Below are 72,089 nucleotides of genomic sequence, written 5' to 3' on the forward strand. Positions count from 1 at the left end.
TGACCAATTTCGGACAATCGGTCTCAAAATAATTGATGAAATAGTTTCGGGACCCATCGACAGTAGAAAAGTAGAAACTTGAGGCGAAAATAATGAAAAAAAAACGGCTGTTACGGCCCGACCTGATTTCAGGTCGGTAAAATATGGTAACTCGCATAGGATGGAACTGTAGCTCCCTGGTTTCGCGTTAACACCACGACGAACAAAATAACCGACAGCGAAACCAAGCGAGCTACAGAACTGCAGCTACATTAGAGCTAATTCAGTTAGAATAATCAGTACAAACATCGGTCATTAGTTGTGGCACATTTTCCATTTTGCTTTAACTTCATTTCTCATTCTGTTTTGTGTATGTGTGTGCTCGTGGCAACGGTATTACACTCTGATTATCAGTGTGTCTGTGGTTTTATGGTGTGCTAGTGTGGGGGAGTGTAAACATGACATTTCATTCAGATTCGGTACGCAGTACAGAAGGAAATGGATTTTTACATGGTCCCTAGAGGGCGCTCCCTGCATACCGCAGTGGCTTGTGAACAGTTTCGTCAGTCGACCCGTTGCCACATTTAGCAGCTTTGTGTTCTACATTCCTTTCATTTTCGAGGTAGCTATTAAGCAGAATGATTTCGACGTTTAAATAACAGCGTTATTTGTTTATTGCAGTAACCATACTCGTAGATTTACGCCTCCATTACATGCATAGGGCTGAAACTCGCCACCCTCCCTCAGGTGCATTCGAGCATGTGGAGGGTGCAGATTTCCAGAGGTTTTTAGTCCCCTCATTATTCAGGTTTTTATTTTGTTTTTTTTTCTGCACGGCTTATGTGCCGCTTACAGGGGTCGCAGTTTTTACTATTCTATGCACGATAGTTGCTAGTTTTCATTTTCCTCATCTATGTATACGTAGTTACTCCACAGATTTGTTAATAAATCTTGAGATCCGTGTGCTCGTGGCAATGGCATTACACTCTGATTACCAGTGTGTGCGTGGTTTTATGGTGTGCCAGTGTGGTGGAGTGTAAACTTGTTTTATAACCATTTAAAAAACAATGCAACTCCACCCGCGGATTTAGGGGGCGCGCCAGCCCACAAAAAAAAAATTGACAATCAATTGACAAACCCAGCCCATCGGGGGTGCGCAGACGTGGCCTTCTGCCACATCAATAGGAGCGACCACCCCTACCGAATTTCTAGATTCACCACTATTCATCTATGATATGCAAATTAGTATAACTTTGTTTGAATTCTGACATCATAATGATCAAATAAGTACTACTCAGCAGGAACTCATCCGATCTTTCCACTTTTTTCATTAGATTTTTGTTAAATTTGTACATTTGCATGTTCATTGTTCTCTCAGTGTTTGGAGAGGTGATTTTGGATGAAAATCAAGAAAAAGACCCACTTAGGATTTTCAGATCTGGAAAAAAATATGTGCATATTCAATAAAGACTTCATCAACCTGCAAAGTTTCATCGATATCTGTTACACCAAGTCACTGTACACACTGTACGAAAGTTGTCTCATTGTACTATCTTTTGTACTACATTATATTGACATCGATATCTGCTACATTATTACTGAGAAAATGTTATAGGCTAGCAGGACGTCCTATTCTTATACATGTACTTGGATTTTATGACAGTGTAAAGACGTGGTGGCTAGCGCATAAATGAAAGGAAGAGAAGCTAAATATTCATCTCATATGATGCTAACTTTTAAATCTTCGTGAGCTTTTACAAACTCTGGAAAACGGACATTGTCAACACTAGCCACCATGTCTTTACACTGTCATAAAATCCAATTTACATGTATAAGAATAGGATTTTCGCTTCGAAATTTGGAATTGAGATTTCTCTGCAAGTTTCGTAAAATGGTGGCTGAAACTTTCTAGAAATGAAATTGAACCTGAACTTCACTGATTGCGGCATATTACACAGCATAACTTGGTGATTTTGTTTAGAAAACGTGTAAAATACTTACCGTTGCTAAGACTGCTTTTGGAGGCAGCCATGTTGTGTACGCCCTCAACATCAAAATTTGTTCAAAGCTTGTTTTCTCGATGTCAAAACTAGCGGATTTCATTCCTGCAGCTAAGCTTTTCCTGACCAAGCTATGCTGCACGGTGTCAAAGCTGTGATTTTCATTAAAAAGCTACACTTTCATTGGTACCCCTGAATTGTATGTTGTCTTTTTTTTTTCAGAACTTTGAACAAAATATGTTTAGGTATGTCTGCAAAATACGATATAAAAATAAAACCAACATGGCCATCAATCGGACATTTTGAAACAAATCATACAACAAAACAATGTTCATACAAAGTTAGGAATTTTACAGGACAGATGTGGGGATTCACAAGTCAAAATACAACAGTCTTCAGAAAAAATTTGACAGTATAGGTAAATTGCGGAACAAACAAAACAATTTTAAATATCAATTTACCAAATTACATAACTATAGTTTTGTTTTTTTGAAAAACATTTCACAAATGTATGATTTTTCTGTTGCTATGACACTAGTGAATTAGCAGAATTACAACTGTAGTTGCTTCACAACAAATTTTCATGTGTTAATAACATCATATCGGCTTAGAGAGCGCACTGATAACCACTAAACTGACATACTCGTTGGGACTTAGAGGGCGCACTGATAACCACTAAATAACTGACATACTCGTTGGGACTTAGAGGGCGCACTGATAACCACTAAATAACTGACATACTCGGTTGGGACTTAGAGGGCGCACTGTTAACCACTAAATAACTGACATGACTTAGAGGGCGCACTGAGTATAACCGACATACTAAGGTCATGTTCATTGTATCTGAATTACGATAACGACAATTCTTGTTATGTTTTATTTTCAGTTAGTGTACACAACACAATTACAAGGCAGACAACAATAAATAGCATATAAATAAAACTTCACAAAGAGTTGAGAGTTATACAATAAGCATATTACCTAATAGGATGAATTACACTATAACCATGACAACAGGAATCGCTAAGGATGCACTGGTTGGATGTCAGTCCAGTAGAGTATGGGTCTATAATGGACAGTGTTGGTATAGTGAAATATACTGTATTTGTTCTATTAGAAGCGCATCCCCAAAATACAGATGAGAACATAAACCAAAAGTGATTGTGCACTGGATTATTGTAATTTGATTTGTTTTGATCATATACACCTGTGTCATTTATGTAAGTACATGCACTACTAATAGAGAAAATACAAAGAACCCAATGAGAGAACTCTAGCATTCTTTGCCGACAGACATGTTACCATGGCAACAAGATATAAAGATATTTATAATATTTTGATACTTTAGTATATATTAATAATTAAATACTAATCTGTACAGCACAGTTTGTTTACTGGAAAATTAAACTGAGCCATAATATCTCACTTTGTTTTCAATTTACATATTATTTTGTAAAATATTAACTGCATCTTTAGTTTTTCATATGAATTTTGGATGAAAAAATAGGTACAACAAATAGATTGAGAGAAATGAGACGGAAAACGCAGAATGAAAAGGGGAGGGAGAACTGGTGTACATGTATAAAGAAGAGAGAAAAATAGAAACTATATAGCATAAAACTCATCTAAACCAAATTGTAATTAAGACAGAAACCCAAGACTTTCACAAGGCAAATTATTTGTGTTTCACAGAAACAGTTGCCAGGAAACGCATATTTGTAGAAGATAGAGCCACTGAGATCATTAGCCTTTTTACCACCAGACTATCGCCTAAATTTTTCCGTACATTTTTTCTTGTATTTATCAATATTTCTAGAAATGACCCCTTAATTTGGAACCAACAGCCAAAATTTGAGTTAATTTTTAGTTTTATCTCAAAAAAATTGGCTATTTTTGCACTAATCTCTGAAGGAAAGTGCAGATTATAAACAAAACTATTTTGTGATTAAAAGAGGGACTGGTGGTGAAAAGGCAATAACACAAGTCTACATAATTTCACTAAAAACAACATTAAAACTCCACAGTAGAAGTACAAGATGCAATTCTCACTGACCTTTGACCTCAAACACCATGCATTTTGAAAACACTTTCAGATTTATATTTTTAAATTACAATCAATAAATTATTTAGAGATAAAAAAAGTCACACAGGAATATTTTTTAATTTCCTGTATTTTTTCACAGATACAATTTTTAATGTAATTTTGTAATTATGTCATGGACATAAAATTAACACATTTCCTTATAAGAAAGCTGCAATAAATGATTACCATATAGTATATGGTATTAATATTTTCAGTATTCAAATAATAACCATATATGGTAACCTATGAATGTCAATATATTTTAAAGGGTGATACTCAAATGGTTACTATATATGGTACTTCCTTATAAGGAGACAGTATGCAGATGATTACCATATATGGTACTTTCTAGATGTCATTCCTTAAAAGAAGACAGTATTCAAATTATTACCATACATGGTATAATATGATGTCACTTTATAAGTTGACAACATGCAAATGATTACCATATATAGTGTAATATGTCACTTTATATGTTGACAGTATGCAAATGATTACCATATATGGTGTCACTTTCTAAGATGACAGTATGCAAATGATTACCATATATGGTGACACTTTCTAAGATGACAGTATGCAAATGATTACCATATATGGTGTAATATGTCACTTTCTAAATTGACAGTATGCAAATGATTACCATATATGGTGTCACTTTATAAGATGACAGTATGCAAATGATTACCATATATGGTGTCACTTTCTAAGATGACAGTATGCAAATGATTACCATATATGGTGTAATATGTCACTTTCTAAATTGACAGTATGCAAATGATTACCATATATGGTGTCACTTTATAAGATGATAGTATGCAAATTATTACCATATATGGTATAATATGATATCACTTTCTAAGATGACAGTATTCAAATGATTACCATATATGGTGTGATATGTCACTTTATAAGTTGACAGTATGCAAATGATTACCATATATGGTGTCACTTTCTAAGATGACAGTATGCAAATGATTACCATATATGGTGTCACTTTCTAAGATGACAGTATGCAAATGATTACCATATATGGTGTCACTTTCTAAGATGACAGTATGCAAATGATTACCATATATGGTGTCACGTTCTAAGATGACAGTATGCAAATTATTACCATATATGGTATAATATGATATCACTTTCTAAGATGACAGTATTCAAATGATTACCATATATGGTGTGATATGTCACTTTCTAGGATGACAGTATGCAAATGATTACCATATATAGTGTAATATGGTGTCACTTTCTCAGATGACAGTATGCAAATGATTGCCATATATGGTGTAATATGGTGTCACTTTCTAAGATGACAGTATGCAAATTATTACCATATATGGTATAATATGGTGTCACTTTCTAAGATGACAGTATGCAAATGATTACCATATATGGTATAATATGATATCACTTTCTAAGATGACAGTATGCAAATTATTACCATATATGGTATAATATGATGTTACTTTCTAAGATGACAGTATTCAAATTATTACCATATATGGTATAATATGATATCACTTTCTAAGATGACAGTATTCAAATTATTACCATATATGGTATAATATGATATCACTTTCTAAGATGACAGTATGCAAATGATTACCATACATGGTGTAATATGGTGTCACTTTCTAGTATGACAGTATGCAAATTATTACCATATATGGTATAATATGATGTCACTTTCTAAGATGACAGTATTCAAATTATTACCATATATGGTATAATATGATATCACTTTCTAAGATGACAGTATTCAAATTATTACCATATATGATATAATATGGTGTCACTTTCTAAGATGACAGTATGCAAATGATTACCATATATGGTGTAATATGGTGTCACTTTCTAGTATGACAGTATGCAAATGATTACCATTTATGGTATAATATGGTGTCACTTTCTAAGATGAAAGTATCCAAATGATTACCATATATGGTATAATATGATATCACTTTCTAAGATGACAGTATTCAAATTATTACCATATATGGTATAATATGGTGTCACTTTCTAAGATGACAGTATGCAAATGATTACCATATATGGTGTAATATGGTGTCACTTTCTAGTATGACAGTATGCAAATGATTGCCATATATGGTATAATATGGTGTCACTTTCTAAGATGACAGTATCCAAATGATTACCATATATGGTATAATATGATATCACTTTCTAAGATGACAGTATTCAAATTATTACTATATATGGTATAATATGATATCACTTTCTAAGGTGACAGTATGAAAAATATTACGATATATGGTATAATATGGTGTCACTTTCTAAGGTGATAGTACCCCTCCATACACCCATACCACCGACTTATTTATAGTAATGTTGACAGACATTTGTGACAAAAATTCTTTATTTTTTTGGAGAAAACTTTGGATTACTTGGCATTTCGGTAAAAGACTTGAGTTCATACTCAGTATAACCAGAGTCCATATCTGATCGATGTCTTGCAAATATCAGTCTTATATCTGTATGTAAATATATATGACCAGACTTTGTACTCATAAACCTACAGAAACAAATAAACATTTAAATTACTTGATTGTTTGTATGAATTTTAGTTGCTATGGTAAAAGTTTTGAATAGTGTCTCTAATAAAGTCATGCATATTCTTCATACACAATGCCAGACAAACAGTCTAAGACCCAATAAATCCAAATAGTTACATCCCATAATTTTAAACACACATTTCCCCAGTGATAGTTTCATTTTCTTATAAGGAGTGATGACAGTATTCATAATCTGTCTACCAATCAGCATTGAATATGGAAGTGCAGGGTGAAACATAATTTGGCCTTCACACACACACATAGATAATTATCATACTGTCTCTATAGATTCAATTAGAATGAAATAAAATCGAAAATCTGGAGCCAAGAAAACAAACAAGCAGCCTGTCGGCTGAGATAGCTCTGCTGTTAACCATGCACATCACTATTAAAGGACTGAAGATATCATTAGAAAATGAACAATATATATATATATAAAGCAACGGGACAAATCTGAAAGAAGTCCACATGTAGTACCTATATATGTAATATAAAAGCAATCAAACTTGCGGTTTTCAACAAGAAGACAAAAATATCACTTTTCACCAAAAATGACAAAAATAATCATCAAAATTAAATAATTGAAGATTTCACAACGAAATTAACAAATCTGAAAGAGGTCCTCATGTAGTACATATATATATATGTATTATAAAAGCAATCAAACTTGCGGTTTTCAACAAGAAGTCGAAAATATCACTTTTTACCAAAAATGACAAAAATATTCACCAAAATTAGAGAATTAAAGATATCATCACAAAATGAACAAATCTGAGAGAGGTCCACATGTAGTACCTATATATGTAATATAAAAGCAATTGGACTTGCGTTTTTTAACAAGAAGTCGAAAATATCACTTTTTACCAAAAATGACAAAAATATTCACTAAAATTAGAGAATTAAAGATATCATTACAAAATGTAATTTTCAAGAAGAAGTCGAAAAAGTAAAACATTGACACGAACGACGACGGACAATCACTCATATGATAAGCCCCGCTCGACAAAGTCGACAGCGGAGCTAAAAAAAACTAATATCTTGCGTTTTTCACATTTCAATTGACAACATAGACTTTGTTGATGGAAGATAAAGAATATTTCAATTTGATTCCAACTTACCTGAGATGAATGAGATCCTGTAAAATACTTTATTTTCTCTATTTTGGCTGAAGGAATGATTCAGTGAAAATAAATTCCAGCAAATATACTTTTTTGCTATTTTTTTACATTGAACTTTATCATTGAAAAATCAGTGAAAATAAATTTCATACAAAACATCAAAAAAGTCTTTTCAGCGAAAATTGATTCCAGCTAAAATAAAGTATATTACAGTATCATAATTCTGTCATCATCATCATCATCACTGAATGTTCCATTTTGATTGGAGCAGTGACAACTTACCTGAGATGAATGAGGTATCGTAATTCTCGAACACTGTCATCATCATCCAAGGCTGCATTGCTAGGCATATAGTAGGTTCGCTGACGAATAAATGTCTGACAGTTCGTTGGCATATCTTCAAGATTGTAAATTACAACAAACATTTTAACCACAGTTTTATTTGGGTTGAACAATGTCTGCAATAAATACAAAATAGAATTGATGATGGGTTTCAACTGAATAATCAGAGAAATCATGAATTAAAATAGCCAATCAGATACATTTTTAGTATTTACTGCACTCAGTAAATCATCAAGGCACTTTCTGATTGGCTTATTGGTAATCCAATCATGTACATTCTTACATGACATTCACAATCTTCCACCATTTCTGAATCACTTGTAAATCATTAGGCACTTTCTGATTGGCTTACTGGTAACCCAATCATGTACATTCTTACATGACGGTTACAATCTTCCACCATTTGTGAATCACTTGTAAATCATTAGGCACTCTCTGATTGGATTACTGGTAAACCAATCATGTACATTCTTTTATGACAGTTACAATCTTCCACCATTTGTGAATCACTTGTAAATCATTAGGCACTTTCTGATTGGCTTACTGGTAACCCAATCATGTACATTTTTACATGGCATTCACAATCTTCTATGCGTCATTTATGAATTACTCAGTAAATCATTAAGGCACTCTCTGATCGGCTTACTGGTACCCAATCATGTACATTCCTTACATGACATTCACAATTTTCTATGCATCATTTGTGAATTACTCAGTAAATCATTAAGGCACTCTCTGATCGGCTTACTGGTACCCAATCATGTACATTCTTGCATGACATTCACAATCTTCTATGTGTCATTTATGAATTACTCAGTAAATCATTAAGGCACTTTCTGATTGGATTACTGGTAACCCAATCATGTACATTCTTGCATGACATTCACAATCTTCTATGTGTCATTTGTGAATTACTCAGTAAATCATTAAGGCACTCTCTGATTGGATTACTGGTAACCCAATCATGTACATTCTTGCATGACATTCACAATCTTCTATGTATTTTGTGAATCACTCAGTAAATCATTAGGCACTCTCTGATTGGATTACTGGTAAACCAATCATGTACATTCTTTTATGACGGTTACAATCTTCCACCATTTGTGAATCACTTGTAAATCATTAGGCACTTTCTGATTGGCTTACTGGTAACCCAATCATGTACATTTTTACATGACATTCACAATCTTCTATGCATCATTTGTGAATCACTCAGTAAATCATTAGGCACTCTCTGATTGGCTTACTGTAAACCAATCATGTACATTCTTTTATGACATTCACAATCTTCTATGCATCATTTGTGAATCACTCAGTAAATCATTAAGGCACTCTCTGATTGGCTTACTGGTAAACCAATCATGTACACACTTACATGACATTCACAATCTTCCACCATTTGTGAATCACTCAGTAAATCATTAGGCACTCTCTGATTGGCTTACTGGTACCCAATCATGTACATTCCTTACATGACATTCACAATTTTTTATGCATCATCTGTGAATCACTCAGTAAATCATTAGGCATTTTCTGATTGGCTTACTGGTAAACCAATCATGTACATTTTTTTTATGACATTCACAATCTTCTACCATTTGTGAATCCAATGTACTTACTATCTGTACTGTTCCCTTCTTTGGTACGTGATATCCTTTCCTACCAAGAGACTTCAGACAAATATGACCCTGTCAAATAAAAACAATAAACAAATATAACCCAAATATAATAAATAAAATATAAACCACTGTACCATTCAACACTTTCCTAATATGGAAATTTACTTACCAAATATGGTGATGGTGCATTGTCATCTGAGATATCAAAGAAGTATGCATTGACTGGAAGTATTATGTGTTTAGGACAGAATGTACCACTAGCACCGATATCAGCACTGAAACCATCCACTGTACCAACAGGCTCTAATCTACCATTCAACACTTTCCTAATATGGAAATTTACTTACCAAATATGGTGATGGTGCATTGTCATCTGAGATATCAAAGAAGTATGCATTGACTGGAAGTATTATGTGTTTAGGACAGAATGTACCACTAGCACCAATATCAGCACTGAAACCATCCACTGTACCAACAGGCTCTAATCTACCATTCAACACTTTCCTAATATGGAAATTTACTTACCAAATATGGTGATGGTGCATTGTCATCTGAGATATCAAAGAAGTATGCATTGACTGGAAGTATTATGTGTTTAGGACAGAATGTACCACTAGCACCGATATCAGCACTGAAACCATCCACTGTACCAACAGGCTCTAATCTACCATTCAACACACTCTCCTGAAATTAAAAGATATAATTCAATAATCCAAAATAAACACAAAAACTGAAATCCACATGACACAAAAACAGGTTCACACACTGGACTTGAAAATCCATGATGACCAATAAGAATACATGTAACATAAGTTCCCTGTGTAAACAGGCCAATGGAATGGATTGTTACATATGGTTTCCCTATGAAGCATAATGGGCACACTGAGTACACTAATCCCACATAACAGACTGACCTCAAAGTTTCCCAGTAATGAGGTAGTAGATGCTGGTGCACTTTTACTCAGTAGTTTTGTAGATGCACTCAGTGGTCTGTTAAAAACACATCTGAAATAAATCACAACATTCATTGAAACATTGACATGGACACAAATTATATATACATAATTGACAGTATTCACTGACCTCATCCCTGATACAAATCACTGACCTCATCCCTGATACAAATCCACTGACCTAATCTATGATACAAAACCACTGACCTCTTGAAGAGGTCAGTGGTTTTGTGTCATGGAAGAGTCTTCCATGACACAAAACCACTGACCTCTTCCATGACACAAAACCACTGACCTCTTCCATGATACAAAACCACTGACCTCTTCCATGATACAAAACCACTGACCTCTTCCATGATACAAATCACTGACCTCTTCCATGATACAAAACCACTGACCTCTTCCATGATACAAAACCACTGACCTCTTCCATGATACAAAACCACTGACCTCTTCCATGATACAAATCACTGACCTCTTCCATGATACAAATCACTGACCTCTTCCATGATACAAATCACTGACTTCTTCCATGATACAAATCACTGATCTCTTCCATGATACAAATCACTGACCTCTTCCATGATACAAATCACTGACCTCTTCCATGATACAAATCACTGACCTCTTCCATGATACAAATCACTGACCTCTTCCATGATACAAATCACTGACCTCTTCCATGATACAAATCACTGACCTCATCCTTATTACAAATCACTGACCTTATTCTACTTACCCCTGATCATAGTCCATATTGTTAAGATTTGTCATTGATTGATCAAAGTCATAACTGTTTCTGTTTATTCTACGAGGCGGTGCCTGAAAACAAATAAAATAATAATTAATTTAATGGGCAGAAAATTTCTAATCATCCCTTATCAATTATTGTGACAACAATATCACTGTTGTCAACAAGTGGGTTCTCTGCTGATTGTGTAGGAGTTTAACCCTTATTTGGTCAATGTAAAATTACATGAAGCTGGCAGGATAAGGGTTAAACCCACCATCTCCCTGATGGTCATCCAAGTGTACAAAAAATAAACCCACAATCACCCTGATGATAATGAACACCTGAGTGTACAAAGAATAAACCCACAATCTCCCTGATGGCAATGGGCACCTGAGTGTACAAGGAATAAACCCACAATCACCCTGATGATAATGAACACCTGAGTGTACAAGGAATAAACCCACAATCTCCCTGATGGCAATGGGCACCTGAGTGTACAAGGAATAAACCCACAATCTCCCTGATGGCAATGGACACCTGAGTGTACAAGGAATAAACCCACAATCTCCCTGATGGCAATGGGCACCTGAGTGTACAAGGAATAAACCCACAATCACCCTGATGATAATGAACACCTGAGTGTACAAGGAATAAACCCACCATCTCCCTGATGGTCATCCAAGTGTACAAGAAATAAACCCACAATCACCCTGATGGCAATGGACACCTGGGTGTACAAGGAATAAACCCACAAACCCACAATCTCCCTGATGGCAATGGACCCCTGAGTGTACAAGGAATAAACCCACAATCTCCCTGATGGCAATGGACACCTGAGTGTACAAGGAATAAACCCACAATCTCCCTGATGGCAATGGACACCTGAGTGTACAAGGAATAAACCCACAATCTCCCTGATGGCAATGGACACCTGAGTGTACAAGGAATAAATCCACAATCTCCCTGATGGCAATGGACACCTGAGTGTACAAGGAATAAACCCACAATCTCCCTGATGGCAATGGACACCTGAGTGTACAAGGAATAAACCCACAATCTCCCTGATGGCAATGGACATCTGAGTGTACAAGGAATAAACCCACAATCTCCCTGATGGCAATGGACACCTGAGTGTACAAGGAATAAACCCACAATCTCCCTGATGGCAATGGACACCTGATTGTACAGGGGATAAACCCACAATCTCTCTGATGGTGATGGACACCTGATTGCACAGGGGATAAACCCACAATCTCCCTGATGGTGATGGATACCCGAGTGTACAGGGAATAAACCCACAATCCCCTTGATGGCAATGGACACCTGATTGTACAGGGGATAAACCCACAATCTCCCTGATGGCAATGGACACCTGATTGTACAGGGGATAAACCCACAATCTCCCTGATGGCGATGGACACCTGAGTGTACAAGGAATAAACCCACAATCTCCCTGATGGTGATGGACACCTGAGTGTACAAGGAATAAACCCACAATCTCCCTTATGATATTAGACGACTGAGCGTACAGAGGATACACTTGCAATCTCCCTGTTAGCAATGGACATTCCAGTGGACATCGGATAATTTCATAATCTCCCTGATGGTGATGGACACCCCAGTGCACATACGATAATCCCACAATCTCCCTGATGCTGAGTGTACAGGGCATAAACCCACAATCTGACTGATGGTGATAGTGGGTTGTGGGCTGATTGTCATCAGGTTATTCTATCTTTATTGAAGAATGTCTTGCTGATTACCATAATGAATACAAACAGTGCTATGTGCATTAAAAATGTATATAGTTGGAAACAGTAGTACTATGATATATTTGAGACTTACCGGGCTGGAATTGATAGGAAGTCCAGTTTTAGGATGAAAGACAGTGTTACATGGGTTACCATCTACAAATGATTTACGTAATAGACTGGCTAATGCTGGTGAGGTCTTACTACGAATCATACCACGGTCTTCATACTGTCAAATAAATGAAGGGTATTAAAATAGAGTACACTTTATGCACAGTCAAATAAGCAGCAGTTAGTAAATTGTATTGTTTTTACAAATGAATAATTCTTTTGTTTTTATAGATGGCTAAATTCCTTTGATTTCATAGATGGCTGGGTTCCTTTGAATTCATAGATGGCTAAATCCCTTGATTTCATAGACGGCTAAATTCCTTTGATTTCATAGATGGCTAAATTCCTTTGATTTCATAGATGGCTAAATTCCTTTGAATTCATAGATGGCTAAATTCCTTTGATTTCATAGATGGCTAAATTCCTTTGAATTCATAGATGGCTAAATTCCTTTGAATTCATAGATGGCTAAATTCCTTTGATTTCATAGATGGCTAAATTCCTTTGATTTCATAGATGGCTAAATTCCTTTGAATTCATAGATGGCTAAATTCCTTTGATTTCATAGATGGCTAAATTCCTTTGATTTCATAGATGGCTAAATTCCTTTGATTTCATAGATGGCTAAATTCCTTTGAATTCATAGATGGCTAAATTCCTTTGATTTCATAGATGGCTAAATTCCTTTGATTTCATAGATGGCTAAATTCCTTTGAATTCATAGATGGCTAAATTCCTTTGAATTCATAGATGGCTAAATTCCTTTGATTTCATAGATGGCTAAATTCCTTTGAATTCATAGATGGCAAAATTCCTTTGAATTCATAGATGGCTAAATTCCTTTGAATTCATAGATGGCTAAATTCCTTTGATTTCATAGATGGCTAAATTCCTTTGAATTCATAGATGGCTAAATTCCTTTGAATTCATAGATGGCTAAATCCCTTGATTTCATAGATGGCTAAATTCCTTTGATTTCATAGATGGCTAAATTCCTTTGATTTCATAGATGGCTAAATTCTTTTGATTTCATAGATGGCTAAATTCCTTTGAATTCATAGATGGCTAAATTCCTTTGAATTCATAGATGGCTAAATTCCTTTGAATTCATAGATGGCTAAATTCTTTTGATTTTATAGATGGCTAAATTCCTTTGATTTCATAGATGGCTAAATTCCTTTGAATTCATAGATGGCTAAATTCCTTTGAATTCATAGATGGCTAAATTCTTTTGATTTTATAGATGGCTAAATTCCTTTGATTTTATAGATGGCTAAATTCCTTTGATTTCATAGATGGCTAAATTCCTTTGAATTCATAGATGGCTAAATTCCTTTGAATTCATAGATGGCTAAATCCCTTGATTTCATAGATGGCTAAATTCCTTTGATTTCATAGATGGCTAAATTCCTTTGATTTCATAGATGGCTAAATTCTTTTGATTTCATAGATGGCTAAATTCCTTTGAATTCATAGATGGCTAAATTCCTTTGAATTCATAGATGGCTAAATTCCTTTGATTTCATAGATGGCTAAATTCCTTTGATTTCATAGATGGCTAAATTCCTTTGATTTCATAGATGGCTAAATTCTTTTGATTTTATAGATGGCTAAATTCCTTTGATTTCATAGATGGCTAAATTCCTTTGATTTCATAGATGGCTAAATTCCTTTGATTTCATAGATGGCTAAATTCTTTTGATTTTATAGATGGCTAAATTCCTTTGAATTCATAGATGGCTAAATTCCTTTGATTTCATAGATGGCTAAATTCTTTTGATTTTATAGATGGCTAAATTCCTTTGATTTCATAGATGGCTAAATTCCTTTGATTTCATAGATGGCTAAATTCCTTTGATTTCATAGATGGCTAAATTCTTTTGATTTTATAGATGGCTAAATTCCTTTGAATTCATAGATGGCTAAATTCCTTTGAATTCATAGATGGCTAAATTCCTTTGAATTCATAGATGGCTAAATTCCTTTGATTTCATAGATGGCTAAATTCCTTTGATTTCATAGATGGCTAAATTCCTTTGAATTCATAGATGGCTAAATTCCTTTGATTTCATAGATGGCTAAATTCCTTTGATTTCATAGATGGCTAAATTCCTTTGATTTCATAGATGGCTAAATTCCTTTGAATTCATAGATGGCTAAATTCCTTTGATTTCATAGATGGCTAAATTCCTTTGATTTCATAGATGGCTAAATTCCTTTGAATTCATAGATGGCTAAATTCCTTTGAATTCATAGATGGCTAAATTCCTTTGATTTCATAGATGGCTAAATTCCTTTGAATTCATAGATGGCAAAATTCCTTTGAATTCATAGATGGCTAAATTCCTTTGAATTCATAGATGGCTAAATTCCTTTGATTTCATAGATGGCTAAATTCCTTTGAATTCATAGATGGCTAAATTCCTTTGAATTCATAGATGGCTAAATCCCTTGATTTCATAGATGGCTAAATTCCTTTGATTTCATAGATGGCTAAATTCCTTTGATTTCATAGATGGCTAAATTCTTTTGATTTCATAGATGGCTAAATTCCTTTGAATTCATAGATGGCTAAATTCCTTTGAATTCATAGATGGCTAAATTCCTTTGAATTCATAGATGGCTAAATTCTTTTGATTTTATAGATGGCTAAATTCCTTTGATTTCATAGATGGCTAAATTCCTTTGAATTCATAGATGGCTAAATTCCTTTGAATTCATAGATGGCTAAATTCTTTTGATTTTATAGATGGCTAAATTCCTTTGATTTTATAGATGGCTAAATTCCTTTGATTTCATAGATGGCTAAATTCCTTTGAATTCATAGATGGCTAAATCCCTTGATTTCATAGATGGCTAAATTCCTTTGATTTCATAGATGGCTAAATTCTTTTGATTTCATAGATGGCTAAATTCCTTTGAATTCATAGATGGCTAAATTCCTTTGAATTCATAGATGGCTAAATTCCTTTGATTTCATAGATGGCTAAATTCCTTTGATTTCATAGATGGCTAAATTCCTTTGATTTCATAGATGGCTAAATTCTTTTGATTTTATAGATGGCTAAATTCCTTTGATTTCATAGATGGCTAAATTCCTTTGATTTCATAGATGGCTAAATTCCTTTGATTTCATAGATGGCTAAATTCTTTTGATTTTATAGATGGCTAAATTCCTTTGAATTCATAGATGGCTAAATTCCTTTGAATTCATAGATGGCTAAATTCCTTTGAATTCATAGATGGCTAAATTCCTTTGAATTCATAGATGGCTAAATTCCTTTGATTTCATAGATGGCTAAATTCCTTTGAATTCATAGATGGCTAAATTCCTTTGAATTCATAGATGGCTAAATTCCTTTGATTTCATAGATAACTAAATTCCTTTGATTTCATAGATGGCTAAATTCCTTTGAATTCATAGATGGCTAAATTCCCTTGTTTTCATAGATGGCTAAATTCCTTTGATTTCATAGATGGCTAAATTCCTTTGAATTCATAGATGGCTAAATTCCCTTGTTTTCATAGATAACTAAATTCCTTTGATTTCATAGATAACTAAATTCCTTTGATTTCATAGATGGCTAAATCCCTTTGATTTCATAGATGGCTAAATTCCTTTGATTTCATAGATGGCTAAATTCCTTTGAATTCATAGATGGCTAAATTCCCTTGTTTTCATAGATAACTAAATTCCTTTGAATTCATAGATGGCTAAATTCCCTTGTTTTCATAGATAACTAAATTCCTTTGAATTCATAGATAAATAAATTCCTTTGATTTCATAGATAACTAAATTCCTTTGATTTCATAGATGGCTAAATCCCTTTGATTTCATAGATGGCTAAATTCCTTTGATTTCATAGATGGCTAAATTCCTTTGATTTCATAGATGGCTGGGTTCCTTTGTTAAATGTGGACTTTTCACTAACTCATTTAATAATGGACCACAGTTTCTGTCATATTTTACATTTCTATGCCATTCAGGGTACCTAAGTTGCATACCCCCAATAAATCCTTGATTTTGATTGTTGTGAAAGCTTTCTTACCTTATGAGGAGTGTTGAGTTCTTCCTCCGTATATTGACATGGACTATACTCTGAATTATAGCATGGTGTATTCTCTATTTGGTCTTTGCAGCATTTGTCACAATCCGATTGGCTATCGTCATTGGAATCCTCTAAACTCTTGTAATCACATCCACACTTTTGTGGTGGTTGCCATAGTGGCTGAGAGTCAAAATCTTGATTCAGCACCTTATATTGAGCACCATTTGATAAGTCATGTAATATTTGACCTGACCTTTGTAGGGAGTCTCCATTCTGCATTTGGCAGGTTTCCTCCTCAACTTCCTGCTTCACATGATAATCAGACTCAGCATGGCTATCCTGAATATCCGGTTTGACTACAGACTGTGAAAAGTTATCCTGAATATCTGGTTTAACTACAGACTGAGCAAGGTTGTTCTGAATATCTGGTTTGACTGCAGACTCAGCATGGCTATTCTGAATATCTGGTTTGACTGCAGATTGAGCAGGGTTGTCCTGGATATTTGATTTGACCTTAAACTGATTGTCGCATTTTTTACTAGACTCGTTGGCATGTTCTTCTTGTGGTTGTTTTTTGTCAGTAATTCGTCTTAAAACAGTATTTAAAAGAGAACTTGTTTGTTTCTGTACATTTTCGAGAGTCCCTTGTAAAGTCCTCCCCTTGCGTCTGAATAACCAGAAATCCCCATCTTCATTTTTGTATGCAAGTTTTTCTTTGTGTTCATGTTTTTGGAAAACCTCACGCTTGTCTTTAAGACACAGTTCGTCTAGACAACGTTCGATGTCATCTGGGTTATTTGCATAAATGGACGAGATTTCCCCTCCATATTCAGTTTGCATTGCATTGTGATTACTGTATGAACCATACAAATCATATTTCCTAGTTTGTTGTTTCTTTTTACCATTTTCAGTTTGCATTGCATTGTGGGTACTATATGAATCATACAAATCATATTTCCTAGTTTGTTGTTTCTTTTCACCATTTTCAGTTTGCATTGCATTGTGGGTACTATATGAATCATACAAATCATATTTACTAGTTTGTTGTTTCTTTTCACCATATTCAGGTTGCATTGCATTATAGGTACTGTATGAATCGTACAAATCATATTTGTTAGTTTGTTGTTTCTTTACTCTAGGAAGAATGTCCATTTGTTGACTCTTTTTTCGTACTGGAATGTTGGTTTGGTATTTCTCTTCACATGTAGTGTTATTTGTTTTCCCTTCTTGGATACCTATAGCAACAGGTCTACATTGTTTGCGTTTGGCTCCTTGCTTTTCTGCTTCATGTAACAGCAACGGTTCTACAGTAAATCCTTCACATATCAGATCGCTAGTGACATCATCATCGTCATCTTTATCCGTATGTGGTACAATGCAAGTAAGACTTGGTATAGTCTTTTGCCGTGGTAATGACTTGACAGACACTTTCATAGAAGAAGTTCTATCGAGATACACTTTTGGAAATTCATGGTGGTCAATAGCGCCCTCAAAGTTATGTGCTAGAGATTCTCCTGGTGCACAAATCCTATTGAAAATATTGAATGTATTATTTAGTAATTCCACTGAATTCTAAATTGTGCTATGAATTCTATCTGCACTATGAGAGCACTGAATTCTATCTGCACTATGGGAGCACTGAATTCTATCTGCACTATGGGAGTACTGAATTCTATCTGTACTATGGGAGTATTGAATTCTATCTGCACTATGGGAGCACTGAATTCTATCTGCACTATGGGAGCACTGAATTCTATCTGCACTATGGGAGCACTGAATTCTATCTGCACTATGGGAGCACTGAATTCTATCTGTACTATGGGAGCACTGAATTCTATCTGCACTATGGGAGTGCTGAATTCTATCTGCACTATGGGAGCACTGAATTCTATCTGTATTATGGGAATACTAAATTCCATCTGCAATATGGGAGTATTAAATTCCATCTTCACTATGGGGCACTGAATTCTATCTGAACTATGGGACACTTAATTCTATATACAGAACTATGGGAACACTATTGGAACACTATGGGAGCAACCAATTCTAAGCTGAACTATGGGAACACAAAATTCTATTCTATGACTGATAGTTGCTTACCTATACACAACAGCTGCAGGATTGAGACCACGAGTAGAGCTATACCATGCACTGAGTTGTGAGAAATGTAGATATGATCTCACTGCTTGGATCAGCATACATCCTGTTACATAGGCTTCATTACACCTTAAGAAATCACAAAACAACAGACATTAACTAAAACAGTCAACAAATAAACAAGCAGCCTTTCAGCACAGATAGCTCTGCTGTTAAGCAATGCACATTTCAGTTGAAGATATCATTAGAAAATGAACATATCTGAGAGAGGTTAATCTGAGGTATCTATAAGTATGGTATCAAAGCAATAAGACTTGCGGTTTTTACCAAAAAGTCAAACATATCACCAAAAAATTAACAAATCCGAGAGAGATCTACCTAAGGTATCTATATGTATAATATTAAAGCAATTGGTCAAGAAGTCGAAAACATCACTTTTACCAACAAGGGACAATTTTCGCCAACATTTAGAGAATTAAAGATATCATCATGAAATGAATAAATGTAAGTGAGGTTTACCGAAGGTACATATACACCAAGTATCAAACCAATCAGGCTTGTAGTTTTCTAGAAGAAGTCGAAAAAGTAAAAAGTTGGCGCAGACAACGACCACAGCAACGGACAATCACTCATATGATAAGTTCTGCTTGACAAATTCAACAGTGAAGCTAAAAATTACTAAAAAGCATAAAAGAGACTCTTGCATAGCCTCAGCTTATGTCCTAATATGGTAGTCACTGTAATTACCGTTTTGCTGTGACTTGTATTGTCCATTGTTCTAACAGAAGACATTGTTGTGAACCATCATTGGTTGTTTCAGATTTATGGTAACCATAGTGACAGTCAGGATAAAGCAAGACTTCAAGAGACATCGGTATTCTATTTTGCCATAGCAACAAGATCTCAGACTCAGTCTGTTTAAATTTAACACACTGCGAATATAAATACGTGGAAGACGATCAATTTCATGTTACAGTACGTATCACAGTTTTCACTGTGTCTGTCCATGTGATGCATTGAATACGTACCTGTTTATTGTCATATTAACATGTCATATTGACATCTGTGTCTGTCCATGTGATGCATTGAATACGTACCTGTTTATTGTCATAATGACATCTATGTGTCTGTCCATGTGATGCATTGAATACATACCTGTTTATTGTCATATTGACATGTCATATTGACATCTATGTGTCTGTCCATGTGATGCATTGAATACGTACCTGTTTATTGTCATATTAACATGTCATATTGACATCTGTGTCTGTCCATGTGATGCATTGAATACGTACCTGTTTATTGTCATATTGACATCTATGTGTCTGTCCATGTGATGCATTGAATACATACCTGTTTATTGTCACATTAACATGTCATATTGACATCTATGTGTCTGTCCATGTGATGCATTGAATACATACCTGTTTATTGTCATATTGACATCTATGTGTCTGTCTATGTGATGCATTGAATACATACCTGTTTATTGTCATATTAACATGTCATATTGACATCTGTGTCTGTCCATGTGATGCATTGAATACGTACCTGTTTATTGTCATAATGACATCTATGTGTCTGTCCATGTGATGCATTGAATACATACCTGTTTATTGTCATATTGACATGTCATATTGACATCTATGTGTCTGTCCATGTGATGCATTGAATACGTACCTGTTTATTGTCATATTAACATGTCATATTGACATCTATGTGTCTGTCCATGTGATGCATTGAATACGTACCTGTTTATTGTCATATTGACATCTATGTGTCTGTCCATGTGATGCATTGAATACATACCTGTTTATTGTCACATTAACATGTCATATTGACATCTATGTGTCTGTCCATGTGATGCATTGAATACGTACCTGTTTATTGTCATATTGACATCTATGTGTCTGTCCATGTAATGCATTGAACGGCGGACAGTGTACTCCTTCTTTACGTCCTTTCAAAGAATTCTCTGGTTGTCTTCCGTCCGATATAAGTATTCCCAAATCCAAAAACAATTTTTCCGCGTTCTCCTCCACTTCTTCCATTCCAGAATGAGCATCTATAAAGACAGTTTACCATGGTTACTGGTTTATTTATTTGAAGTACCTCGAAACAACTACATAAAGACCTCCCCAATACAATGAAGTACCAATCTCTGACACCAAATTTAACTATCATACAAAGTTATATTTGAACTTATCAAGGTGCGATTTTAACATTTGTGCATATATTAGCATACATGTATATATGAGTGACAATATTTCATGTCAAAATCTGTCTAAAATTAAACATTTTAGAATTAGTTAATATTATTATAATATATCTGTCAACGCCATAAGTTACAGTGTACCGTAATTTTGCGATATTTTCATTCAACCATATAATGAAATGCGAATTCTAAATATGGAATTGATTACACAGGTAAGCGTCCTCTAATAATAAAAACAAACATGGCTGCCACCAGGGTTTGACGGGACTCTACTCAAAGAAGTTCGTTGATTCTGTTCTAAACTTTTTTGATTTTCGACATTTTCATGAAGGAACTCAGACAGTACACCATTGCATCAACCTCTGCTGCGCATTGGTCGATACTTTTGCTGTACTGTCTTCTTGTATACTTTGAGGTATCCTAGTAATAATCTCATAGTATGTGGACTTTTTTCATTCACTGTCAATTTTGTTTTTGAGAAAAAAATATCTAACATTATGCAAAAGAATTTCAATTTAGCAGCGTTTTACAGAGACCATGATGAAAACACATTTAGTTAATAAATCCAGCTTAACAATAATGTCAAATGTGTAATTATTTTAGATATGAACAAGTACATTGTAAGACGCTACTGTAAACTACTTTATTTCCGCTTGGATTTAATTTTCACTGAAGGAATGATTCAGTGAAAATAAAATAAAGAGAATATACCTTTTCTCCTATATTTTAAATTCAACCCATCAAAAATCAGTGAAAATAAACTTCATACAAAACACCCCAAAACTCTTTTCAGCGAAAAGTATTTTACAGCATATCATTTTGTCACCAGATGATATTGAGATACCCCCTTGCCATATGCCATTTTCTCTCTAGTTTCTACATCGTTTTTCTCAGAACTTAGTATGATGACCCCTATTTTTATTTCATTTCCAGGTAAAATAAACTTAGACATATATAAGAATAAAAACGTGACATTATTTTTACTAAATTGGGTAATATTAATCAGGACCAGAATTAAGAGGTTTATGCATCTACCAGAACCACAATTAATTGACTTTCTGCTAATTACGTCGAATTAATGTGATTACTGTAAAATCTGTATTAGAAGTGCATGCCTTATAGAAGCCGCACCCATTTTTTTTGAACAATTGAGACTCAAAAATTCACCATTTTTCATATGTGTAGATGCTCTAATAGAATGTTACATTGTACCATTTTAATAGAAGCCACGGCTTCTAATACAGATTTTACAGTAATGATGAAGTAAAGTGATTTTGATATCAATTCAAATCACAAAGTAAATTGTTTGCAAGCAACAAGGTTTTAGCAATTGATAATTCTGTTCTTTGTGAAGTGAGAGGGTCACTACATTTCTAGGTTATCAAAACACACAGGAAAGCATTTAGCTGTACTTAGCTGCTTACTATTAAATCTCATTTTTTTCTGTTGCTCACAAAATCCAGAAAAAATAAATGTACGGTCACCGAACTACTGGTACTTTTCACAACATTTTTTGAGAAACTGATGTAAATGACAATCACTGTAAAATACTTTATTTTAGCTGGAATTAAATTTCGCTGAAAAGAGTTTGTAGGTGTGTTTTGTATGGAATTTATTTTCACTGATTTTTGATGAGTTGAATGTAAAAAAAGGGTATATTCGGTAGATTTTATTTTTACAGGATCATTCCTTTAGCAAAAATTAATTCCAAGCGAAAATAAAGTATTTTACAGCATTCAGCCATTTACTATTTGTTCCCATGGTACCAAGTTTATCTAAAAAATGTTGTACAGGTACATGTATATTAAAACAAACAGCCTATCGACAGGTATAGCATCAATGTATAGCTAGACTGTTGATAATAGAATTTTTTACCAAAAATGACAAAAATACTCACTAAAACTCGAAAATTAAACCCATTGTCACAAAATGAAAAAATCTGTCAGAGGTCCACCCAAGGTGTCTACATATAAAATATTGAAGCAATCCTGCTAAATATTTTATAGAAGATGTCAAAACAAAATATTGGAGATTTGAAGTTATCATCAAAATTATGTAAAAATACATTCCAAGTGGAGATAAAGTATTTTCATTTTTGCTTGGAATAAATTTTCAGTATTTTTGCTGATAAGGAATGATTTAGTAAAAATAAAATCCAGCAAATATACCTTGTCCTATATTTTATATTCAACTCACCAAAAATCAGTAAAAATAAACTCCTACAAAACACCCAAAAATTTTTTTTCAGTAAAAAATTAATTCCAGCTGAAAGAAAGTATTTTACAGTAATACAAATTTGAATGCGACTATAATCCTATACGTAATATCCAATTATCATAATTAGTGTCAGATATTTACAAAACAACCCATCATCTAATTAGAATACTGTAAACTTTCACTGGGTTAAAATTTCACTGATTGACCATTTTAGGCAATTTCGGTAGGTTTTAAATTCACGGTTTTATCATTTAGATAATGTGTTCTATTCTAAATTTCACATATTCACTGGGTTTTAATTTAGTGCATTTTTCAGTCGCAAAATAAGCAAAATTAAAACCCAGTTAATAATTAACCCTTTTATAGTATCTTTGCTAGAAATAAGTAGATCAAGGTCAGGTGACCTAAATCAAGGTCAAGAACATAGAATATAATGGAAGAAACCATTTTAAATACAGGTGTGAGATGTGAAACAGTGGGTGAATATTTTATTTATATATTTTATCACAGTCTCTCACATTGTTGAGGGACTGTGATTTTATATACATAAGCATGCTCACTCAAAATAGGCTATTATTAAAAAAATATTCACTTTTAATAGTTTAAATAAATGCTAACTACAAAATTAAAGTATTTAAAAAACATTAAATATGGTCATCATCATCTCGTATAAAATGAACATTGTGGATAAAATAATAGACTGTGGGTATTCCTTTCATGTAACCTTAGTTATAATCCACTACCCAATTAACACTTTAGAGGAACCAGGGGCGCAGAGCCCTCATGCCATGGCCATGCGCCCCTTACCCTGGGGAGCAGATCCCCTGGCAACCATAAAATTCTGATTGGCCAGGCATCACATGTGGCTACAGTTGACCAGGGATCACATGTGGCCACAGTCTTCAACTGTGACCTGTCTGATAGTAATTTTGGCCCCAAGGAAGCCATAGAATGCTCCATTTTAACTTAGAATTATCAAAAACTTCCTGGTAGGGAGAACCCTATCTCTCCAACTTGGTGGCGCCGCTGAATTGCAGTGCTCCCTCTTGTAGTTTTTTTTTCTAGAAAAAACTTCTGGAGGAATCAACAATAAAGCTAAGTCAACACCACTGTTAAATGAGGGTCGGCAAGTGATATTTTCGTAAGCTGTAATCAATTGTTTTTTATTTTTGTAATAATGTAATTTAAATAAATAAAAACGTAAATATGTAAACAAGGGCAAGGTGTGAAAAGTAATCAGCTATTTTATTTGTCCGTAATTTTTACCACCGGTATATTATTTTTTGTAAACGTATAAAACATTTTCTACATTAAATGTCATAATTCGTACGCAATTCCCAATTTTTAAACATAAATTATCAAATATATTATAATCATATTAAATGTAAAATGTGGATAACTTTATCTGTAAAGTGTAAAAACCTATTTTTTACTTTCATTTTATTTCCTGTAAAAACATAAAATGTCATTTTTATTTCCAGCTATCCCCCCTTGCCCCCCCTCCCCACATCCTCTCCTATTCCAAAGGGTGTAGCTATACAAAATTAGCCAACTTTGTGGTTAGAATATTGTTCAGAGAAATTATATTTGATTAAAACTGATTAGCCAAGTTCATTTTTTGATACAAGTGAAACTAAAAATTGCAAAGCCAACAGTTTCAATTCCACTATGAAAAAAGGAAATGGAAAAATGGTAAATTTTCTCTAAACAAGGAAACAAAACTTTTTCATCAGCCAGTTAGTTAGAACCGATATATCTTAGTTCATCTGTTATACTGTGATAAATGTGAATATTGGCACAGTATAAAAAGGTAACAACTAAAACTGCTTTAGATGTATAAATCTATTAGTATGAATGAATGAACTTTATTGTTCCCGTGTAAAAGAGTAGGTTACATAGGGTGTTTGCAACAATAAAGAATTTTTGTTAACAAGACAATATTTTGAAAATAACTTGAATGAATGTACTTAAAATTCATAAATAAATAAATATGTCTAAAAATAAATACACAAATAAATTATTAAAGAAATCTAATCTCTAATTTTGGTCGCAGCTAAAATAAAGTTCGATATCTCTTGTTGAACTAATTTATCTTGCATATGTATCATCTACTGTAAAATGACTAATTTTCACTGGGTTTAAATTTCGCTGATTTACTATTTCAGGCATATTCAGTGGGTTTTAAATTCATGGCTTTATCGTTTAGATAATGTATTATATGCTGAATTTTACATATTCACTGGATTTTAATTTAGCGCTTTTTCCAGTCAGCAAAATAAGCAAAATAAAACCCAGTGAATAATTAACCCTTTTACAGTATGCAGGGGATTACAACCCACACAGGAAGTTGGATTTTCTTTGGTCTCTGGTGAAGTTGCATATCCCTGTTTTCTAAGGGTTATGGTAAGACATGCTAATAATCACATACATATAGAATACCCAATTATAATGACAAAATGGGGCAGTTTCTGAAAACGTACACAGTATGGAAACTCAACATTTAACTTACATGTACTTTCAAAACTGTCACACACCCAAATTGTACTTAGTAATCTGCCTAAATATGTCTATATTAGTAAATTTGTTAATTATTAAATAGATTATAATTATTAAAATATGTTTTGATAATGATAGCCATGTACGTTTGTAACTGTCTTCATAACAACAAACAGCAATGAACCCAACTTCGTCCGTGCCCTCTCCCAAAAGCAGCAATGACAAACTCCTATTCCCATGGCCCCTTCCCAAAGGTGAAACCACCTACCCAGCGACCCCCCCCAATAATGCAACGATATTCCCAGTGACCCCCCAAAATGTAACGATTCACCCAGTACCCCCCCCCCCCCCCCAGGTTGCAATGACTCACTCCTATGAACTCAGGAGTCCAATATAAATATACTTAGCTTGTGTAAAGTTTGTGAGTAATCTTGGCAATATGCCAATATGCCCAGTCTACAAAACTTACAATACTGTGGAATTTTCCATAAACACTAGTCATTTATAGTCATCAGGTTAATCTAAAAAAATATAGCATTGTCTTATTACCATGGTAACGCTCAATAAAGTCTTGAACTCAAATGTGTGAAGCTAGTTATGATTTAGACTAAGAGTTACTGGTACAGAGAGCTATGACATTCACACTGTTTTATTTTGTGCATTACCGGGGTATATCAATTAATCATCCTTTCCAAAAGATGGATTTACAATGAAAATAAATAAATAAATAAATAAATAAATAAATAAATAAATAAATAAATAAACAAACATTCTCATTCATAATAGTTAGACATACTGTCAATCTGATTGAAATCAGATCATATTGAGCTTTTCTTTTTTTTCGTATTCTTCTATTTATTTTAAATAATAATATTTTTTGCTTTTGAATTCTGTCTGTCAATGACCAATAATCTGAACAAACTCGCATTCATAAAATCTCAACTAAAACCAATTTGTCAACCAATCAGAGCAGGCTTTGTATACAGTGAATAAGCTATTGGTGCATAAATGTCATTGTCCAACCACCGCTTTATATAAAGCCTTCTACAATTTAGAGTTGAACAAGATCTTGTATGACAGTTGTTCAGATCATTGTGCTTTCGTGATCAGATAAAAGATCAGATGAAAAATACAATTTCAAAAAAAAAATTAAAAAATTAAAAAAAAAGAAGCCCACCTAAATTTGATTTAAATCAAATTGCCTACATAATAAAACACAATGGCTTTTGTTACAGTGAATTTATTTCACTTTTTTATCTAATAAGTAGGATACCATAAATTAATTTCATGGTATACTTTATTTAGCTGTCCTGTATCATTGCTAATTCAAAATTTGATAATTCACAATGTGGCTAATTTTCAATTGTATCTTTGCTAATTCAAAATGTGGCTAATTTTATCCTCTATCTTGGAAATTAGTAATTCAAAATCTGGCTAATTTTCAATTGTATCTTGGCTAATTTTATATTGCATCATTGCTAATTCAAAATGTGGCTAATTTAAAATATGCTTGGCTAATTTCAAATGTGGCTAATTTTATCTTTTATATTGGCTAATTCAAGATGTGGCTAATTTATCTACCTTCTACATGTACATGTGTATCTTGGCTTTTACTTGATGACTAGTTATTTTAGTGTTTCACAGTACAGTACAGTCCAAAGATAATTTAACATTTAGCTTGGTTTTAGCTGGCTTAATGCTAGATGAAAGCTATATGTTACTCGGCTTGCTTTCAAGTAAGCCATATATATCTAAATTGTGAAGCGTACACCCATTTTTTTTTGAAAAATTGAGAACGAAAAAATCTAAATCTCTCATTTCTGTAGGTGTTCTAATAGAAGCCGCATCCCCTCTTTTGTATTGTACCATTTTAATAGAAGCCGCAGCTTATAATACAGATTTTACAGTAATCACTTTAAAAAGTATAATAAATTATGAATGGGCAAAGCCAGCTGATAGTGAATTTGGAAGTGGAGTTACACAAGGACTGTATTGTAGGTAAACAAGAATAAACTGAAATTATTAATGCCACTTTATGAAAAGACAGTCACGATAGGCAGCTTGGACGACAACACTGGGACTATACACTACATTCAAGTCATCTAAGGTCACTGACCAGCATAGACACTATTAAAAGTCATTGCACTCAAGGTACAGCCATTTTATTACAGGGCAGGTGACAAAACATATCTATTTCAGGGATTTTTCTTTAAACAAGGGAACAGGGGCACAGCACTCTTATGCCATGGCCATGTGCCCCCTTACCCTGGGGAGCAGATCCTCTGGCAACCGTAAAATTCTGATTGACCAGGGATCACATGTGGCCACAGTCTTCAACTGTGACCTCTGATAGTAATTTTGGCCCAAAGGAAGCCATAGAATGCTTCATTTTAACTTAGAATTATCAAAAACCCAACACCCTGGTAGGGAGAATCCTATCTCCTCCACTTGGTGGTGCCGCTGAATTGCAGTGCTCCCTTTTTGCAGTTTTGTCCTAGAAAAAAACCTGTATTTTATTTTACACATGAAAGAAAATTTGTCACAATCATTCACCATTATTCATTGGGTCTCCCAAAACCATAATCAAATCAAATATCCAAAGCTAAAATCATATGTCCCATAATTAAAAATTTGTATAAATATTATAATGTTAAATTTTTTATTTTTTCGATGAACAGTTTACATTGTGCGATTTTCAAAGATAACGATGTCACAAAGGTTACAGCATTACAGGTGAAACAGGCTGTGCTGTGTACATCTCTGATTTTTTAGCAATTATTCTCTTTAATTCCAGTGCTTTTGAAATTGGTTCGTACTTGGCACATTTGAGTTAGATCATTTTTTCAACAAAATTCCTGTTTCAACTTATCTTGACTCTGAATCAACTTATTTAATTTGATGAGTTCGTTGATGATGACTTCATTTTTCATGGCTTCAGCCAGTGGATTTAGTCATGGGGGTCAACGCATCAGAAAATGGTGTTTTTCAAAATAAAATGACATAAAATTTCTCTATAATCTATGATAAAAATGCAAAAGGTAACTGAGATTTGCAGTCCCATGTGACTGTAGGCACCATGCCAGTTTAATAAAAATGTGTAATGTCATTGTATATAAATTCAATCACAATCTTTCAGGCTTCTCCAATGTCTGGTCGAGCCTAGAATAAAATGCATTGCCATAATGCAATTGAATTAATTTTTTAAAGATAAATTAAAATGTTCTGCAGTCTTTGCAATTTAATATCAATGTCTCAAGATGTTTTTGGAAATGTGAACCACTGGTTTTGGAGCTGCGAAAAGTTCTTCAAATGTAGGTCAGTAGAGAACAAATGACAATACTCAAATTCGTGCTGTGTTCATGTTAAAAATGAAATTTTCCTAATTTAGTTTATAAAACATGTCCAAAGGAACCAGTCTGGAAAAATATATTTTAGAGGTCAGAGGTCAATTCTCTGTTCACATCAGCCCACAAACAAGGATTGTGGTGATTGCTGGGTTGTTTGTTTTACATTCACTAGGTGTAATGCATGGTTTATATCATATATTTATGCTATATTTTTTGAGTGATTTAGTTGTAGTTTATTTTAAAAAGCTTTAATACAGCAATTACCAAAACTGAAATGTTAGATTTCATTAAGGATGTAATAAAGCATTATTCTATTCTATTCTATATCTGAGTAACATTGAGATTATGTGGACCCATGTACCAAGACTGTAAACCCATTTCCAATGCTATTTTTTTTTACAACCACTGAGACCTGACTATTCCATTCCATACTTTTGTAATAAAGCATTCTATTCTATTCTAAAAGACTATTCTATTCTATTCTATTCTATTTTACTCTATTCTATATCTGAGTAACATTGAGATTATGTGGACCCATGTACCAAGACTGTAAACCCATTTCCAATGCTATTTTTTTTTACAACCACTGAGACCTGACTATTCCATTCCATACTTTTGTAATAAAGCATTCTATTCTATTCTAAAAGACTATTCTATTCTATTCTATTTTACTCTATTCTATATCTGAGTAACATTGAGATTATGTGGACCCATGTACCAAGACTGTAAACCCATTTCCAATGCTATTTTTTTTACAACCACTGAGACCTAACTATTCCATTCCATACTTTTGTAATAAAGCATTCTATTCTATTCTAAAAGACTATTCTATTCTATTCTATTCTACTCTATTCTATATCTGAGTAACATTGAGATTATGTGGGCCCATGTACCAAGACTGTAAACCCATTTCCAATGCTATTCATTTTTACAACCACTGAGACTTGACGGAAAGAGTTCCTTTTGTACCCCCATCCCTAACCCTACCCTCCAGCACTCCCCATTTAATTGTACATGTCCCTTCTAAAGACATCTATAGTTATACACAAATGAATTAGGAGTGTTAGGATTAGGATTAGTGGGTTCAAAAGGGAACTCTTTCCGACCTGACTATTCCATGTGTTTGAATTTTTGAACGGATTGGATAGATCAGAAGAAGAAGACAAAAGATTTTTTCCCTAGCGTAGGGAAAACAGAGGTGTTAATCCTCAATGGCAAGGTTTGGGGGATCGTGACATAGCTTTGTCTTTGAGAATGGTCACTGTTTCTTTCTGCATTGTGAGTATTTATTGTTTTATTTTTCCCAATATATCTTCAGTATCCATATATAGTATAAATTCCTGAATATTATAAAATTTGTATTAGCTACGACTTCTATTAACTTTTTCACCACTAGTTCCCTCTTTTCATCACAAAATAGTTTCGTTTATAGTCTACACTTTCCTTCAGAAGATTAGAACAAAAATAGCAAATTTTTTTTTGGAGTAAAAACTGAAAATTTATTCAAATTTTGTCTATTAGCTTTGAAATTAGGGTTCATTTCAAGAAATATTGAAGCATATAAGAAAATAGAGCCGAAAAATGTGTGCGAAAAAGTCTTGTGGTAAAAAGATTAAAATAGTACAAAACAAAGTATGAGGAAAAAGTTATTTTTGTACCCCACTCCAAACTCTGACATAACCCTTGCCCTCCAGCACTAACCAATTTATTAGTACTGGGGTACACCTGATTATTAACAGGGAGCACATACAATTTAAAATATCTTGTATCAATTTAATTGGAGGGGCTTAGAGATGGGGATGGGGGTTACAAAAAAATCTTTCCATATATTCAAGGAGCTAAAAAAAGAAACAACTCTATAATTGTACATTTTTGTAATTTGTTTAATAACATGGCATCTATAATCACTAACATTGGCCTGACCTGTCTTTTAATTAACCCTCTTTGTACACAGTACAGTGGACAGAAAAAGTGCACCCCATGCTTTAAATGGTTTAACCCTCATGAATAATTAATGATGTTTACAGGTCAAATTCTATGCATACAAACACTGCTGTGATGAGACATAAAGGCAAGACACTATCCTGCTATGTAACACATGGGTTATGTAATCTACTCAGAAAGCAGCAAAGTCCAAGAACCCTGGCTTAGGGGTCATAGGTCAAATTTCTACACAAGTAACTTTAGACCTTAGAAACTCTTTCTAAGGTCTATGTAGTAACCAAGACCTAAATTACCTTACAATTGCAATGGGCAGTGTATGGTTGTATACAAAAACAGGATGTAATCAACAGCCTTTGTGCTATATTCAGTTCCCACCCTAGCAACAACTGTTGCTATACTGTCATGTAAATCTAAATGTTTCATATGGGTACATATGTATATTCAACAAGTCTGAAATTACATTAAATTGTTAGAATTTTTATTTTTTATTTTTCCCGTTGACAATTCATCTGCCTTGTGGTTTTGAATAATATACTCCCATTCATTTATCTACTCATATTGTCAAAGTTGTAACAAATACTACGTATTACCATGGAAATCTATTTTACCTTCATGATCTCCCAAACACAAATAGCTACAAGTATTTTAAAATTGCTGGCAGTGCTTCAGTAATTGCGGAAACAATTCCCATTGAATTTCTTTTCTTCTTTTTCAAGTTTCTATTGCAATTAGCATATCACAGAGAAGTGAGAAGCAACCACCACATACCAACCATACTTTAAGCCTCATCATAAAGTGTCTATGTAACCATGGAGGTATAATAATAATTTTTAATAATTTATCAACCCTTACACACACACACCCCGGAGGGATTGGCAATGGTTACAAAAGTTTAAGAAGGAATACAAGGTTACAAAAAAGTAAATAGATAAAATAAAACAAACTAAGCTAATACATTACAGATGTAACATTATAAATACAGCTAATTACAATTCCATTTACTTTAAAAATAATAATTTTAAATTTATCAAAACTTCATATTTTTTTGAGTGACTCGTAACGAAACTGCATGTATCCTGAAACAAGTTTCAAACTAACCGATGACTAAACAGTCACCAAAACCCCGCCCTGACTTGATCCGAGTTTCACGAGTCTACGAGTACAAACAGCTGGTGGTGTTAACGCCGTGAATGAAACGTTTCTATTGCCAAATTAAAGTAGAACCGTCGCTTTCTTTACAGCTGTTGGGCAACAGTAGACGCTTTTGTTGACCGACTTTGAATAAAAATTAACTTCAAAAGAAAATGATAAAAACATACATAAATGGATTATCTTTAATTATCCATGTGAAGAACGTGCTAACCTTGACTTCGGAATACCAGGTCATGTATGTTTTTACGTATTCTGGCAACGGAAGAATCTAATTAAAACACTAGGACAAAAGCAGTAAAATAAGACGGCGTTTTTAATTGGTTGCTATACAGGTTTTAGTTTGTCGCCCGTATGCTTGGGAATGCCGATTTGACCGATAATATTTCGGGCACAACATTTTTCAAAGGACTGATTATTATCGGAAATTCATGAAATGCCACGTATTCGTGAGCAGTCGTAAACTTGGTGAACACGGACAGGAACTGACGACAAAAAAGGGTTCCTCAAAACGATATAGGATTACTGTCTACGTGGGTGAAAAAAAAAAAAAAAAAAAAAAAAAATAGAGTCACGCAAAGGTGTAGACCAGACGCTGTAAGTGCTGAAAGTCAACCGGGAGGAAAAGCACATTAACTACGTGAGAATTTCGTTGTACAGAAACACCAGACTGTTTTTTGTCAGAGTGACCCGAAAAAAAAAATAGTCAACAAGACACAACAACTCGAATTACAACCTACCGGCATCTGGCTTCATTGCGAATTCTCACAACAAATATCTGGAATTCTTGGCTATAGTCGGGTAAAGCAGATGTCCACTATCACATCTGGTCCCATTCTTGAGCCGGTACGGGCAAACAACTTCAGCATTTCGATAAAATTACGGGAGCCCCACTGATCAATGGAAATGACGTTGTTGTGTTAATCACTTGGTCACGTGACAATCAGCTGTTCGTGTTAAGGGTCACCAGCTGATTGCTGCGTCATTTACTAGTATTTGACGTCTGCTGTCAGAATACACACGCATATCAAGAAAACTAGTTAACTATTAAAAAAAAAGTTTTAATCTGACAAAAAAAAAAATGCAAAACTCATCTACATGTATTTCATAAAATAATGAGACCGACCGACTCAGTCAGCTGCTTCTGCTTTGGTTATACCATTATTTGTTTGTGTAAATTGGGAGGGATTTATGCCGATGTCATTTTTGTATATTTAAAATTAGTAAATTCATTGTGGCATTCATATTATTTCAAAATATGTTGTTAAAATGAGACCATTGCATCTATTCAGCATTTGTTTTTTTCAGACTCAACAACTCCCATCAAATTAATGGTACGGTCTTTGTAGGAGTCGAACATTTGAAATCGTGGGGGGGGGGGGCAATTTTTTTCGCAGTGTTTTGTCTTCAATTTTTTATTTTTCTTGATTGCGACCATATTTTAACTCTGCAAGACCTGTCTTGCATTTTTGTCTCCATTCCAACAAGCCACCCCCATGATTACAAATAGTCGCCCCCTCTAGTGGGCAACACAGTGAATGCATCTGTCACAGTGCTTTGACGACGTGGACTGCCTTCAAGTGAACAGATCCTTTTACAATACAGAATAAACGGGTCAACTGTTGAGCAATGTTCACTCAATTGGTTCAGTAAGTATACACAAACGGTGTATTGTTGCTGAGTTCAATTAAACCAGGCTGCCAGTCAGGGACGTACCAGTGTCCATTGTTGGGATTGTTGCTGAGTTCAATTAAACCAGGCTGCCAGTCAGGGACGTACCAGTGTCCATTGTTGGGATTGTTGCCGAGTTCAATTAAACCAGGCTGCCAGTCAGGGACGTACCAGTGTCCATTGTTGGGATTGTTGCTGAGTTCAATTAAACCAGGCTGCCAGTCAGGGACGTACCAGTGTCCATTGTTGGGATTGTTGCTGAGTTCAATTAAACCAGGCTGCCAGTCAGGGACGTACCAGTGTCCATTGTTGGGATTGTTGCCGAGTTCAATTAAACCAGGCTGCCAGTCAGGGACGTACCAGTGTCCATTGTTGGGATTGTTGCTGAGTTCAATTAAACCAGGCTGCCAGTCAGGGACGTACCAGTGTCCATTGTTGGGATTGTTGCCGAGTTCAATTAAACCAGGCTGCCAGTCAGGGACGTACCAGTGTCCATTGTTGGGTTTTTAAAGAAACAAAACACTTCTTAATACTTTGCTTTTTCATACATTTATTTTTTGAATGTTTGATAACTGAAAAAAAATTAAATAATTTTATAAAAAAAAAAAACGAAAAAAAAAAAGATCTTCTAAAAGAATAAGTGTTTTAACCCCCCTCCCTTTATTATCATTGCCCAGCCCTGGATACAACAAGCATGTTCAAGGATTTAGAGACGACGTCAAAAGATCGATGTCGGATAAAAAACTTATTTCCTTTAGTTTGGGGGTGGGGGGTTTTGACCTCAAAAAGTTTCCATCCTACAAAAACGATTTTATTTTTTAATGAAGTCAAAACAATCTTGAAGTATTTGTTGTTCGTTTTTGTTCTATCCAATCATGGACAGAAATAACCGAAAAGGGAAAAAAACAGAAAAAACTATCAATTTGTATTTAATGGTGAATGTAGTCTGACGCCATGACCAATATTTATCAATTAAGTTTCAGTGGGGGGTAGGGGGTTTGGAAAAAAACTAAAGGAATTAAGTTTTTTATCCGACATCGATCTTTTGATGTCGTCCCTTAAGACCCTGGATATGCAAATATCCAGCTACACAGCAGCAGTCCTAACAAAGGCATACTATATTTGCTTATTAATACTTATGCATTATGTAAATTACAGAGATTTCTCCATGGTCGGTCAAAATTGATTTTTTTGAGTCAGTGTTGTGTTATATCTACAATTTGATTCATTTAATTAAAAATACAAATTGTGTCGCTATCAAATTGTCAAACTGCACATAGTGTTGCTGTACCTGTAATAATTCAATATATTGTATGTAAAAACAGCTTAATTTTTTGCCTTGAAAAATTATTATTAATATTAATAACTTTATTGCATTTTTAGAAAAACAATGTTTCTATCAGTTAATAGCAATAAAGATTAGTTGTCATAACTACTACTACAAAAAGAAAGTTAACGTAGTTGTTATTGGGATAAAACAAGTGTTACATATCAAATGGCATTTTCATTGCTTGATTGAAATGCGTTATAAATATAGTTGCCAATCTTTTTTATTATTACATCATCTTTTGAAGTCGTCAAGCAATTAAATTTCTGGAGATCATCCCGTTATGTGTCCATTTTCCAAATTCTGAGTGTATATTTTGTAGTCAATCTGAGAATGGCTTTAACAACTCGTTATGTTTTTTACACTGTATATGTAGAAAGACAGACTGGTATAGATATTCATGCAAAAACCTAAATACATTCAGAAAATAGGATTGCATATAGTAATTATTCAAAAAAAAACGATCGATTGAACTCGCTGAGAACTGAAATGATCGATGGATGGACCTCGCTGAGAACTGAAATGATCGATGGATGGACCTCGCTGAAAACTGAAGTGATCAATGGAACTCGCTGAAAACTGAAGTGATCGATGGAACTCGCTGAAAACTGAAGTGATCGATGGAACTCGCTGAAAACTGAAGTGTTCGATGGAACTCGCTGAAAACTGAAGCGATCGATGGAACGCGCTGAAAACTGAAGCGATAGATGGAACTCGCTGAAAACTGAAACAATCGATCGATGGATGGACCTTGCTAAAAACTGCTGTGACATTTCCCACATTCAAGCGTAGATGTGTGAATAAAGTAGTCTTTTAAAATAGTACTGTAAAATCTGTATTAGAAGCCGCGACTTCTATTAAAATGTTACAATGCAACAGAGGGGTTGCGGCTTCTATTAGAGCATCCACACATATGAGAAATGATGAATTTTTGGTTCTCAATTGTTCAAAAAGAATGGGTGCGACTTCTATTAGGGTAGATTCTTTTTTTTTTACCAGTATATTTTTTTTAGATGAAAGTTAGTCTGGGGACGCTATGGAAATCCTATGATCACAATCGAGGGCTTGGAATGTGCTCGTCCTTCCCATGTGTTGAGAGGGATTCACCAGATACAGGTTTTTTTTATTCATCCTTGACTGTCTATAACAGTGGATATTGTGCATGCTTCTGCAAAGTATATGGAAGCTACACAGATTTACTTTTGCCTTCATTGTTCTCCTTAGCATTTGTTGTTTTGTTGTTTATGTTGATGAAGTGAAGAGGTCACACAGAATCCAATAATGTAATTATTCATGTATGGAAAAGACCCCCCCCCCAAAAAAAAACAAAAACAAAAAAACAACGCCCTCTTCGGATCAATTTTCAACCCACAATCCTTTGCAAAATCCAATATGGTGGAAACGCATTCATTTCTGCCTTATGGAGTGCTTACATTGTAGTTTTGTTTCAAAACTGCCACACACAGTACGGTCCGAGTGTAACTTAACTTCCAAGCTGGCTTTCAGCTGGCTTTGACTTTTTGTGAAAAAAAAATGTGAAATTGACCAACATTTACAATTTGGGATATATGACGGTTTTGAAAACTGAACGATCTAAATAAATGACAAGTTACAATTGGACTGTATTGTATGTAAATTATGCAGAGTAGTCTGCTCAACTATGGCTCATATTTGTGACAGAAAATAAAAACTATCCGGCTTGGAGTTAAGGCTGCTCAATACAGATTTACAAATGTGTTTTAATTCTTGCGAATATATTGCGTAATTCCAAACAAGGTTATATGTGAAAAACACAGTCCTAATTTTTGAGGTAAATGTAGATCGCAGAAAACATGGAACTATTTGATGGAAACAGTAAAACAAAGTCCGTTTAACTAGAAAAAAATGTTTAAGATTTTTTTTAAAAACTCTAGGTGATGAAATAATTTGTCTGAAACTACATTTTGAAAAAAAAAAAAAAAATAGGAGGCATAGACCTATTTGTAAAGAAATAATAGTTCTAGTAGTTTGACCCTTGGAGTATTCTCATGCAAAAACTCATCTACTTCAAACCCACTACATTCGGGATCAAAGAAAGCTTAGAAAGAACTCCCAGGCGCTAAAGGTATCTGAGGCATGAAGTACAAATACTGTAACATTAAAAACACATTTTCAATACACACAACGCAAATATTTGGTTTATTGCATGCAAAATCATTGAAATACGTGTCATTTTGACCATAGACATGTTCTTGTCATTTATATTTGCACAATAAGCACATGTGCTTATAATAGAGCAAATACAGTATTGAAAAATAAAACTGTAAGCAATGATCAGGGTGTTTTCAAGTAGCTATGGTTTAACAATTATACATATTTAATGAAATAATGACCATATATGATGGTCATATATCTGTCAGACAACACAATTATAGCATCGGTTGCATGTCTCTATCTGCAACAGTACTTGTTACATTGCATATTAAGAAACACATACAAAACTAATCACAGGTAATTAATTAATGCATGGATGGATTTCAACCCTGAATTAATCAGATTTGTTCTGTTCTGTGCTGTCTTAACCTTTTTACCACCAGACTTCTCGTCAAAATTTGTCTGCACTTTTTTCTTATATTTTTCATATTTCTGGAGCGAACAGAAAAAATTTGAGTTAATTTTCAGCTATTTTTGTCCCAATTTACTGAAGGAAGGGGCAAACTATAAAGTGAGACTATTTTGTGAATTTGTGGTGAATATAGGGAAACTGGTCGTGAAAAGGTTAGGTTAAACTTGCAGTGTCATGTATGTAGTGATTAGATAGAAGCTGCTTAAAGTGATGGAGTCGTCACCTACGCATGCGTCAGGTACCCATAGCGTGTCATTGTTTACAAACAAGCATCTACCCTTGAGCCTTTGCGATAATACATTTTACACAAGCTGTGAAAACTATACTAATCTAAATTAGATCACATGATAGTAACCATGGATACATGATAACCATAGCAACACCACAGTTGTTGTTGATTTAATGTGATACACTATGTTTATTTCACATTATCATCAGACTACATTCTCACAGAAAAAATGTTTCTTATTTTATGCAAATGACAAGTGTATTGACAGTTCAATAAAATAAAATACCTCAAATTAAAAATACTGAAAGTAAATTTACAGTCACGGCTACAAATAAGACCCAAGAACTGTTGACAGTCAAATGAATATTTAGAAGATTTGAGAGGAAAATACAAAGAAATATTTAATTTGTATTCAATTTGTAAAATTTGAGAATGACAATAAAAAAATTAAATTTAATAATATACCAAAAGTGTCATTATTAGTATTAGTTATTTCAGTATTTTTTTTTCAGATTGTCAGTAATCTATATACTGATATAAGGGTCATTGCACTGTCATATGACATCATTTTTCCAACCAGTATGCAATGTTTGATAACGAATGTAATAGCGTGTGATCTGCTGTGAAATAATTTTCATCAAGTTATTTTATTAACTCATTCATGTATATTTAATACCAACAGCCATTTGGACATTTTTTATCCTGGTATTAATGTGACCTTTAAAAGGTCACACATCCTGGCATTAAAATGACCTTTGAAAGGTCACACCATCCTGGCATTAATATGACATTTAAAAGGTCACACATCCTGGTATTAAAATGACCTTTAAAAGGTCACACATACTGGTATTAAAATGACCTTTAAAGGGTCACACATCCTGGTATTAAAATGACCTTTAAAAGGTCACACATCCTGGTATTAAAATGAACTTTAAAAGGTCACACATCCTAGTACATGTATTAATGTGACCTTTAAAAGGTCACACATCCTGGTATGAATGTGACCTGGTAAAAATCAATGTCAATAACAAATGGAAATTCATATAAAATTTAAATATTTCACTTACATTATTGGAGCAAAGTGACAAAATATTCAAATCATAATGTTATGTGTAGGTTAGAAACAAAAATGTCATGTAAACAAAAAGATGGCATTGCAGGTCAAAAAATGCAAAAATTCTATTTAGTGTCAATAAATCCTCTATTCAGAAAGAATTCCTTGGTAAGTGCACATCTTGGATTCCTACATCCTGGACACCGTAACGGTAACTGTCTTGAACATGGCTGGTTAGTATCCAGATGAGATTTGACAATGTCAGCAAGCGCCTAAAAAGGAAAGAAACAAGTTCATTAGTATGATGTCCAGAGTGGACTGATTTTGTGAAGGATCCTGAATCAGAATAGAATCCCTAAAAATCAAATGCTGGGGTCAGTCTTCAAGAAAAATCAAATTGCCCGTGATTGTATAGGTAACTTGAGGCACACAAAAAATGTTGCACTGATTTCATTTGTAGTTATACTTATATTTATATTTTAAATTATTTTTTTGGCAAAATAAAAATTTAATAAATGTAGTGAAGTTTTTTTTAAGATAACTATCAATGTGCATTTTCTGTAGTAGAAAATAAAAATAACATATACCATATTACCCCGGGCATGTGCCCCTCCCTGGGCAAGCGCCCAACCCCCTGTTTTCACAAAAGTTACATGTTGGGGACATCCTCGGTTAAACGCCCAGGATGATTTTTAGCCAAGAACGGGGTCAACAATAAAGTTTTATTTGTCAAAAACGAACGCGTTCGATTTATTTAAATAGTGTGTTTGTTACGGTAGTTCTCTTTTTGGAGTGTGTGGTGGCCCTGAAAAGGGCCGCTTTGTTTGTGTTTTTACGTAAAAACTCATTGGAACTTAACGACGTAAGATGAACCACGCAGCATGTTGGCGCACACGTTCCGCTTTTTCTTCATTCACGATGAATCCAATATTGCAACGATCCATACCTTGGTGAGTGGTTTGAAGCACTTAGCTTTGGTTTCAAAACGTAGCATTTCGCTGACTGTGAATCCATAACGGGAGCTAGCACTTTTGAGACATCACGTCGTAAACTTGCTACTTTCTTTCCATCCTTCATCACAGCTATGGCATTACGGTCATGTGGATTATTTTTCTGTCGTTGAAGAAAAAACATTTTGCCGACCTCAAGTCCATTACGATAACCATAATAAGGCATGCCGACGATAAGAACTTGTTGCATCATCGTTATTTTTGTAATTTTGTCACGTGTGTGGGTGCGTGAATAAATCATGTTAATGAGGTTGACCAGAGTATATTTTCAGTCTGTTTTTTATGTATCGCCATTTGGATATGTTTATGTATTCACAATAGTTTGTAAACATTTCACATCAGTAATAAAAGGTTTATTTGTTTCATAACCCTGTCTGCTATTCTTCAGTAATTACGATGCGATGTATCAATACGTGCGTGAACAAAATTATGCTAATGAGGTCATCGCCATCTTGGATTACAAGCGGTAGTTTTTCCCGGCCGTTTCGACTTGCATGCACTGATCACGGTTACTAAAAAAGTAACCGTGCATTGATTACAATACTTACCATACTTTGTAGCCAATTTCAGTGAGTAATACAACTTCATTCGCTGACATAAAACAAGTTTTATTCTTGAAATTCGACCCCGTGTCTTAGTGTTCCCACAGTACTTGACCGAGTGCTCACGTTTATTGAAACCTCGCATTCCTTTATTTGACCTTATCATACGATCACAAAAACAACTTTATAAAACTTTTTTGGGGTGGTCCTCGGGTAAGCACCCACCCCCATTTTTTCCCGATTTTGTATGTTCAGGCCCCTGGGCGCATGCCTAGGGTAATACGGTATGTTATATATCTGTCACCGTATCACCATAAGTTACAGCGTGCCGTAATTTTGCAGTATTTTACAGTGTATTTGATCCTACCATATTAGGAAATGCGAGTTCCAAATATGGAATGATTACGCGCGCAAGTGTCCTCTAATAATAAAAACAAACATGGCTGCCACCAGGGTTTGACTGGACTCCACACAAAGAAGTTTGCTGATTTTGTTCTAAACTTTTTTGGATTTCAGCATTCCCATAATGTATCCTTGGACGGAAGAGATGTATAATAATAATAATATCGGTAAGATTATTACGAGAATACCTCAAAGAGACAGTACGCCCTTGCATCGACTTCGCTGCATGTCGGTCAATACTCCTGCTGTACTGTCTTCATGCATACTTTAAGGTATCCTCGTAATAACCTCATAATATACGACAGAGGTATTGTAAGATACAAGATAACAAGACTCACTTGTATGAATATTGGATGGTCATTAAGAGCGGCAGATCTTCTAATGTTCTCCACTCCACACTGTAACAAGACATAAAGTAATATACAATGTGTCATTGTATGTCTGAACAAGCGACTCCACTCTACTACTGTAAAATTCTTTAGCTGGAATTAATAGGTGACATTTTGGGGTACTTTGTACTTTATTTTCACTGATTATTGACCAGTTGAATGAAAAGTACGGTATAACTAGCAGCCTGTCGGCTGAGATAGCTCTGCTGTTAGCAATGCACATTTCAATTAAGAACTGAAGATATCATTAGAAAATGAACAATATGTATAGTAACAAAGCAATCAGACTTGCAGTTTTCAACAAGAAGTCGAAAATATCACTTTTTACCAAAAATGACAAAATCAAAGGTATCATCACGAAACGAACAAATCTGACTCAGGACTACCCCAAGAATCTATGTTGCAAATATGAAAGCATTTGGTTTAACTGTTTTGAAGAAGAAGACAAAAATGTAAAAAGTTGACAACAGACTACATACGCTGAACAATCAGTAGTATGAAGAGCTCTGCGTCGTCGACGGAGCTGAAAATGTATATCTGCTGGATTTGAATTTCACTGAATCATCAATTTCGTGTAAAATTAACGAAAACAAGTATTTTACATCATACAGTATGGTTTGATCATAACTTTAGTTTGGTTTGAGCTGGCTTCAATGTCTCATATTATTAACATTTGTAAATTATACAAAGAATAAGTTGAAATTATTGACGACAATAATACTCTCCTTAAAAATTATAAGCTTTCATGAAAAAACAAACCAAAGACAGCTGAGAGCCAGCTTGAAATTTCATTTACACTTAGACTTTACTGTACATTATATATGATATTTTATTTACCTTGGCGGCGAGATGACCGGCGTACTCAATATCCAGTTCATGTAGTGTCTCTATGTGGTCATTGACAAACGCTATCGGTATCAGCAACAGATTACGTTGTCCTCTTTTACAATAACCTTTAATAGCTTCATCTGTCTGTGGTCCTAACCACGGTTGTGGTCCTACCTACAGTGGAAGTAAAACAGTCAAACCTGTGTATAGTGACCCCAACAGAACTGTGCATGATGCGAGTTACTACATATAGAATGAGGTATCTGACCTTTGACTGCCATACTAGTCTAATGCATGATGGGAGTAATGGCATAGAATAAGGTATGATTATCTGACCTTTAACTGCCATACTAGTCTAATGCATGATGGGAGTGCATAGAATAAGGTATGATTATCTGACCTTTGACTGCCATACTAGTCTAATGCATGATGGGAGTGATTGCATAGAATGAGGTATGATTATCTTATCTTTGACTGCCATACTAGTCTAATGCATGATGGGAGTGCATAGAATAAGGTATGATTATCTGACCTTTGACTGCCATACTAGTCTAATGCATGATGGGAGTGATTGCATAGAATAAAGTATGATTATCTTATCTTTGACTGCCATACTAGTCTAATGCATGATGGGAGTGCATAGAATAAGGTATGATTATCTGACCTTTGACTGCCATACTAGTCTAATGCATGATGGGAGTGAGTGCATAGAATAAGGTATGATTATCTGATCTTTGACTGCCATACTAGTCTAATGCATGATGGGAGTGCATAGAATAAGGTATGATTATCTGACCTTTGACTGCCATACTAGTCTAATGCATGATGGGAGTAATGGCATAGAATAAGGTATGATTATCTTATCTTTGACTGCCATACTAGTCTAATGCATGATGGGAGTGCATAGAATAAGGTATGATTAACTGACCTTTGACTGCCATACTAGTCTAATGCATGATGGGAGTGATTGCATAGAATGAGGTATGATTATCTTATCTTTGACTGCCATACTAGTCTAATGCATGATGGGAGTGCATAGAATAAGGTATGATTATCTGACCTTTGACTGCCATACTAGTCTAATGCATGATGGGAGTGAGTGCATAGAATAAGGTATGATTATCTGATCTTTGACTGCCATACTAGTCTAATGCATGATGGGAGTGCATAGAATAAGGTATGATTATCTGACCTTTGACTGCCATACTAGTCTAATGCATGATGGGAGTGATTGCATAGAATGAGGTATGATTATCTGATCTTTGACTGCCATACTAGTCTAATGCATGATGGGAGTGCATAGAATAAGGTATGATTATCTGACCTTTGACTGCCATACTAGTCTAATGCATGATGGGAGTGATTGCATAGAATGAGGTATGATTATCTTATCTTTGACTGCCATACTAGTCTAATGCATGATGGGAGTGCATAGAATAAGGTATGATTATCTGACCTTTGACTGCCATACTAGTCTAATGCATGATGGGAGTGATTGCATAGAATAAAGTATGATTATCTTATCTTTGACTGCCATACTAGTCTAATGCATGATGGGAGTGCATAGAATAAGGTATGATTATCTGACCTTTGACTGCCATACTAGTCTAATGCATGATGGGAGTGAGTGCATAGAATAAGGTATGATTATCTGATCTTTGACTGCCATACTAGTCTAATGCATGATGGGAGTGCATAGAATAAGGTATGATTATCTGACCTTTGACTGCCATACTAGTCTAATGCATGATGGGAGTAATGGCATAGAATAAGCTATGATTATCTGACCTTTAACTGCCATACTAGTCTAATGCATGATGGGAGTGCATAGAATGAGATACGATTATCTGACCTTTGACTGACATACTAGTCTAATGCATGATGGGAGTGTTTGCACAGAATGAGGTATGATTATCTGACCTTTGACTGCCATACTAGTCTAATTCATGATGGGAGTGATTGCATAGAATAAGGTATGATTATCTGACCTTTGACTGCCATACTAATCTAATGCATGATGGGAGTGCATAGAATAGGATATGATTATCTGACCTTTGACTGACATACTAGTCTAATGCATGATGGGAGTGAGTGCATAGAATAAGGTATGATTATCTGATCTTTGACTGCCATACTAGTCTAATGCATGATGGGAGTGCATAGAATAAGGTATGATTATCTGACCTTTGACTGCCATACTAGTCTAATGCATGATGGGAGTGCATAGAAAAAGGTATGATTATCTGACCTTTGACTGCCATACTAGTCTAATGCATGATGGGAGTGATTGCATAGAATAAGGTATGATTATCTGACTTTTGACTGACATGCTAGTCTAATGCATGATGGGAGTGCATAGAATAAGGTATGATTATCTGATCTTTGACTGCCATACTAGTCTAATGCATGATGGGAGTGCATAGAATAAGGTATGATTATCTGACCTTTGATTGCCATACTTGTCTAATGCATGATGGGAGTGATTGCGTAGAATAAGGTATGATTATCTGACCTTTGATTGCCATACTAGTCTAATGCATGATGGGAGTTATTGGATAGAATGAGGTATCTGACCTTTGACTGCCATACTAGTCTATAAGGATGTGAGAAATTCAATGATTCCATGACTCTGTGTACAGTTGCTGCCACTTCCTGTGGGTATGGATCGCCTCTATTCACAACCTGTGATAAATCACAAATATTAACGATAATTATCAAATATCTGTGAATAACATCAAAATAACCTTGAATTGAATATAATTAAATATAAAATACAGGATTCTGTGAAATGTTTTCTAAAATAATGCTTCCCAATCCTTTGTTAAAATAAAAAAATAGTATATTCACTGGATTTTATTTTCATTGAATCATTAATTACAAGTTAAAATAGCGAAAATTAATATAATACAGTACCCCGGTATTTTATTTCCACAATAGATTATTTTTCACAGATTACAGCTTGGAAGTTACATTATCACAGTATTCAAAATCTTGTTTTTGTATTTGCCCCAGAGATATGCATTACTGTCAGTTTTATAGTAGAACAACTATTTAATTTACAGATGTATTCTTGTACTCATTTCAGGAACGATATATCGTTAACAAGCATCAATTTTTTTTTCAATATAAGCTGTTATTTGTCACATTTCCTGCATTATCCTCCATTATTATCTGACTCGACTAGCTTTTAAGCTATTTCAGATTCCATTTTACCTAGACTGCATGTATAACTTTGTGTATTGTATGAAATATTTTCTAGGTAAATAAAATTATTATTATTATTGTAAATAATTCTATAGATTTTATTTGACACATTGAAGTCATATTACAGTTGCAAAATGCTGGGTTACCATGGCAACTTACAGTCATAGGCAGTGAGTGAGCTGAAAATAATAAGACCACATCATCTTTGACATTATCAGGGAATTTCTCAATTTCATCTTGAATTGTCTGAGTTACCGCCTGCAATAAAACAACAATGTCAACTGTAGACGCCAATAAGAGGCTGATTAGTCAAAATAGAATAATAAAATATTGTATTTGCTCTGTTAGAATCACATATAAATCAAAAATCACATTTGTTGTATATTGAATTATTCCCGCTTAAAATATAATTTATTATAACCAGAGATTTACATGAGTGAATGCGCTACTAATAGAGAAATTACGGTATTGTTAAATGATTTATTGTATTTGCTTTATTAGAAGTGTATCTCCAATAAAAGTGAATATTAACTGTAGACCACATTTGTTGTATTTATTGAATATACATGTATATTGAATGTCTTATTTTGACAATAGAAACAACTAATTTATGTGAGGGCATGCTAGTATGGTTCATGCTAGTATGGTTCAAACCATTTACATACAGGGGACATACCTCAATAAAGCCTGGATGTGTTGGCCATCTATCAATGACACTCCATTGTAGTCTGCTGGAATCTGATTGGCTTTTAGATTTGCAATATCTATATATGGCATTCAAACTACTTCCTGTGGTAGAACAGCTGTATTGTGGGTACTGAGTAAATGCAACTACTCTCTCTATACCATCTCTAAGGAAACAAAGTTACCATGACAATAATATTACACCAATACATTCCTTCATTTTCCATGTAAAGTAAAAGTACAGTGTGAGCGCAACTTATTCTCATAACCACCATACATGTCTAATAATAGCACCGTAATTATTCGGGTAAGAGCCCAGGGTCCTGAACATGGAAAATTGCCAAAAAATAGGGGTGGGCGTTTGCCTGTATATCCTCTGCAAAAAAACAAAAACAATTGAAAACACTCAGATCGAACTGCAGCAAGGAATAGAATGGCAAATGAAAACATGCAACGGAAATAAATCAACAATATGTAACATTAGAAATAAAACAAAAATGTATTGCTTATAATGTGACAAATAAACCAGAAATAATAAAAATCAACAGTGAGCAATCATTTAAATTAGGATTTCCCCTCTGACAAACACGCCCAAAATGAACTAAATTGTCAGGGGTTAAACTGCATAAAATTATTTCCGGTCTTCACAAATTACGGATCAACTGCCATACAAGATCAATAATAATTTACAAATTTACACATTAAAAATAATAAAAATTCATAGCTGTTTGATCTTTATTTGTAAGTTCATTACTATCTTCGTCAAACTCACTATATGGATATCGCGGTGGGCTTATAATAGGAAGTTTTTTTTTATCCACGACAGAAGAATAGTTTTCATGATAGAAATGCAATAGCAGTGATGAAAGACGGTAAAAAAGTTGACAGTCTTCGGCATGACATTGCAAAATTGCTTGTCCCAGTTATGGATTTGCAAGCTGCTACCAAATATTTTATAAAGCCAAAATAACCTGACTTCAACCTCTCTCTCAGTATGGTTTACTTGTTGATGACGCTACGGCCGACTGAGTGCAACACTTGCTTCGCGACTCTCCTTATACAGGAAGCACAAATCAAACGGCCAGCCCTTTTTTAGGGCCCTGACATATTTCAAAAAGAAAACTACCATTTCTGCTTTAATATACATTTTTATAGACTGTTATGATTCTGAAAAAAAGATCTTGTCAAATAAATGTAAATCAGCGTTGAACACGCTGCCCTGAAGGCAGAAAGCGAAATTACCTATTTTGCCGTCACAGCTATTTTGCGTTCACCTCTTCTTTTACGCAATTAACAATTATATTTAAAAAAATTTTATAAGCATCACGACAGACTTCAAGAAAGTCATCTGTTAATACAACCACAGTCAACAAATATGTTTATGAAAATATGTTTTTGTTATTTTTTGTGTATGATATGCCAGATATGACCTCAACTTATTTATTGTGTCAAAAGTTGGGGGGTGGGCGTTTGCCCGGATAAATACGGTAATAACCACAAAGTATATCTTGAAAATATTGACATTTTCGGACAAATTACTATGTCAAATAAACTAGTAAGCAATCAATGAAAAAAAATCCAACCTCCATATGAAGACCACCTGTTTATAAATACCTTTTTAAGGTACAATGTAGTCTGCTACCATTAAAATATCAAAAATTGTTGTGTGATAATTCACATACATGCAAGTCATTCATAGTTTTTAGGAGGAAAGAAGGATGTGTTTTCAAGAAATCCTATGCAAAATAATTCAAAAAGTGGCCATTTTGAATATTTTCCATGGATAACTAACTTGTACTATTCTTCATTTTTTTTGTGATTTCCATACGTAGCCTTTACAACACTACATATAATGTTTTTAGCATAGGTCACCAAACCAAATTTTAAAATATGTTGAAGTATTTCTGCCATAGGAACCAATTGTATACTACTCACAACACAGCCATTTGACATACACAGGTCACAAAATAGCTGCAAAATTTTGTTCATGACACAGTTTACTTAAAATATCAAAAACTCTAAGTTTATTATTGTTTTATAATATTTACTTACCGTTGTATTTGTTTTATAGTGTCTTCTGTGAGTGGATTGACATATCGGAATCCTATGTAATATTTACTTACCGTTGTATTTGTTCTATAGTGTCTTCTGTGAGTGGATTGACATATCGGAATCCTATGTAATATTTACTTACCGTTGTATTTGTTCTATAGTGTCTTCTGTGAGTGGATTGACATATCGGAATCCTATGTAATATTTACTTACCGTTGTATTTGTTCTATAGTGTCTTCTGTGAGTGGATTGACATATCGGAATCCTATGTAATATTTACTTACCATTGTATTTGTTCTATAGTGTCTTCTGTGAGTGGATTTACATATCGGAATCCTATGTAATATTTACTTACCGTTGTATTTGTTCTATAGTGTCTTCTGTGAGTGGATTGACATATCGGAATCCTATGTAATATTTACTTACCATTGTATTTGTTCTATAGTGTCTTCTGTGAGTGGATTTACATATCGTAATCCTATGTAATATTTACTTACCGTTGTATTTGTTCTATAGTGTCTTCTGTGAGTGGATTGACATATTGGAATCCTATGTAATATTTACTTACCGTTGTATTTGTTCTATAGTGTCTTCTGTGAGTGGATTGACATATCGGAATCCTATGTAATATTTACTTACCGTTGCATTTGTTCTATAGTGTCTTCTGTGAGTGGATTGACATATCGGAATCCTATGTAATATTTACTTACCGTTGTATTTGTTCTATAGTGTCTTCTGTGAGTGGATTGACATATCGGAATCCTATGTAATATTTACTTACCATTGTATTTGTTCTATAGTGTCTTCTGTGAGTGGATTGACATATCGGAATCCTATGTAATATTTACTTACCGTTGCATTTGTTCTATAGTGTCTTCTGTGAGTGGATTTACATATCGGAATCCTATGTAATATTTACTTACCGTTGCATTTGTTCTATAGTGTCTTCTGTGAGTGGATTTACATATCGGAATCCTATGTAATATTTATGCGGTGCTGCAAAGAAAATAAACATTATCAATACATCAATTAATATAATTTTAACATAACTTAACATTTAGCACTGACTTTTTGCTGATTAAAGCTAGCTTGGCTTGCTTTTAAATCTGCTGCATATTTATATTATACAGTGTAATCTGTCTATTTATATCTCGTATTAGAGACATGGGTAAATACTATGAAATTATTAAGGATACTGATACTCACATTAAAAATTATATACATATATATACCCCCCGGTAAGTTTTTATGAATCCAGCTGATAGGCCAGCTTGAAAGTTAAGTTAAGAAAGCTGAGATTCATCTGCTATAACGAGATGCGCAACATGAAAATAAAAGTTTATAATACTCTGGTCTGAGCATTGTCCTAGAGAATCTATGTAACAAGTTACAGAAATAAAAAATTTACTAATTATTATGCAAATTAGGTGATTTGTTTGCACACATTTTTACACAAAACTAACCAGGTTGATACATTGTCCCAGAGCATTTATGTACAAAGTATCATTAAAATCTGGTCATCAGTTCTTCAGATATCTTTTGAACAGACATACATACATACAGACAGACAGGGTAACAACAAAGACTCATTGTGTGCTTCTCACACAAGAGTCAAAAAGTACTGAAGCAAACATAATTTTTTTCAATATAAAAAGTCAAATATAAAAAATCAAAATAGCACCAGTAGACATGAAGAAATCTGTCGCATATTTTAAACAGTTTTTTAATGATAGTGGAGTGAGTGTGGATGGGTACAAGTGAGGGCAGCTAGAAGAACCATTTAAGACAGCTGAGAAATGGGAATCCCCAGTTGAAAAAGATAATAGTTGTGTGTATCACAGGTTAAAATACGACTGACAAATATCCACAAAAAATATGAAAATATTACGCTATGGCCAAAGATAATTTGCATGTTCGTTATTCTTGCTGAGACAGAATAGTGTGTAATTTTTCAGAGACTGCTATGAGTTAGTTAAAAGATGATGGCAGTTTTATTTCAGGTGAATTTTTAAGTTGCGAGTTGGAAACTGTGATGTTTTGTGCACTGCGACTCTGTGCATTCCAGTTTGTTGACCCCAGGTCACAAGATATGCGCAAGCGCACAAACGATCAACGCCCAAACGCTATCAATTCGGGAAATGAGAATTCTACATGTTGGGGACATGCATGAGTTATAATAGCTTATAAGAGATCAGATCAATAGCTGTCTTCTCATTGGTTGGCAGCTTACAATTAATGCGTGTCATTAGGATATTTATTACATCAAAAAATTTGGTAACAACTATAGAGGGTGTGGCAGAGCATACCAGCCATGGAAATGTTGAGTGAACGGATTATATGAATTTGTCCCTAAAAGAAAATACCGGATTCTGCCGTAAATTTGCCCATCCGAAAAATCACCCTGGGTGGTTTCACGACTGGTGGGCGGTTATTTGGGGTTCAAATTTTCAGAAAATTATCATCAAATATTTTTAGGGGGCTTATATTTTCATTAAAAAATCCTTCTAAGCCGATTTTCAACGCCGACAGTTGGACCACCCAAAACGAAAGACACTATTACAGAAGCTAATCTAAAATTTCATACATTTTTTTCTTGTTGGATTAAAAAGTAGACAGCGCATCTTTCTCCAAAAAAATTACAAATACAATTATATTGTTTCATTTTATTAGTAAAAGACGTTTCAAATAAAAAGGAACTGCAACTGCATTGCTTAGTAGCAAATGATCGCGGTATCGCATTCCGGTCATGCTGCGTTTCACAATTGTTGATTATTACCTAGATGATTATAATAACGTGCAAAAAATAAATTCGTTGAATTGTTATGAAATGCAAATATATTCAACTTGTTTCATCGTAAGCGAATGATTCCAATCACATTTTCAGCGCTCGATGCTGTAGAAATGAATATCTTCCATGTTTGACCTGAGACTGTGTTCTTTGACCTGACAGGTCAAATCGATAATTAACCAATGAAAACGATGGATGATGCCAACGTGTTCAAATTACCATAGTTCATTTAAATATGTTAATATTATTGAACGCAGTACGGAAGAGATTTGTCGATGTTGTACCATCTTTTGGCTTGGATTTTGATGAAAAAGCGGCATGATTTGTTTTTAAATAAAAAAAAATAGTTGTTTTCAAAAGATAAACTCAGCATTTGTAGAATAATTTAAGATTGTTTACTGCGATAACAGCTCATTGTCAAAACGAAGCTAACTCATTCACGCTAGTTGCAATAAACATCAATACTCTTGAATAGGCGCCAATGACTTTGGCAAAATTTTTAGGCATCAGAAAAGATTAAAATAACACCTTAAAAAAACTGCCGAAAAAATCGCCCTGGGCGGTTTCTTGGTCCCAATTTATTTTTTTAAAAACATGAAATGCCGTTTAATGGTCCTGGGCGATTTACGGCAGAATCCGATATATCAAAATAAAATTTCTATGACTGCACATGTCTTCTTGCTAGTATCAACAAGGCCTGGTCCAACACATGCATACATACTAAGTTTGACTTCTTTTTCATGGTGGCCATTGGCAAGTTCCAATCAGTGGTGAACAACTGGAAAGTTTAGTAGCCATGTACAAAATTGTTGGTTGCCAAAATTTATGTTACAAAAAATATATATTATAAACAACACAATTCGTAACAAGAATAAAGGAACAAAACTGGCGCCCTCCTGGGGTAAGGAATCATAGCACGGCTGTCATAATTGTAGTGACATAGAATTAAAAAAAAAAGGCGTTTAACAAGTGGACAAGCCATGCATATCGGGAGTTTTATAGAGACAGACAATTTTCACTTTTACCTGTCCCAGCTCAAATCTGATTCTCTGGCACAGGTAGACAGGCTCTAATTTTGACCACTGTGTGTGTTATTTCAGTATTTATGTTGACAAAAACTATGAGCTGATAATGAAATCCAGAGTAGTTTATTACCTTACCAGTATATGGTGACATTTCATCCAATAGCTTTACCAGAGACTCTCCTTGTTTATGCGTCCATTTCTTGATAGGTGAGCCGCCTCCTATTCTTTTGTATTGTTCTATTATCTTGGGTGTTCTGCGCTTAGCAATCCATGGCGCTAACTTACTATAATAAAATAATAATAATAATAATAATAATCTTTATTGCATTATCGTATCCTTATTTGGATATTGACAATAAAGATGAAAAACTGAGGTATGAAATGACAGAAGAATTAATATGTGCATGTGACATAGTGATGTAGCTATTACAAGGGCATTCTTGGCTGATAGCCTATTGCAAAAAGACAAAATTAAAACTAAAGATATATCCAGTACTGGATTTCATATGCGCATCTGTTCCTAATGGCCATTTGGCAAAGTGAATACTAGTATTTGGAAAAAAATCGAAGAGCTGCCCGATACATTATTTGTATGCCAGACTTTATTTTGGTACTTTGATTTTAATTTCACATATCAATGCTACTTTGTAAGTGTGATTGTATTTTATTGAAGACCAATTGTAAATACGTGTACTATATAATGTAGACTGTCGACAGTCCTCGGGCCTAATGTAATCGTGTATCCTAGATAATCGAACGCCGAAGGCGTTTTAAGTTGATGGGAAATGCGAACCATTTCACATAAGGGACTTCAGTCCTGAGAAACTGTCCCCGTCTGCAGGTTTCTAGTTGATATGAATAGTTCTTAGTTGATGCTGACGTCACGAAATAAATTATATTAACATAATGTATGCAAACTCATTCTAAACGACCCCTGAATGCGTTGGTTGTTCACGTTATAAGCACAATGAATACAGTCACTCCAACCAAAATAGCAAAGAAAACTATTAAATCGCCTAGAACCAAGGAAACAACATGCATTGTTTGTGGCAGTCAAATAGAAAATATAGAAAACCAGAGGAGACCGTTTCGCGGGTTCAACAGAACTACGGGATGCGAAGAAATCAAATTTGTTGTGGCAGACGATCGATCTACATCTTGCCAGTTCGTATGCATGCAGAAAATGTGGACTGAGAGTGTTGACTGCAAAAAAAGATGGATGAGTTCAGGAAGTAATTTCAACAAACTAAGCAAGAGTTATTGGAAAGGTCGCAGACATTTTCCTCTAAAAGAATGCAGAATGGCAACTGAAAGTGGGGGATCCCTGGTTTCAAAAAGAGTTTTTTTGACAAGACGAATGTCAACACAGCAGGCTGACGGACACATTTCTTCCCTATGCGCAGTTTGCGATAGCGTCTCACTGGCATGGTAGTCTAAACGTTTCAGCACTTTTATAATGCATTCGTCAAGATTTGTTTGTGCCATGATATCAAAAACTGCTATGGAAAGCATCGCGATCGCGTATAGCACCATTGTACAGTCAAAACCAGGACAAAACAAACTTCGCATATGTCGTGGGCGATCCTAGTAGCCTGCGACCCCTGACTCTTTTCACGATTGGCCACGATAAAATGATAGACATTCGCGCAACTACATGTATTCATTTGCATCTGAAAGTACCCGGAAATCTTACCAGTGAATTGCAGCACCGGACAGTCAGTCATGCCTAACGACACTCCATACTTCCTGTCCGAGCGCTCGCAATTTATTCACGCCTATTACGTTTATACACAATATTTATTAATAATAACAGATTAATAGCACGTACAACCGACTGGAGACAGTCTATGTATAATGCTATTGGTAAATCAAATGTTCAGTATTTGTTAACACCTTCAGGGGTTTCATTAGAACCATATGGTCGGCTACAAACCCAAATTAAACGTCTACTTTCTCCCCTGACCGCCTATGTCGGCCTTGCTGCAGTGCTTCACACTGCCCAGAGCCTTTTTATTTTTTTTGGCCTGTTGTTACATGATGACTCCTGCATCTTAGAAATATAATCAAATGAATTTATTTCATATTTAATGGATTTTTAAATATTCCATTAATTTACAAAACAACACAAACACGTTTTTCATTACTATACTTGTAATTCATGCAATTGTAAAAACTATAATAACGATAATCGGTGTGCAACACACACTGCTACGTCTGACATTTAGTAGCACAGTTTCATTTTGAGAGGGGTTCGAAGGCTGGAAAGACTTGTCTGCAAGAAGAGGAAGGGGGCATGGCTACAACTCAAAATCTTTTCCAATTGATTTATTATTTACCGTACTAGACCGATTTAGCACCAGGTGTCCTCAACTCAAAAATCATGATTTTTTAGGGGTGGGCGCTTACCTGAGCACCCCTCGGGAAAAAATGCAAATGACAAAGTTAATTCACCATGTGACAGATTGAGGGCGATATTACATCTTTGAGGGAAAATAAAATTATGAGATCAGTTGCATGCATTTTACAATGAAGAAACAGAACTGATCACAAAAAATATGCACATTTTAATACAATATTAATTACATACCATCCAAATTTAAAAATATTAGAGTCTGTTGGAACACAGTCAAAGTCAAAATCTTCATCATTATCTCCACTGACGAATGTGTTGGATTATACACAAACTCTTAATGAAAAGCACATTTCGCCATGATATATTCGTGCATGATTTGACCTGCAACAACGTTCTTTGACCTAATGGGTCAAGTCTGTTATTAACCAATCAGAATGCTGTGTTGTACCGACGCAATTCTTCAGAAATTTTCGAAAACTTTCTGGTAATGCAATGCAGAAGTGAATTATCGATGTCTGAGTATGATCTGTTGGAATTGCTTTTGGCGAATAAATGGCATGTTTTTTTTTTCAGAAAACTGGTAACTAGCAATTTTTGATAGGTAAACTGAATTTGGCATGAAATATTTACCACATTTTTACTTTAGGTCATTGTTGAAGCGTAGTTACCATGGTCTACACATTCACAACATATTCATGGCAGTCGACACATAAAAACAATTACCAGTATTCGTTAAGCAATGATCAAAGACCAAGCTTTAAACTAGTGGCATTTTGAAGGGGTGGACGCTTTTGTCAAATGTGACCCTGAATATAAAAATTGCCCCAAAGTGGGGTGGGTGGGGGTGGGTTGGACACTTGACTGGGCATGGGCACTAACGCGGTACAGTGCGGTAATTTTCTTTTTTACAAATGTCCATTTCACAGCAACAGGAACCAAAAACATAAACATATTGGTGGGCATATCACATGTGATATGTGCAGCCAAAATATAGTTGAGGATGAGCAACATTTTGTAATGAAATGTCCAGCTTACAGTCACCATAGGGACAAATTATTCCTGACTGCACAAAATAAAATTTCAAATTTTGAAAAAGAAAATAGTCAGAATAAATTCATTTTGATTATGGGAAACCATACTCTAGCACCAGCCTTAGCTGTCTTCTTAAAAAACAGCCATGGAACAAAACAACAACAACTATCAGTGTATTAGGCCACATTTTGTGTTCATTCTATATTCTGTATTCACCATTGGCTGCAAATTGTCTTTTTTGTTTTTGACTTGTTTTATTTTTTTTAGAAAAGTTTTTATTTTTTGTTTTCTTTTTTAGATTGTAGTTTTTTTTTTAATTTCTTTCTGTAAGACCCTTTTTATCCTTTCCTAAGGATTTTATGCGTCTAATAAAAAAAATATATCACAGACACTTTAGGGTATATCATAATTAAAGATAATTATAAAATGTTGTACAGTGCACTCACAACTCTAATCCACCCCTACCCTCCAGCACTCCCCAATTTAATTGGAGGAATTGGGCTGATGGTTAAAGTTAGCGTAATTGATGGTGGTTCAAAAAGGAACTCTTTTCTAACAAGAAAATGTTATTTCAATCTTACCTAGGCTTTAAACTATTCGATAGCTGATGAGAAATTTTAAAATATTTGCATTTTACAATGTAATATTATTGTAAATTACCTTTGGAATGGAAGGGGAATGATATCACGGTCTGAGAAGAGTCTGTGTAGAAAATCATACACTTCAGAGACAGTTTCTGGGCCGCCCATGTTAAGCATCATAATAGCCGTCTTAGGGGGTCTGGTGGTAACAGCTGGGGGGTCTGTCCATTTTGGTGTGCTCAGTGATAAACATCTTATGAATTCCGGTCCTAAAAATAAAATTAAGAATAATAAAATTATGACATCCCGAGAAATAATATGTAAGTAATAAATTTTAAGAAGTAAAATTCCAGTTATTGCTAGTTCTGATTTCAAATAATATTCACCGGTTGTCTACTCCCAAACACACAAGATATTTGAATATCTGACACTGCAATTACTGACATTTATTGATGACAATATATTAGTGACCGACATAACATTAAGGTAGAAGCCTACTCATGAATGCAAATACCAGAATTTTATTTTCCAATACTGTAAAATATTTTATTTTAATAGCTGGAATTAATTTTCGCTGAAAAGACTTTTTGGGTATTTTGTATGGAATTTATTTTCACTGAGTTGAATGTAAAATATAGGAAAAAAAAAAGTATATTTGCTGGATTTTATTTTCACTGAACCATTCCCTACAGCGAAAATAGTGAAAATTAATTCCAAGCGAAAATAAAGTATTCTACAGTATATCGTTCTACTGATATATAAGGCAATATAAGGATAAGTTAGGGGGTCACCAGCTTAAAAAGATGGTTGTATTTTAGTTGCTTGTGGTCATTTTGACAGTATTTAATTCCCATATGTTGCTAATGGCAGTGAAACTCTGCCATATCTTAAATATGGTGATAACATCGAATAAATGGCAAGGTAAAAATAAGTAATATATGGTGACATAGGCTGTAAAAATCATTAGGTAATTTTGTTGTCCTGAATTATTTCAAAAACTTTTGTTTTAAAAAAAATCATAAAATGCATTTTTTTTCTAACATTGAGTTCTATGAAATTTATTTTTGAAAAAAATATTTGGGCAAGCTTTCTCAAATAAATTATGAATAGGCTTTAAGCCTTTGAATCCAAATTTGTTAAGTCAATCTTTATACAGTACCATCCTGGTATAACTTTCAAGCTGGCTTTATCAGCAGGCTTTATAATTTTTAAAAGTGAGTATCATTTCATCTTATTCCTTGTAGTATTTACCTATGCTTATATAGACATATATAGGCAGAGTATTCAATTAGAATTAAAAAGACAAAATGAAAACATAATTAAATAAAAATTAAAAAAAAAACAGGGAGAACAAGGAATGGTTATAAAAACAAAACAGAAAAGGTATCTTAATGAGTTATATTAATTATAAAAATTATAAACCAGCTGGTATTTTTTGTTTATGGGTGTTATTTCTTGAATTGAAGCACTCAAAGATATATTTTGCCAAATGAATTAGTGATTGTTTATCTTTTGTGTTTAAGAATGTCTACAGTGTTTTCAATATCAGATACATGTAAGTTTTGAAAGCAAACTAAGGCAGCATACAGCCTAACCTGGTTAAGTCAATGTAAAAGTACATGGGGCTGGCAGAATAAAAGCTAAGGCAGCTTAAAGGCAGCCATATTAAGTTACCCTTGTAAGACCATACTGTACTCTTTATTGGATCATTTAAATATTACTTATTTCTATATTTTCTAAAATTTTCCTGTGAACCCAACTTTGTGTTTTTTATCTTTGATATACTGATGATATGAACAAACTAAAATATATGTATGATAAGCATGACTGATATAATAATCTTCAATTTGATTTGAACTTATACAAAGGTGGTCATCGTCAGGGATTTTTTTTTTAACAAGGGAACAGGGGTGCAGCGCCCTCATGCCATGGCCATGTGCCCCCTTACCTTGGGGAGCAGATCCTCTTACAACCATAAAATTCTGAATGACCAGGGATCACATGTGGCCACAGTCTTCAACTGTTACCTGTCTCATAGTAATTTTGGCCCAAAGGAAGCCATAGAATACTCTATTTTAACTTAGAATTATCAAAAATTCAACACCCCGGTAAGGAGAACCCTATCTCCCCCACTTGGTGGCGCCACTGAATTCCAGTGCTCCCTCTTGCAGTTTTTGTCTAGAAAAAACTCTGATCGTCATGCAGCGCATAAACAAATTTTTGGAAACTATCACAATATTTTTTTATGCATTAAATTGTATATGTTGCTATGGGACCCATATCAACCTGACATGGTGTGACAACCAATGCCCTTAAAATTATTTATACATCTTGAATTAGCAAATTACAACATAATTTAATTCAACACACAATAGAATGGAAAGTACCGGTACAGTTTAGCAAAAGAAAAAAAAATCTGATTTACAAAATAACTGAGTAATCTTTGAGTTAGCTAGGAATTCTGCAAAAACAACACGTTTGTATATGAAAAAAATCTTCAGTATGTTGTTTGTATTTTTTGGTGTTGTAGAATAATGTTTTGTTTTGTTGCTATCGTTTTTTTTTTTTACATGTAAACACAACGAATTTTGTGTACATTCAGTAACCATACGCTAAGTTGAAAATAAGACGTCGGGCATGCACACATTATTTATTGCGAACCAGTCAACTTAAAAGTTAAAATGAGCGACAGTGCAGTGACAGCCGTCCAAGGAAAGTGGAACGCTACCATGCTAAATCTAAGGGGCCGGGCGAGTTGGACTGGAAAGCAATAATGATGGAACAGCAACATTTCACCAATGCAAGGAATATGGTGTCATACTAAAAAATCAACACAGTCGCTGAAATGCAATGCATATACTTACGAAGAAATACAGGTCCACGTTTACCCACCAGCGCCATCTTGTCACAGAGTCCCCTTAACTTGGTGTAGAAAAAGTTCAGTGTCAATAGCGCCATCACATGACGTTGTGGTGAAAGTGTTCTGGAACGCGATTCAAAATATTCAGCGCGATGTGACCGGTGGATTCATGGATCGTCGATATAAACAAAATAAAAATGAAACAAAATGTTGGATTTAGACACTTTCTTGGATTAGTGTGCATGATATTGTTTATCAAAGGTAGGTGAGGTTTATCATAACTTGAAAAGCGGAATTGAGCAATATATTTATGAATAGTTCAATTTCAAATCAAATATTTGTTCTTGGTGTCGCACGGTTATAATATCAGCTACGTATACATTTTAAATATGTTTAGAGTTATTAACCATTGTCCAATATAACAAGGTCTCGGTGAAAACAAGTATCTCCACATTCACAGACCAGACCTGTTTACAGAGCTATTCAGCATATAGGCAATATATAGCCCTACGTATAAAGTTGTGTTGATCTAGGCCATCAAATTAATATCTCTGCCAGAGATCGCCTGTCCGTAAGATACCATATAGTAAAAGGATTAATTATTCATAGCATAGAATACATACGAGAATTTATAACCCAATGAATATGCCTGAAATGCTGAATCAGCAAAATTTAAACCAAGTGAAAATTAGTCATTTTACAGTACTCTGACACAGAGTCCATAGCATTGGGAAAATCCTTTGAAAGTCTTTGAATTTTTTGAGGTCTGGAAAGTCTTTGAGTTGTCTTTAAATTACAGAAAAAATAAAAAATCTTTGAAAAGTCTTTAAATTTCTACATAGTTATTAATTCATTTTAAAATGGCCCGTTTTCTCCAGGGAACTACCATATTCTCAGAACTTTGATGTGCTTTGGTGATGATGTTGGCCTGAATTAAGGGTCAAAATGTCTTGGGAAAAATGCAAGTAAGTCTGGAAAAGTCTTGGAAATCATTTGGCTCTTGGTACTATGGACCTTGTGACAGGGCTCTCACTTTCATTCCACTCATTCTTGCTTTCACCAATTTGCATATGTTCTGTAATTAAAATAAAATAAAAATATATGCTTATATATGTGGAGGTATCTCTATGTTTACATAATTGATGTTTCCAGTAACTCGAAGATCGGTTAGCTCTTTTAAAATCTGAGTTACTAAATTTGAACAAAACAACAAATCTATAATGCCCGTTACTTAACTGTTAATTAAAATCAAAAATGTATGTTAATTGCCCATAACTCGAAGTTCGGTTAACTATTAATTGAACATCGAGTTACAATTTAGATGTGATTTTGCAAAAGAGGGCATAGTTTCTAAAATATGGGCGTGGTCATTTTTGTAACTTGATGTTCGTAACTCAATGTCCTAACTGAAACAATTCAGCATCTCGAGCGTGCCACCAGTGTTTGGAGTATATGGTCAACATTCTTAAAACAATAGATAAACAAAAACTACCGGTAATTCATTTGGCAAGATATATTTTTGGATGCTTCAATTTAAGAAGTGACAATGATAAACAAAATAATACCAACTGTGTTATAATTGGTATATCTCATTGCTGTTTCTGTTTTTTTTTCTAATCAGACCTTGTTCTATTTTATTTTATTATGCTTTCATTTTGTCTTTATTTGTATTTTGTCTTGTCATTTTGAATGTATATGTAATAAATATATGAACTTACATTCTTCATTATGTTTTTCAAACTCTGGAAAGCTAATTTTGTCAAATAAATGTACTCAATACGAAACAATTTTAGCATTAGTGCAATGCATTATGTAATGCTTTTCGTCACTAATTTCTGATGCATCACACAATTTGCATATTCGCTCAGTTTTTTTTCAGTTTTGTATCGCCCTTGTTCTATTGGTAAACTGTGACTTGATATAATTGTCATATAAATCATCAGAACAGCATTTACAGTCGACTGCAGCCAACTAACTTTAGATTCATTTACTAGTAATTAACTAGAGTGATAATGTGTACCGGGTATCAGCTTAACAGATAATCACATTTTTTGTTTTTAGGTTCATCTTCGAGGTCGTTGGCGAATTATAATAATAATGATTTCAATGGTAACTACCAACCAGCAGGTAAGTTGATATGTACATGTCAGTTTTTTTTTTATTTTCCTGTGTGTATTTTTATTCTCACTTTAATTGTTTGTTTGTCTTTATTCACATCTGTATTGCATTTTAGTCAAAATCCTAATAGGGATACGAATACAATAAAGATAATTATTATTATTATATTATACTGAAAGGCACTCATAGAAAATGTACACAATTGGGTTGCATAATTATTAAATATTTCCCCCAAAGTTTCCTAGATACAGGTCAACTTTTTCTCAAAAAATTACTCAACCTACCTTCAGTATTTTTTGATTATTCTTCAGACTAAAATTACCCTAGAACAACGTAGATCTTTTGATTTTGAGTTGCAGAACTTTGTCAATTTATTTGAGTGCCCATCCCCACTGCTTGGTGCAACAACCACATATGCTTGAATGATCAGTATTTAGGGGGATAGGGGGGTTAACATATGCTTGAATGATCAGTATTTAGGGGGATAGGGGGGTTAACATATGCTTGAATGATCAGTATTTAGGGGGATAGGGGGGTTAACATTAATCTTTTCAACACCAGAATTTCTCGCCCAAATTTTTCCACATTTTTTTCTATTAATCTTTCATATTTCTGGAAATGAATCCTAATTTTAGAGCCAATAGACAAAATTTGAGTCAGTTTTTACTCAAAAAATTTGGTTATTAATCTTCTGAAGGAAAGTGCAGAATGTAAAGAGGACTATTTTGTGAATTTGTGATGAAAACGGGAAACTGGTGGTGAAAAGGTTAAGAAAAAATATGCATTTATTGTACCATATTTATAAAAGCACTGATATTAATGTTCAGTGGCACTGTACAGAAAAACTAAACATGCAAACTTTAACATTCTTTCTATATAAAGGCAATAAGTTTACGCAGATCTGACGTTAGAGTGTTGCAAAGGAGTACATATGATGTGACTCAGACTGTATTGTTTCTATTGTTTTATTTATATTACAGGACAGCCTGTATCCGGAGGACAATACAATAATTACGATAATCCAGTAGCAGGTAATAACACATGTAAATTATATGCAGACCACTTCTTCTATGTGTCAAAATATATACAATTGTTTCTAAAAAAAAAGTCCATTTTGCGCTATGCACTAGACCATTTGAGGATTTGTGTCAAGTAATGTTTTTGTCCGAATTCAACATGATTATTCATCATGTTTTTGTACTTGATTATTATAGCAACAAAAATAAGTATCCATTTGATATGTAACATCAAATGTTCGATAAGCCTACTCACAATTTTTGACAAAATTGGTCAGAAATCGCATGACAATGTTCATTAGTTTATTATGTACAATCATTAATCTAATGTCCCATGGTGCAATGAAATAGCATTATTTTGTGTGTTACAGTTAAGTTTTTTGAGAAACGTGTTCTAATATTTCTTGAAAATCGCTATTTTTAGAACAATTCCATAGAACACAAAGTTAAAGAAAAATTGCATTTTTTAACACTTTTTAAAACCCAGATTTTTAAAAAAATTCAGAACAACAAAAAGTACTCCTTCATTAACAATATATGATTTTGTCAGCCTATGTCACCAGGCTAGATTTTGAGATATTGCGTAATATCTCTGCCATAGGAACCTATGGTAAAAGCATTATAATAGTGTCAAAATGGAGACTTTCTACTAAAATAAAACTATCAATATCTCGCAAATAAGGCTGGTGACCCCCAACTTTTTTTCAAGTCAATATCCCTATACTGCCTTGGAGTACAGTTTGTTGCAAAATGAATAAATTCTGGGTTTTTTAATTTATGAGTAGGCTTCTACCTTAATAGTACAGTGATGTTGCTCTGTACACATTTGGGAGAAACAGCACAGGCTTCGAACTAGCCTGCAACACTACTGATGTAGATATATACTATATCACAAGCACCTCACAAGCACTTTGTTTAATGTGTAAAACTTGTTAAGTTATGTTACTTTGGTACAAAATAAAATTGCTACCATATTAAAACAGTCTGGAGAGTTGTGGGAAAATCAATACAACGATGAGCTATCCTGTTGAGGCCGGGGAAAATACCCATTTAATAATAATAATAATATCTTTATTGCATCCTTAGAAATAACATTTTCTATCGGTTAATAGCAATATGTATATACAATGAATGTAATAGTAAAAGAGAGAAAGTCAGTAATTTGAGCGATATATTACAGTTAGAAAAGCTTAGCTGCAATTATTCAACCTTTACTGGAATGACAACATGCTTATATGCATCTATAAATACATTCAATCTGCACATGTCACCTGGCTACCCTGCCCTTGCTTATCTGTCTTTGATTCTATTTACAGCACAGCCTGCACAGTACAATAACTATGGTAATCCACAAATGCCTGGTAAGACAATAATTTCATTGGTCACCTCTATAGACTGAACACCTCTGTAAACCAGACAATTTCTCAGTCCCTTTGATGTTTATAGTTTAAACATGTTGACTTTATTCAAGACCTCTATAAATTGAAAATCTCTGTGAAGCAGACATTAATTTCTCAGTCCCTTTGATGTTTAGTGTAGTCATGTGACTTTATACGATACCTCTATAAACTGAACACCTCTGTAAACCTGATTATATTTCTGTCACCTGGCTACCCTGCCTTGCTTATCTGCCTTTGATTCTATTTACAGCACAACCTGCACAGTACAATAACTATGGTAACCCACAAATGCCTGGTAAGACAATAATTTCATTGGTCACCTCTATAGACTGAACACCTCTGTAAACCAGACAATTTCTCAGTCTCATGTGTTCTATGTAGATGTGTTGACTTTATTCAAAACTTATATAAACTGAACACCTATGTGAACCAGACAGTTTCTCAGTCCATTTGATAATCAGTTTAGACAGGTTTGACTGTATACAATACCTCTATAGACTGAACATCTCTGTAAACCTGATTATATTTCTGTCACCTGACTACCCTGCCCTTGCTTATCTGTCTTTGATTCTATTTACAGCACAGCCTGCACAGTACAATAACTATGGTAACCCACAAATGCCTGGTAAGACAATAATTTCATTCGTCATGCATTTCTATAAACTGAACACCTCTGTAAACCAGACAATTTCTCAGTCTCTTTGGTGTTTAGTTGACTTTACACAAGACTTCTATAAATTGAACACCTATGTGAACCAGACAGTTTCTCAGTGCCTTTAAGTAGTGTTTAGTTTAGGTGTGTTGACTTTATTCAAGACCTCTATAAACTGAACATCACTGTAAATCAGACAATTTCTCAGTCCCTTTGATGTTTAGTGTATCCATGTTGACATTATAGAAGACCTCTATAAACTGAACACCTCTGTAAACCTGATTATATTTCTGTCACCTGGCTAGCCTGCCCATGATTATCTGCCTTTGATTCTATTTACAGCACAGCCTGCACAGTACAATAACTATGGTAACCCACAAATGCCTGGTAAGACAATAACTTCATTCGTCATCATAAAATCCATTTTACATTAAAACATACATGTACACCACACCATATAGAGGTATACACCACTCTATAGAAGGGCATACATCACACCATATAGAGGTATACACCACTCTATAGAAGGGCATACACCACACCATATAGAGGTATATACCACTCTATAGAAGAGCATACACCACATCATATAGAGGCATACACCACTCTATAGAAGGGCATACACCACACCATATAGAGGTATATACCACTCTATAGAAGGGCATACACCACACCATATAGAGGTATACACCACTCTATAGAAGGGCATACACCACACCATATAGAGGTATACACCACTCTATAGAAGGGCATACACCACATCATATAGAGGTATATACCACTCTATAGAAGGGCATACATCACATCATATAGAGGCATACACCACTCTATAGAAGGGCATACACCACACCATATAGAGGTATATACCACTCTATAGAAGGGCATACACCACACCATATAGAGGTATACACCACTCTATAGAAGGGCATACACCACATCATATAGAGGTATATACCACTCTATAGAAGGGCATACATCACATCATATAGAGGCATACACCACTCTATAGAAGGGCATACACCACATCATATAGAGGTATATACCACTCTATAGAAGGGCATACACCACACCATATAGAGGTATACACCAATCTATAGAAGGGCATACACCACACCATATATAGGTATACACCAATCTATAGAAGGGCATACATCACACCATATAGAGGTATACACCAATCTATAGAAGGGCATACACCACATCATATAGAGGTATATACCAATCTATAGAAGGGCATACACCACACCATATAGAGGTATACACCACTCTATAGAAGGGCATACACCACACCATATAGAGGTATACACCACTCTATAGAAGGGCATACACCACAAAATATAGAGGTATATACCACTCTATAGAAGGGCATACACCATACCATATAGAAGTATATACCACTCTATAGAAGGGCATACACCACACCATATAGAGGTATATACCACTCTATAGAAGGGCATACACCACATCATATAGAGGTATACACCAATCTATAGAAGGGCATACACCACACCATATAGAGGTATACACCACTCTATAGAAGGGCATACACCACATCATATAGAGGTATATACCACTCTATAGAAGGGCATACACCACACCATATAGAGGTATATACCACATCATAGAAGGACATACACCACATCATATAGAGGTATATACCACTCTATAGAAGGGCATACATCACATCATATAGAGGCGTACACCACTCTATAGAAGGGCATACACCACACCATATAGAGGTATACACCACTCTATAGAAGGGCATACACCACACCATATAGAGGTATATACCACTCTATAGAAGGGCATACACCACACCATATAGAGGTATACACCACTCTATAGAAGGGCATACACCACATCATATAGAGGTATATACCACTCTATAGAAGGGCATACACCACACCATATAGAGGTATATACCACTCTATAGAAGGGCATACACCACACCATATAGGGGTATACACCACATCATAGAAGGACATACACCACATCATATAGAGGTATATACCACTCTATAGAAGGGCATACATCACATCATATAGCGGCATACACCACTCTATAGAAGGGCATACACCACACCATATAGAGGTATACACCAATCTATAGAAGGGCATACACCACACCATATAGAGGTATACACCAATCTATAGAAGGGCATACACCACACCATATAGAGGTATACACCACTATATAGAAGGGCATACACCACATCATATAGAGGTATATACCACTCTATAGAAGGGCATACATCACATCATGTAGAGGTATATACCACTCTATAGAAGGGCATATACCACATCATATAGAGGTATACACCACTCTATAGAAGGGCATACACCACACCATATACATGTATAGGTATACACCAATCTATAGAAGGGCATACACCACACCATATATAGGTATACACCAATCTATAGAAGGGCATACATCACACCATATAGAGGTATACACCAATCTATAGAAGGGCATACACCACATCATATAGAGGTATATACCACTCTATAGAAGGGCATACATCACATCATATAGAGGCATACACCACTCTATAGAATGGCATACACCACATCATATAGATGTAAAAAACCAATCTATAGAAGGGCATACACCACACCATATAGAGGTATACACCACTCTATAGAAGGGCATACACCACACCATATAGAGGTATATACCAATCTATAGAAGGGCATACACCACACCATATAGAGGTATATACCACTCTATAGAAGGGCATACACCACACCATATAGAGGTATATACCACTCTATAGAAGGGCATACACCACACCATATAGAAGTATATACCACTCTATAGAAGGGCATACACCACACCATATAGAGGTATACACCACTCTATAGAAGGGCATACACCACATCATATAGAGGTATATACCACTCTATAGAAGGGCATACACCACATCATATAGAGGCATACACCACTCTATAGAAGGGCATACACCACATCATATAGAGGTATACACCACTTTATAGAAGGGCATACACCACATCATATAGAGGTATATACCACTCTATAGAAGGGCATACATCACATCATATAGAGGTATATACCAATCTATAGAAGGGCATACACCACATCATATAAAGGTATATACCACTCTATAGAAGGGCATACATCACATCATATAGAGGTATATACCAATATATAGAAGGGCATACATCACATCATATAGAGGTATATACCACTCTATAGAAGGGCATACACCACACCATATATAGGTATACACCACTCTATAGAAGGGCATACACCACACCATATATAGGTATACACCAATCTATAGAAGGGCATACACCACACCATATAGAGGTATACACCAATCTATGGAAGGGCATACACCACATCATATAGAGGTATATACCACTCTATAGAAGGGCATACACCACACCATATAGAGGTATACACCAATCTATGGAAGGGCATACACCACATCATATAGAGGTATATACCACTCTATAGAAGGGCATACACCACACCATATATAGGTATACACCAATCTATAGAAGGGCATACATCACACCATATAGAGGTATACACCAATCTATGGAAGGGCATACACCACATCATATAGAGGTATATACCACTCTATAGAAGGGCATACACCACACCATATAGAGGTATACACCACTCTATAGAAGGGCATACACCACATCATATAGAGGTATATACCAATCTATAGAAGGGCATACACCACACCATATAGAGGTATATACCACTCTATAGAAGGGCATACACCACACCATATAGAGGTATATACCACTCTATAGAAGGGCATACACCACACCATATAGAAGTATATACCACTCTATAGAAGGGCATACACCACACCATATAGAGGTATGCACCACTCTATAGAAGGGCATACACCACATCATATAGAGGCATACACCACTCTATAGAAGGGCATACACCACATCATATAGAGGTATACACCACTTTATAGAAGGGCATACACCACATCATATAGAAGTATATACCACTCTATAGAAGGGCATACACCACATCATATAGAGGCATACACCACTCTATGGAAGGGCATACACCACATCATATAGAGGTATACACCACTTTATAGAAGGGCATACACCACATCATATAGAGGTATATACCACTCTATAGAAGGGCATACATCACATCATATAGAGGTATATACCACTCTATAGAAGGGCATACACCACACCATATATAGGTATACACCAATCTATAGAAGGGCATACATCACATCATATAGAGGTATATACCACTCTATAGAAGAGCATACATCACATCATATAGAGGTATATACCACTCTTTAGAAGGGCATACACCACACCATATAGAGGTATATACCAATCTATGGAAGGGCATACACCACATCATATAGAGGTATATACCACTCTATAGAAGGGCATACACCACACCATATATAGGTATACACCAATCTATAGAAGGGAATACACCACACCATATATAGGTATACACCAATCTATAGAAGGGCATACATCACACCATATAGAGGTATACACCAATCTATAGAAGGGCATACACCACATCATATAGAGGTATATACCACTCTATAGAAGGGCATACACCACATCATATAGAGGTATATACCACATCATAGAAGGACATACACCACATCATTTAGAGGTATATACCACTCTATAGAAGGGCATACACCACACCATATAGAGGTATATACCAATCTATAGAAGGGCATATACCACATCATATAGAGGTATATACCACTCTATAGAAGGGCATACACCACACCATATAGAGGTATATACACCACTCTATAGAAGGGCATACACTACACCATATAGAGGTATACACCACTCTATAGAAGGGCATACACCACATCATATAGAGGTATATACCAATCTATAGAAGGGCATACACCACATCATATAGAGGTATACACCATTCTATAGAAGGGCATACACCACATCATATAGAGGTATATACCACTCTATAGAAGGGCATACACCACATCATATAGAGGTATATACCACTCTATAGAAGGGCATACACCACATCATATAGAGGTATACACCACTCTATAGAAGGGCATACACCACATCATATAGAGGTATATACCACTCTATAGAAGGGCATACACCACACCATATAGAGGTATATACCAATCTATAGAAGGGCATACACCACACCATATAGAGGTATACACCACTCTATAGAAGGGCATACACCACTCTATAGAAGGGCATACACCACTCTATAGAAGGGCATACACCTCTCTATAGAAGGGCATACACCACACCATATAGAGGTATATACACCACTCTATAGAAGGGCATACACCACATCATATAGAAGTATATACCACTCTATAGAAGGGCATACACCACATCATATAGAGGTATACACCACTCTATAGAAGGGCATACACCACACCATATAGAGGTATACACCACTCTATAGAAGGGCATACACCACACCATATAGAGGCATACACCACTCTATAGAAGGACATATACCACACCATATAGAGGTATACATCACTCTATAGAAGGGCATATACCACTCTATAGAAGGGCATATACCACACCATATAGAGGCATACACCACTCTATAGAAGGGCACACACCACTTTATAGAAGGACATACACCACATCATATAGAGGTATATACACCACTCTATAGAAGGGCATACACCACATCATATAGAGGTATACACCACTCTATAGAAGGGCATATACCACTCTATAAAAGGGCATATACCACACCATATAGAGGCATACACCACTCTATAGAAAGGCATACACCACATCATATAGAGGTATATACACCACTCTATGGAAGGGCATACACCACATCATATAGAGGTATACACCACTCTATAGAAGGGCATATACCACTCTATAAAAGGGCATATACCACACCATATAGAGGCATACACCACTCTATAGAAAGGCATACACCACATCATATAGAGGTATATACACCACTCTATAGAAGGGCATACACCACACCATATAGAGGTATATACCACTTTATAGAAGGGCATACACCACACCATATAGAGGTATACACCACTCTGTGTCCATATTAATCAACTAATTTGCATAATTAGTTGATTGTTGGCGTTTACACTGGTATCACAAGTACTAATTATCCCATTTCAATGAATCTTGGTACATAGATGTTCTAGGACAATGCACAGACCTGATTAGTTTTGGGTTAAAATCAGTGCATATTAATTACCTAATTTGCATAATTAGCAAATTTTCAGCTTTTACACTTATATCACATGTATTAATTATTCCATTTCAACGAAACTTGGTATATTGATGCTCCAGAACAATGCACAGACCCGCTCAGTTTTGGGTTACTTTGCATAATAATTTACTTTTCAGCTTTCCACTAATTTATTAATCATCACATTGTAATGAAACTTTATACATGTGCATCCTGAAACATTATACAGACCTAGATCTATGCATAATAATTGCTTAATTTGTATAATATTTCATTTTGTTCATTGAGGAAATCCACAGACATGATTAGTTTAATGTTGATAAAGATGCATATTGATTGTTATTAGCCCATTTCTGATATCTAAAAAAATCAGATTTAAATTGAATTCATTGCAGAGGTGCTCTGGAACTAATTAGACTACAAACCATGAATGAAAAATCAAATGTATTTTCTGTATGTATTATAAATTTTAATAATATGAATCAAATTTTGTTCATGTTATGCATCTCAAATAGCAGACAAAAATTAGTTGCCAGGCTTCTCGTTTGAAAAGCAAATCTCAAATTTTGAATTAATTTTAATATGTCTCAAATACTCTCTTAGCACACGGAGTTCTTTCTAAGCATTCTTTGATTTCTTCTTCTCTGCAGCTCAACCTGTTTACAACATTGACCAGTATGCTCCAGCTCCAGGTATGAATCAACTCAATGTACAACACAACCATAATAATAGAGAAAATCATATAAAGCTGAGGGTCATTGAAATAAACTTCAGATAAAATTCATCTATAAAAAGAAATGAAATGAGCTCTTTGTCTGTTCTAGGGCATTTGTAATTTGTAGTTAAGGTGACTACTATATATGATGATAAACTGAATGCCAAGTTAAAAGTAAAACAAAAATAACAGTAAATATGGGAAATAACATTTTTTTTATTCTGATTGCGGTATTCTGTGATTTTGTTGACAATGGTGATATCTTCAAACTCATTAGGTAACATATGATGGCAACACTATATATGATATACTTAACAAAATTTATTAATTTTAGTAAGTTGTTTAGGACAAAATGTGTTTTCATTGTGGCCATTTTATTTGACAGTTTCTTTCAAAATTTGCAGTAAACAAAAAGTATTTTCTAAGCTGTTGACTAATAGTAAAATGGTAATTAATTATAAACAAGTTTTGGTGTGTTTGTGTGCGTGTGTAGTTGTCACTAACTGCTATATTTGATGGAATATCCATACATGTCTACAACTGAAAAGTATCTATAT

At 34.6% G+C, this 72,089-nt stretch overlaps 2 protein-coding genes across 2 annotated transcripts; both read right to left on the bottom strand.

Annotated features, from left to right (window-relative positions):
- Positions 1 to 2,812: 2,812 nt before the first annotated feature.
- LOC102808051 (atos homolog protein A-like) lies at positions 2,813 to 33,714 on the bottom strand. Its single transcript, XM_085494223.1, has 12 exons — positions 33,517 to 33,714; positions 21,289 to 21,473; positions 20,156 to 20,340; positions 19,412 to 19,537; positions 17,312 to 18,839; positions 13,246 to 13,380; positions 11,407 to 11,489; positions 10,629 to 10,719; positions 10,240 to 10,398; positions 9,715 to 9,783; positions 8,036 to 8,211; positions 2,813 to 6,595 (listed from the first exon to the last, which is right to left on the bottom strand). The coding sequence occupies exons 1-12, from the start codon at positions 33,530 to 33,532 to the stop codon at positions 6,439 to 6,441; spliced, it is 2,910 nt and encodes a 969-aa protein (XP_085350349.1). The 5' UTR covers positions 33,533 to 33,714; the 3' UTR covers positions 2,813 to 6,438.
- A 4,208-nt stretch (positions 33,715 to 37,922) lies between these two features.
- On the bottom strand, positions 37,923 to 59,471 carry LOC100376967 (ferrochelatase, mitochondrial-like). The gene is made up of 10 exons (XM_085494600.1): positions 59,417 to 59,471; positions 56,632 to 56,821; positions 52,722 to 52,870; positions 49,697 to 49,769; positions 46,714 to 46,888; positions 46,197 to 46,295; positions 45,408 to 45,515; positions 42,843 to 43,007; positions 41,955 to 42,014; positions 37,923 to 39,934 (listed from the first exon to the last, which is right to left on the bottom strand). Exons 1-10 carry the CDS (start codon positions 59,451 to 59,453, stop codon positions 39,788 to 39,790), a joined length of 1,203 nt encoding a protein of 400 aa, XP_085350726.1. The 5' UTR covers positions 59,454 to 59,471; the 3' UTR covers positions 37,923 to 39,787.
- Positions 59,472 to 72,089: the final 12,618 nt, after the last annotated feature.

This window comes from Saccoglossus kowalevskii, chromosome 20, assembly GCF_978046115.1.
Source record: "Saccoglossus kowalevskii chromosome 20, keSacKowa6.1, whole genome shotgun sequence".
In the NCBI taxonomy this organism is placed as follows: domain Eukaryota; kingdom Metazoa; phylum Hemichordata; class Enteropneusta; family Harrimaniidae; genus Saccoglossus; species Saccoglossus kowalevskii.

Excerpts from the sequence above, each read along its gene's own strand:
- LOC102808051 (XM_085494223.1), bottom strand. Across the intron at positions 8,212-9,714 it reads AGAAGGGAACAGTACAGATA|ACATTGTTCAACCCAAATAA; the intron begins GTAAGTACATTG and ends TATTTATTGCAG. Across the intron at positions 6,596-8,035 it reads CGATACCTCATTCATCTCAG|GTTTATGAGTACAAAGTCTG; the intron begins GTAAGTTGTCAC and ends TTGTTTCTGTAG.
- LOC100376967 (XM_085494600.1), bottom strand. The coding sequence starts at position 59,453 with ATGGCGCTGGTGGGTAAACGTGGACCTGTATTTCTTC. Across the intron at positions 56,822-59,416 it reads ACGTGGACCTGTATTTCTTC|GACCGGAATTCATAAGATGT; the intron begins GTAAGTATATGC and ends TTTTATTTTTAG. Across the intron at positions 46,296-46,713 it reads CACATCCAGGCTTTATTGAG|GCGGTAACTCAGACAATTCA; the intron begins GTATGTCCCCTG and ends GTTTTATTGCAG.